This window comes from Pagrus major, chromosome 21 (assembly GCF_040436345.1).
Source record: "Pagrus major chromosome 21, Pma_NU_1.0".
In the NCBI taxonomy this organism is placed as follows: domain Eukaryota; kingdom Metazoa; phylum Chordata; class Actinopteri; order Spariformes; family Sparidae; genus Pagrus; species Pagrus major.
The window spans coordinates 4109501-4181589 of NC_133235.1; the positions used below are offsets into that span (position 1 = coordinate 4109501).

At 40.2% G+C, this 72089-nt stretch overlaps 4 protein-coding genes across 4 annotated transcripts; all 4 read right to left on the bottom strand.

The window, feature by feature from the left end:
- Positions 1 to 1997: 1997 nt before the first annotated feature.
- On the bottom strand, positions 1998 to 7625 carry LOC141016466 (uncharacterized). Its single transcript, XM_073490852.1, has one exon. It carries the CDS (start codon positions 7623 to 7625, stop codon positions 1998 to 2000), a length of 5628 nt encoding a protein of 1875 aa, XP_073346953.1.
- Positions 7626 to 7896: 271 nt separating this feature from the next.
- On the bottom strand, positions 7897 to 12839 carry LOC141016467 (uncharacterized). Its single transcript, XM_073490853.1, has 13 exons — positions 12779 to 12839; positions 12532 to 12635; positions 12141 to 12413; positions 11903 to 11996; positions 11684 to 11751; positions 11362 to 11580; positions 11194 to 11253; positions 10954 to 11094; positions 10751 to 10792; positions 10564 to 10644; positions 9684 to 10463; positions 8244 to 9629; positions 7897 to 7911 (listed from the first exon to the last, which is right to left on the bottom strand). Exons 1-13 carry the CDS (start codon positions 12837 to 12839, stop codon positions 7897 to 7899), a joined length of 3324 nt encoding a protein of 1107 aa, XP_073346954.1.
- Positions 12840 to 16585: 3746 nt separating this feature from the next.
- LOC141016469 (uncharacterized) lies at positions 16586 to 32860 on the bottom strand. Its single transcript, XM_073490854.1, has 13 exons — positions 32738 to 32860; positions 32202 to 32295; positions 31670 to 31832; positions 31394 to 31578; positions 30737 to 30814; positions 30373 to 30426; positions 30101 to 30238; positions 29575 to 29640; positions 29227 to 29385; positions 17230 to 17319; positions 16898 to 17123; positions 16753 to 16791; positions 16586 to 16644 (listed from the first exon to the last, which is right to left on the bottom strand). The coding sequence occupies exons 3-13, from the start codon at positions 31752 to 31754 to the stop codon at positions 16586 to 16588; spliced, it is 1179 nt and encodes a 392-aa protein (XP_073346955.1). The 5' UTR covers positions 31755 to 31832; positions 32202 to 32295; positions 32738 to 32860.
- Positions 32861 to 37156: 4296 nt separating this feature from the next.
- LOC141016470 (uncharacterized) lies at positions 37157 to 42660 on the bottom strand (the record flags this gene model as incomplete). Its single annotated transcript, XM_073490855.1, has 16 exons — positions 37157 to 37192; positions 37339 to 37389; positions 37478 to 37538; positions 38318 to 38383; positions 38460 to 38543; positions 38642 to 38674; positions 38749 to 38868; positions 38954 to 39063; positions 39142 to 39213; positions 39293 to 39931; positions 40093 to 40234; positions 40338 to 40531; positions 40649 to 40753; positions 40955 to 41159; positions 41422 to 41561; positions 41715 to 42660. Coding segments are annotated over 14 exons (2910 nt in total), but the record flags the coding sequence as incomplete, so codon positions are not given.
- Between the last annotated feature and the right edge of the window lie 29429 nt (positions 42661 to 72089).

A 72089-nucleotide genomic window follows, 5' to 3' on the forward strand; every position in this document is an offset into this window, starting at 1 on the left:
GGGTGGTATAGACTGGCCCCTGTAACTCACAAACCAAAAATGACCAGCAGGTGGCGCTATTATCAAGAACAAAAGTTTTTTGGTAATTACTCCTACGTAATATGGTGCACATTGTTGAACATTATATCTATATGTTCCCTGAATACAGCCGAACCCTGTGATGTAGGTCACGCCCATTTTTGCCTACCGTTTTTTTCGCTACTTCGCGAAATGTTGACGATCTACTTTTTCGAACTCCTCTCAGGCAATTTCAGTGATTTGCACCAAACTTTGCACGCAGCACCTGTGGACCCTCCTGACAGAAAGTTATTAAAAGAATTGTGATAGTCTAAAGAATGGCCAAAATATAAAACAACAATTTCCTGCACTTTATGGTCAAACATACAGTCTTGCATATCTTTACCAAATATACTCCCATTCTTAAAAAAGTTTTGCTGATTGTCTATCATGGCTTGATGATGGTTTCATCAACATTCTGTGGAAATCAGCCAATAATTGGCGCTCTTATTGCTAAATGATGTAGGAACAGCTTCATTTAGCTTTTACATTTAGCATGTGGAGCATTTGACATGGTAGACATCCAAGCCTACATAGCTCTGTTGATTCTAGACGGAACAAACTTGATAGAACCTGGTTGAAGCCAGAAGTGGACACAAGTGTGGAGCAGGACAGAAAGGTTCTTTATTTGAACAAAACTGAATTCACAGCTGATGGTTTGAGGTCAATGCTGGTGGAGAGCTGTGTGGTGTCTAACTACTCAGACGACTACAAGAAAGGTTGAGTGTTGCAGAGGTGCTAAGGAATCAATGCGCTGGAGCAGAGTCACACGTTGTTCAGTGCTCAGATGGAGACTGTACATAAAGCAAGTCACAGTTTGTCGTTGTACTGGAAAACACAGGTAAACTGGAGTAAGCCTAGAAAACACTATTTACACAGCCCTATACCATGTGTAGTTCACAAAATCCTCTGGCAGCAGCTACAGTGAGGAATAGGGCTTTTAAGCAACAGTGATTATCATGCAGCTGCAAGTGAGTGAGTGTGATGCTACCTGAGACTGTAAACTCTGCCCAGCCTTCTAATGCAGCTCTGCAAGTAAACACAACAGACAAGCACAAGAACACAACACAGACACTGCAACCATAGCTTGTCAAAAGATGTTTATTATTATTATAATTGTGTTTGAATGATGTTTCTTTGTAGTCATGTAAAGGCAATTTCATGTTGATTTTCTGTTATGGACTTTAGTCACACTGGTTATACATTTTATTCAGTAAAGTACGGCCGTTCATGTAAATGCCAAAACAATCAGCACGACACCGCAGGGAATTGAACCCCATCCCAGTAAACCAGGAGTACCATTACCAGTGCCTTTTGCTTTTTGAGGCTACATGAAAGGTAAAGCAAAACCTGCATTAGCAAAAGCATATGACTAGCAACAATTGATATTATGCAATTACTGCAGTATAGTCAGTGCTATATATCAGCTTTAATGCTTTCAATAAAATGTTTGACTTATAACACTCCAAATGTGTATCATTGACATTAGTGATTAGAGTTATTAATACTATTTGTTATAAAATGTTCTACTTTAAAATGCTGTTGTAATGCAGGAAACAAAACCCATTTTATACCTAACATTTGTTTTTGGGTTATTTTTTTTTTACAATATTTTATATTGAACACACAATATAGAACTTCAGCGAACTCCTAAGGAAACATGCATATATAAATAACTAAACATTATGAAGAATTTTTTTTTGTTTTTTGTATTTTTCTTGAACACACAATATGGACTTACACAAAACTCATAAGGAAAGATAAATAACTAAACATTCTGAAGAAGGTTTTTTTTTTAATAGATATTGAAACACACAACATACAATTCATAAAATGAAACATGCATATATAAATAACTACAATATAAACTTTATCAACAAATATTTTTTTGTCTTTTTATATTACTACTGCTATTTCTGCTCTTGTCTCCAACTATTCTTCTAGGTCCTAGATGTAAAACAACACATGATCCCCTCATGGTCACTGAAATAAGTTGGCACCACTGATGATTCAACAATATAATGTGTTGTTTTCACATACACATGATCAATTAGTGTGCCGTTTTCTGTAGTTGGTTGTTTCACAAATTGAACAAACCCTTTGTTTGTCATAAATTTGGCAACTGACGATGATTTCAAAATGTTGTCATTGAAATCTCCTATGACAGCAATTGTGTCACTTTGTGGATTCAGCCAATCAACTAGTTTGCCTACATTTTGTTTAAACAAAGTCATGGGATAAGATTGTGGTCTGTAAATTACTGCCATTAATATGTTGTATTTAGTGCAGTGGTAAACCAAACATTCTAAATTTACATTTGGTACCTGAAGAACATTACATGCCAGATTGTTTGCACTATAAAGGCCAACTCCACCATGTTGTTGGCCTTGAATTTCTGACAATATTGGGTTGCTGCTACTGTAGGACAAGTTCCTTGACTGATTATGAAAGATATAACCGTCCATCTTTACAGTTTCAAATGACGCAATTGCAGGCAGCCATGTTTCTGTAACAGCAATACAGTTAAGCTGCAAATGCTGTGTACACAATGCCAAATCAAATATATGTTGCGTCAAATTCTGCACATTCATCAAAAACACAGTAAATGTCTGCTGATTGAATATGTGCCTTGTAATATTGGTGACCATGAAGGGAGGCATTTTTTCAATTGCTTCTTTAATTTTATCCTGACAATAGATGGCTTTCTCCTTAAAATCCCTAATCACTAACCCTGACAAATTTCTAACCCGACTTAAAGCTACATACGCCTGTCCAGCTGCAAAAATCTTGTCAAGCGACACTACCGCTTGATCTACTGTAAGGCCTTGTACTTTATGAACAGTACAAGCCCAGGCAAGCTTCAGTGGAAATTGTCTTCGCATTCCACCTTTTGTAGTTACTCTATCCTCTTCTGGTTCAATGCCTGTGGAACCCATATCTACTGCAGAGGCAAATGGACAGCGCTTCCTTTTCTGTATGCCTACCCTATTGTCATCAAATTTCACATACACCGTCTGTGGAAAGTGCCTTTCGTCATTCTCTGGATAAACTATGTGTGTCACAGTGCCACATACCCCATTAACTAGACCGTCCGCTACATCCAAGTTTTTAAACAGCATTACACGGGCATCTTTCCCTAAAAGCAGTGTCTCATCCAGACATGTGTCGTATGCTCTGGAATGATGTCCACTTATCAACTCAAGCTTGCCTGTTTTCTTACTATTAACATAATCCAGAGCCTCTATCCTAACATAATCTGGACAACTTTCAAACAACTGCTTGACATTATGCTCATTTACTTGTTTATTTGTTGAAAATATGTGCAAATTTGAGTTGAGTTCACCACTTTCACAACGTTTTAACATTTCTATGTCACTTTTCAACATTGGGGTACCTTTTGAACGAATTCTAACTCTGTTCAACAGGTCTGCAAATACCTGATCTTTTTGACGAACAACAGTTTTTAATTCTGCAACCTTAAACAACTGAGACCACAAATTAACGCCTTCGCTGTCTAAGTACAGAGCTCTCCCTTTCACTGGAGGAAGCTGATAAAAATCTCCAACTGCAATTACACTCACATTTCCAAACGGGGAATAGTCACCAGATTGTTTAATTTGTCTTAATCTCCCATGGACATAGGCTAATAGTTTGTGATTGACCATGGAGATTTCATCTATTATCACAATTTGCAAGCTACTGTATTTAGCACGTAAAGAATTCAGCTTCTCCTCACCCAATGGAGTGTAAGGTAAGCGTACATCTTTACCAATGCTAAGTGCACTGTGAACAGTAGTTGCATTAATATTATGCGCCGCTATCCCCGTTGGAGCTGTTAGTAGAACGCAAATGTCGTCTGGATCCTGACACGCTCTCGACAACAACCTCATTGCTTCGTATTGTATAGCTCTGATCAAATGGCTCTTACCTGTCCCCGCACCACCTGTAATAAACACATGTATTGGATTTGGCTTTGCTCCATTTACCATCTCTAAGCACCACTGCCTAATCTGATAAAAAATACACATTTGTGTCTCATTCAAAGACCTAACTAATGCCAGACCATCATGTCTGCAGAGGACATTGTTCCTCTTTTCTAAATGTGCAACATCTTTATTGTTTACTGCTAAATCTGGAATGCTATCTACGTGTTCGTCCACTATCTGCTCAGTCTCTCTACGTTCCTCTATACACTCTAAGCGCTCCAATTCCTGCTCTGGGCACAACTCGCACCAGGCATCTTCCACAACACCATCACTACTGATTGAAATTTGAATATCATCCAACTCGTCTGCATCTCTTTCATAAATGCGTCTATTCTGATCAACAATCACTTTAACCGAATGTAGCAGTTTATCACCTAATCTCACATGACCATGACTATAAAACTGCTCAAACGTCTCAAACCCTGCTGGTTTGAGCTGGCTGTCTTTACAATACGGCAGGAACAACTGCAAAATGCTTTGATGGAACAATTCCGGATTTTTAGTCTCTGAAAAGCGCACGTAACGAATAACAGCGGGCTGCGAACGTGTTCTTTTCACAACAGAACCACAATTATTGTTCAATTTAACCCTATTGACACACCTTTCATTTTTACTCAGAACACGATACTCTGATGCAAATGTTGCCAAACACATGTCATAAAATGTATTGTCCTTTGGCCTATTCTTGTACCTGTCAACAGTGTTCCTCATCCACATATCTTCATCGTTAAGATCATGTGATGATGCCTTTTGTTTTAACACACTTAAAGGCAAACTCATTCTAACTATGTTCTCCCCTACTGGCACGAACACAACTTTTCTAGAGCACTCCTTAAGATGCATGTTTGTCAATCTGTACACTGCCTCTTGAGCACAAACATCCCTGTTGTGTAAATACACACTTCCTAAATTTTTCAATGCATCTTTAGCATTACTATTACCCTCTTTAGCTGCTTCCCTCTGAGCATTTCCTAACAACAATCCCATCTCCTTTTCTGCTTTGGAGATGTACGATATAATGTACACTACACAAGCATAGGCATCAACAACATATTGGATGTCAATATTAGCGTTCCAGCATTTTAAAAGTGGTTTGCTATACTGATTTATCCAAACCTCATTTGCCTGCCTCTTCAAAACAACATGCGTCTTCCTGCCAACACAATTGTACGCAGCTTCAAAAACACTTTGATTTAATCCTAAATGTCTAAACAACTGTTCCACACTATCAAAATTGGCATTGTCATCTGAAAGAGCTGTTTTAATTTTTGTCATAATGGCAACTGCAATCTCTTTTTTCATAGTCTCTGGTTCTTTCTGCTTCTCATTTGTGCATGCGCAGCTGTCCAATTTCTGTGCTTCATCTACCTTACATTTACAACATTTTGTGTTGTCCTGTTCACCAACTTGACGTGAAATAAAAGTTTTTGCTGATGGCGGCTTAGGAAAATTGAAACGACAAACAGTTTTATTTTTTTTACAAGATTTAGAATGTCGTTTAGAATGTTGTTGCACAGATGTAACAATGTCCAATAATGTTTCATCCTGTGCTGGTAGTTCACATGTCACATAGTGATCAATAAATTTAACAACCTCTTCATCTGTGTTTGTATCGATTATTGGGGCATTCTCTATCCAAAACAGGCAGTGAACATGTGGTGATCCACGCTGCTGGAATTCCACCCTATAAAAATAGTCCTTTATTTTGCCAATAGGATTAGACGGAGACATGAGCACCTCTCTTAAAAAACAATGCCAGCGAAAATCAAACATAGTGGCTGCAGTGACCGGATTGCCGCGCAATAGTTTACACCTATCTGCCCATTCTAACTGTTCAGCTGTTTCTATTCTACCTGCCTGTTTCAAAATACTATTGAGGAGATTTTTCCATCGCATGTCAGCTGAAGAAAACGAACAAAACCAGGTAGGGACACCCAGCTGACGAACACAGGCCAACAAATCACGCTGGGCTGCCTGCCAAAAAGATGGGGTACCTCGAATAGGTTTAAGAAAACGAAACCCATCATCAAACTGCAACAACTTCTTCAAAGATTCTTCGTCATTCACCACATTTCTGCTAACTTTTTGAGATCTAGCACCTCCTCTGCCCTTCCGCAGTGCTATTGATACATTTGACACGACCTGTTCTACCTCAGATAAGTACTGAGCAAAAAAGATGTACTCAACATTTTGTGCAAATCTACCATCAGCATGTAAAATCCTGTTATTAAAATAACGCGACAAAGTCAAACGATGCTGTCTACTATCACAATATGTACCAAGTCCACCAGGAAATAACACTGGGAAGCATTTTGCTTCATTTGTATGATCAGACAACAACCTGACAGGAGAGTTCCCTTCTGCTGGAGCCAAATTCAATATATCATCAAAATACTGATCCAGTGTTTCCTGACCAATATCTACAGGCATAAGACAAGTGTCTTGGAACATGCAATGTTGTTGTCTATCATGCAGAAGCTCATCTTCCCCAACATCTGCAGATGCTTCACCACCACCATTACAATCACCATCAGGTTCCCTACAAAAGTGGTTTATCCACGCTTCATTAAACTCTACATCTTTATAATGGACATTTGTGTGTTTTAAATATTGCAAGGCTTGCCTTACGTGCGCAGTATCAACAAATTGATACTCATAATGTCCTTTATAAGTTAGCTTGCGCTTCAACTTTACTGGCAACAAAGATCCTTCCATTTCTGTACGTGGCAGCAAATTGCTCGTCTGCACAATATTTGCAGGAACACACGTAACAGGTCCATGTACTCCATTTTGCCCACCTTTAGGCAATGCCAACATCTTCATAAATGGAATATGCAACGCGATCAAATGTTGCTCTAAACTATTCAAACACGCCAATTCTGGTGGAATGGGACAAACTGCCAAATTATTCAATGCACATTCAGGTGGCACTACACCTTTACTAATCTTAGAATGACACGTGTAACAAATCCACAGCTCTCCTCTACCTGTATCCAACCATTTACACGGCAGTACACAGTCTTCATTACATTTATGTAAATAATCTTCACTAATACATTTATCTGCAATTAAACTTATTTCTTTCCTTTTACTATAATTATCTGTTTTACATTTCAAAACCTGATTCTTAAACAACCCTCTGTGGCACACACAGCACACATAATCTGGCCCATCTTTAACTTTATCCCAAAATTGTTCTCTAACATAATCAAACTGCTCTGCCTTTTCTTTAATTTTTTCCCTCTTCAATTTGTTTCCTGCTATAACACGTTTTTTTTGCTCAAGACTACCATGATACTTCTTTGTACTCATGGCTTTTACATGCTGTCTGTGTACTTCACTTTCTTTATATTTCTTTTTACTCATCTCCTTAAGTTTATGCTTATACACTTCACTTTCCTTATATTTCCTTTTACTCATCTCCTTAAGTTTATGCTTATACACTTCACTTTCCTTATATTTCCTTTTACTCATCTCCTTAAGTTTATGCTTATACACTTCATTTTCCTTATATTTCCTTTTACTCATCACCTTAAGTTTATGCTTATACACTTCATTTTCCCTATATTTCTTTTTACCCATCTCCTTAACTTTATGCTTATACACTTCACTTCCCCTATATTGCCTTTGACTCATCTCCTTCACTTTATACTTGTATACTAAATTTTCCTTATATTTCCTTTTAATCATTTCAATAAATTTATGTTTATATAATACATTTCCCCTATATTTCCTTTTATTCATTTCAATAAGTTTATGCTTATATATTAAATTTTCCCTATATTTTCTTTTGTTCATTTCAATAAGTTTATGCTTATACACTACATTTTCCTGATATTTCCTTTTATTCATTTCAATGACTTTCATCCTATACAACACATTTGTGTTATATTTCTGTTTACCAATTTCCTTGACTTTCTCCCTATGCAAATCATTTTCCTGGTATTTGTTTTTCCGTGTTAAGTTCTTTTTACTTTTCAAATACTTAGAAGCACTAACATTAGTTAACTTAAATGTACATGAAGTCTGCTCTTGCATAGGCACAGTACTGTCCTGCTGTTCTATAACATTGTCTTCAATATTAATAACTTCTTTAGCTACACAACCTGAAGCTACAACTGCACTTGAAGTGTCAGCACAAACGCTACTCTGTCTACTTTGCTGTCTTAAATTGTACCGTCCCAAACGAGACGCGCTCACTTTGCAGTACCTATAACAAGTCTGCATCTGAGGCCGCATGACACAAACAACAGTCTCATAATGGTTACCGTTACAATTCTCTAAATACACTGCCTGATTGGACAACTGCTTGTTCTTGCAACTGTATTCAAGCCAGCGATCACCACAAAACGTGAAAATATTTAGTCCTAAACAATCTGCTGCTGCTTGAATCTCTACTTCAGTGGCCCAACTACCAAGACAGTGCATTCTTGATCTACTCAGATAATCTGACATTGAGGAATACTCAGGACGCAAAGTATATGCTAGAGGACTGGCACGTAATTGCTTATACACAGCTAATCTAATTTTTCTATGATTGTTCTCTGTGCCACACACAGCTTGACTAACCGCTCTAAAGAAACAATTACCATCACCAACTATTTTCTCGTTCTTACAAGGAGCCCCTAATGCACCAACCTCTGTTGATGCCAGATCAAGTTTCTCCGACTCTACGTTCAACTGTTTGCACAAAGCTTGAGCAACGTGACCACGCAGCGGATTGAACTCAAAACTTTTACTTATCACATCACTAACAAATACAACGTCTGAATTAACCACATTCACGTCCCTGCTTTTCAACTTTTTCGATCCATGATTACCCACTGAAATCTTGCGTTTCACACCTCTCTGACTGTTGTTGTCAAGTGTTACCTGTTCAGTTGACACACTAAGTGCTGGCTGAAGAGGTAAGCTACAAACAAACTCAACCTCTCTTCTTTCCTCATTTGCACTTTGACTTTTGTGAGTGACACAAACACCAGCAATCTCAAACAGCTTTGGAGTGTTCATTGCACTGGTAAATTTACATATGTGATCAAACACACGATCAAGGCAACTAAAATAAACAACAACACTAAACCCGTTGACATCTACCATGCCATCTGCATCGCGTGCATGAGAATCAACAACGGCATACTGCCCATCTCGACCAATGATACCACACGTGGTGCCACTCACAGTCAGAAAGCATGTGTCATATTTGCTAAACATCTTTCCCAAACCATTCCTGAGAGTGGTGTACACACCTGCATCAACAAGCTGTCCCTCAACAACATCAACGTCACCAGAAACGTACTCACCATACTCAAACTGAAATTTCTCTCCATCAATAATGGACTCTTTGGGCAAATCTGGAACACACAGCAGTTCAGAACTCCCGCTGATGGAATTACTTTCACGCAACGACGTGTAGAGCTCGTCCCCTAACTCTACAACCTTATCCAGATCGCCAGACTGCCACAAAAACACAGTATCGATGCTGTGTTTGGCTAAAGCTACCAAACTGACAGCCATACACTGGAGCCCTCCGTGTTGGAACCGAGCGTCCCCTTGGTGAAAACTTCCCCTGATTGATCTTATGTCAGTCTGTGGCCTGACCGAAATGATGTCCTCAAGCTCTGCTGCAACGCTGACGTCAACAGTCTCGCCTGCAAGCAATGTAGCACTCTCCCTGTCGCCATGTACTGTACACAACATGACAGAAATGCCATAGACGGCATACCACTTTGCACCTAAAGAGTCCTTCAAACAACTGATGTGAAGCATCAAGTCATTAAGGCACGTGTTGAAGACAGCCACAGACGTGCCAATACTTGATGCCATCCCAGATGCACCACGTGTGCCACAATCAACAACCACAAAGTACTCGTTATGAAGAACAATGGCACTAACCGCACCTTCGAGGTTCAACAGACACGTGCCGTGGTTAAACAAATGCTCTTGGAGCTTCTCGTACATCAAAGTGTCATCCTCCAGCCAATTAAAATCACTACATGCTGGAGGAGGAATCGCTACCTGCCACTGCCTGCCAAACACATTGTGCTGTTGAATCAACTTGCACAACTCCTGTTCAGTGCCGCTCTTTTGCCTAGCTTCAATGTAACTGGCCAGTTTGCCACCTTCTACACTTATGCTATCAATATCTGTCCCTTTCCACGTACACACTGGAGAAATGACATGTTGCATAACTGCTGCAACACCACATGCCATGGACGTATTTATGTCATAAGTGACAGGTGCACTTCTGACATTACTACCAGGAACAACAGACTGCAAGGTCTCTGCACACCTGCAAGAAATGGGGTTAACGTCACCATTACCTTTGTTGGATCTTGGTGTGGGCGAGACACCAAGATCGACGACAGGCTGTAGGTCCCCTCCCTGCGCAGCGACAACATTGGCGACAGCAGCGGTGGCAACCTAAAAGAAAACAAAAACACCATGAAATGATCTGGATAAATAAACTATACTACTATTATAAAAAGGTAGTAGACACACATTTTGCACAAACTGTACTAACCTCCCCCCTGGCGTCCACTTTCACATGAGCAGTTGCAGGCGGTGGCACGGGTTTCACCACGGGCAAAGCTCTCGCCGGGACCTAGAGAACATTTTTTCCAATGATTATCCAATTATTGCCATAATACTGCAGACATGCACAAAAAACAATCTTAATAACTCAAATATTTAACAAAATCAAGACAAACCTTCTGGCTCGCAGAAGTTCGACGATGTTCCACTTTTGGACGCTAATGGAAGAAAAACAATATACACTTTATTAAGCCATATTTGAGCAAAACCCATTGTGGACCATATTGTGCAATTTTGCATGTTGTTGTGAGTGTATCAGGAAAAAGGAGATACTAAAAAGACTTCAACAAACCAACATATACAACTTGTAGCAATATACCTTTGAGCTTCGTGGAACAGCAGTTGAATCAGGGGTAGGAAAATGGGACGGAACAGCAGCATCCATCGCAACCAACACAGAACTGCTGAACCAAACAGGGTTTGGCTCAATGTAGCACTGACGTAGTGCACTTGCATCAACCTGTAAAATACATATACAGAATGAATGCTTTGTCAAAACGCCATCATCTAAACAACAATCGTGTCTAAAACAGCCTATGTCACATTTATCATAACATACCTGCTGCTGAACCATCCTCTCTGCACCAAAGGACTGCTCAAGTTCCTCAGGTGCTCTCCTCTGTAATGACAAAATAAGATATTTTGTATTAAACACCCTGTCAACCATTACACAGGTCAGCTGATAAATATTACATCAAACACAGCACTATAATGTGTAAACAATTACCTTCCCACCCTTGCCAACAGTTGTCCACCCTGAGGGGTTTGATGGACGAGGTATGGTGACCTGTCCCGTGACAACCACCTTGGGGACGACTTGCCTACGAGGCGGCGACGTTCTGGGAGCAACCTGTACCTTCGGTGTTGGAGGCTGCAGTTGTTCAAACGCAGCCGTCCACAGCAGCCCGGCTAGAATGGGCATGCCGTCACTATCGCTGAGATGAACCTGTGAAAAGAACAAAAAGGAAAAGATTAAATGATATGGATCTACAATAAATATGTCATTCAACTACAGAGAAACTTTAGATGACACTAGATGTTCTACTTACACCATCTCTGCTCCACAGCTCACGGCACTTCATGGGGAAATGCTCAGCAGTAGGGAAGTACCTGACACCTAATAAAGATAAACAAAATACATTATTGTAATGTCTATTAAATTTAAAGGAACAATTATGGAAATTATAATATTCATTCAAACAGTCTGCCTAATAACAAATGATGCATTGTACATGGAACTGTTGTCAAACTACTGTTTTAAAGCTTACCCATACGTGCTGACACACGGCGGAACTCTTGACGCATGAAGTCCTGGTGAAGGACTTCAGCAGCCAAACGAGGTGGGAAATCCACGACACACACCTGTAGACCAAAGTGGTTGTTAATAACTATTACATTTTACTGAAAATGCCATAACTAATAATATAAACATACATTATTCTGTACCTTCATACAACTACATTAACTATGGTAATATATCAATAAATACAATAGACAAAAACGTACGTTACACCATCGCTCGCAGGCAGCGTGCAGGAGCTTAGCGAAGTCTGCCCCTGCCTCATCGATGGTCCTGCTGGATGTCAGGTTGTTGCTGGGTGCCAAGACCAGGACTGCGTCAGGAGACCGAGGAACAGCAGCATGCAGCAACTCAGTCCTCAGCTCTCTCGCACAGCCCCCAGGCGTGGACATGATGCCAAAGGAGAGGGAGCCCTGTGGCATCACGACAAAGCCATCTGCGATAGCACGCAGATGGGAATCTCCTACAAGAAGAACAAACTGGAAAAAAGATCGGATTGTTATTGATTGAAATTCACTAATCATTACAAGTCCTCTTTTCTTCTTCTTATTATAATAATTCTTGTTATTATTATTATTATTATTATTATTATTATACCTTCTCGTCAGGGAGTTGGCACGGAATGACCAACTTGTGCTGTCGTCCAGTCAGTGACGACGTTGGCCATGCTCGCACAGGATTGCGGTAACCAGTGCCGTGCTCTAATAAAACACAGAGAAAAAAAGACACCAAGATACAGTTAATGAAAGCTTACAAATCATCATCACAAATCATGTAAATGCAACAGACCTTGCCACTAGGCAAATATATACACCATTCACATACAACAACAAATTGTACATACCAGCGTCAGAAACATTGGCAGACTGCTGCGGTTCCACGTCAACCGTTCGCCGTTCTGCCATGCGTCTTTTGGCTGCCTCCGAACGACGAAAAGACTTGCCCCGTGGCATCTAATAACATGAAAACAATTGATTAATATTGGCATTACAACTCATCTTTAGCCTACAATAAGTAAACATATACATCTCAACACACATGTAACAAGCAAGCAATGCTGGAATAAGAAGAACTATAACTGTTACTTTAAATATTCATACACACAGAATAAAACTACACTAAAAAATTGATAGTTTAATTTAACTCTTGTATTATGTTTGATTGCTCCCCCTACCTCTTTGTTTGGTGTTACTGGTAAAATTTGACTATTCTGGTCTAACTGCTCTTACATTAACATTACAAAAAACATCATTCAAACATAATCAGCACCAACTTCTATTTAACACCTTTTAATGGTGTAAATAATGTATCCAGTTAACAATGAATATTAATAGCTGCAAGGAACATCGATACATAACACTGAAAATCGAAAAAAACATCAAAACAGAGATTACATTCACAGAACATCAGAAAATGAATATGAAAAATAATCTTTGTGTGTGTGAGTCAGTTAAATGACTTCACTAAGTGAGTAACTGAGTGAGTTGACTGAATGACTGAGTGAGGACACTGAAATAATCTAATACTTATTCATTCCCTGTAATAGTCATTTTTGACCAGGAAAACACAGAATGTATGTCCATGTACCCATTTTACAACATCATTCTCCCAAATACATAGGTCGATTCATGTAAACAATAATTACTAAGACGCTTTTTTACACCTACTGTACTGTCGTTCTACACTTTGATTATATTGCTAATAGGAGAAGACTAGAGTGCCGATCAGTAAGTTGCTGCCGCGAAGTTCAAAACTGTACTCCAGCCAATCATGGCACAAAACGCCTCGAAGTAGAAATTTACTCCCGACAACCACCGCGCCACAACGCCAGCGAAATTTGAAATATAGTCGCACAAATCGCAACGCAATAAAGGAGTTGTTCACAAGTGCGTAGATGTAACACTTGAAAAACCTTTGATATTAAAATAATTTAACATTGTCTAAAGACCGACATTGCTAATAGCACGTAGCTAAATAAGCAAACAAACCAAAGCACTCATATGCTACAAAACATGTGGTTATAATCTGTGCTTACAACCAACCACCTCTCCTATAACTACAGGACAGCTGTTTCCAGTAACTACACAAGACAAAGCTCGGTAACATTTAGGTTATTTAGAATAAAACATCCAAATGTTTTCGCTGCCGAGCAATGCTAATCAACGTTGTTAACTAGCTATCTCGTTACAACAAACCAGCCAAAAGTGTGAATAACAGCACTATTATACTCATTTCCAAACCACATACACGTAATTTACCTTACTGAAGTTACTAGTACTGTAGATACTTCAGAAATACACATTCAAAATTACAGGTCGATGAAGCAACTAGCATACACGTTAGCTCGTATCGCGGCACAAAGAAGTCTTCTCTGTGCCGCGATGGCAAACAGCGGCCCTAATCAAAATCAACTCACCGTGTTAACCAAGTTGAGATGCCTTGAACAATGCTGTTGTCTTAATCCAAAAGGTCCTGTAACTCTTAGTGTAGGTGTTGAAAAATCTTTAGAGCCGGAGTAGATGAATCTGCACAGGACGAGATGAAGATAACAGACGAGTCGAGTCAAGAGGTCATGAACCTGGTGGGGCAGCTCAGGACGTCTGCCCTTTTTTATACATTGTTGTGGGTGGAGCTTAATGAGCGACAACAAGTGGGAGGAGGAACACTCTGGAGGAATGAGGACGTAAGTGAACAAAGGCAACAGAGAGACACAGAGAAACATAGTGGGACAGAAAGAGAAACGCTACAATAACAGAGACCATGAAAGATAACAAACAAAATATAATAAAGTGCTCACGTTTACTTAGTGCAAACTTTTGCGCATTTGTGTCTTAAGTAATCCATTCATGTTAAAATAACTGACAAAGACGTTAAAACGTTGCATCTCTGACGTCACGTTTTTCCCACTACGTAATTGGTTAATGCAACCAAATCCATTTCAAAAGTTTAACAAAACCACCTCAGCTACTTTTCCCGTCGTTTTCCATAAACAACTGATATAACACATTGTTAGGAGACTATGGCTGCCAGCTGGACATATTACCGCGAAAAAGACACATTCCCTTAAATGCCACTTAATTCTTCATTTAGAAATATTAAATATCTGTCTAACAATTGCCACATTCCAAAAGCCAACGTCAATAAAGATATTATTCACATGACATTATAACAACGTCCATAGAATGACAAAAAGTCAATAAATAAATGTTCAAATTAAGAGTAGGACGCCAGAGAAACACACACATCTTTATCATGATATGAACCGTAACGCCTGTTTTGCAGCAGAAGCGCCGACTAGGTCGCTTTTTAACACCGGAGATGCTTAACTGAACGCGTACAAACAATAGCGAATAACTAACCAAACACTGCTGCGACGATAATGCTGTCTCTAAATGAAAAGGACGACAATCTGTCTAGTACACTGTGTTTCAGACATTGTGCAGTAAAGTAATTTCTCTCAACACGTGATTGGTTGATGCGCTCAAACCATTTCAAAACATGATTCAAATCCAACTCCGCTGCTTTTCCGCAGCGCTTTCCATAATCTAAACATATTATACATTGTTGGAACACTATGGCTATCATGTCAGCATAATACCGTCACAAGGATATAGATCACCATAACTACCACCTAATTCTTCAGTCTGAAATATTAAACATTTGACACAGTGCCAACATCACAGTACTTACGTTAACACAATGTATCGCTGCTACACACTGGCGATTGAAAACACGCCAAAAAAGACGAACAAATAACAGATGACATATTTCACATAATTTAACATTGACACATATCCCCACTAAATGCACGCAAAGTAACATGCCAACCCCATGTTGTTATTACTGGAAAACCACAATGTGTTGACAATAATAAATCACACATTTTCCTACTGACATTATACTTTTATGTTTGACTTTAAATTAATTATATTACCACAATGACTACATTAAAATACTACTAGAAAAGTCATAGAGCATCATTACCACCTTTCATTATTGCACTAGTTAACATTCCTACCTCCACCACTATGTGCAATAATACCATTTCTAATTCTCCTTATATTTATATTTCCCGTACCTTCATTAAAACATTTCTCATTAACTTTAAACTAAACTTGTTTGTTGACCCCTGTACGTATTGACCGTCTGTCAACTTGGTCTTATACTTTTTGTATGTCTACCTGCTACTGTAACAAGTACATTTCCCTAATATGACATGACCAAAAGTCAAAAATCTAAACTTAACTGGTGCTAAAAACATTGCACCAAATATCTCAACATAAAACACTTTCTTGAACTAATATCAACTTCACTTTATACTTCAAACAATGCTTACTTCCCCATTCAATTATTTTTACTTTTTGATTACAAAACAAACCACCTCTCACATGCTGCACTCAAACATCACAAAAATTCTGGTTCACCTTTTACACACAAAGAGAACTACTAACAGACACTAACACACGTGGAACACTTCAAACACTGTAAGATAATGATTGTTTGCTGTTTCATAACTTATGTCAAGTTCAAACACACTAAACACCATACAATTTTACACAAAGAACACAACACACACAGTTACACACTAAACAAAAACTTTATTAAATATTTACACAAAAACAAAACAATAAATACACATGATAATAACTTTTTAACTGGCGCCAGGAGTATTTGCTCCAATGTCAGGCTCAGCCTCTTCAGGGTCTGCTACTACAACAAACAACATAAACACACAAACAACTAAGTTATTACACTTACATTACACTCCCACATAAACGCACAGACAAAATATCACCAACTACCACATTTAAAACTTACCATTCACACCAGCCGCTACCAATTCTGCATCACTTAGTTCTGCAAATAACCACAATTACCACTCTGTTACACAAACTCTTCCAATTATTGCCACACATAATTTCCATATACTTGTAGTAATTACTGACACAACAGCTATACTTACCATCTGAAAGAGGCACAGGCTCTGGCGCTGAAACCTGAAGTTGTGCCTTCAACTGCGAAATGGTCTGCTCTTGCTCCTCCACAACCCGTCGCAGCAAGGCCACCTGCTGCCCAGCCGCACTGCTCCTCTTCAAAAATTTCGTACATAACGAAATTGTTTGATGTCCCATCCTCACACACTGAGAGTATCTCTCCTGAGGTGTCACATCTGGATCCATGGACGTATACTGACACATACACAACATACACCAGTTACCTCACAATACTCACAACTACAAAAACTCAAACACATTACATGACACCACTCTCACCAAATGCTCATGAACTACTTACACAAAGGAGCTGAAAGTCCTGCCTCAGCTGGACAAGCTCGAAGTCCTGCACTTCGGCAAACTTCATGGGTGAAGTCGGGAGACTCATTTTCTATGAAAACACACATCCCGTTGACACTTATTACATATCACTTCATCACACACTAACAACACCAACATTAATATTACTTGTAAAACACACATTTGAGTGTGCGTGTTGACACAACGCTAACATTGCACATCATTGTTGCCGTTAGCCACAATGCTAGCTTACCAGCTTAACTTTAAACATCACTAAACACTTTCAATACACTGTCCGAACGGTATAACGACATAGCGACACAACCATCTGTGGTGCTCACACTTATGTTGTGTTGTTAACGTGTAATATCGTCATATTAACTATTGTCCAACAAGTCAACCACATATGAGATACTCACCTTTCCTTCCGCAGACAAAACAACCGGAAAGAAGAGTTACCGTGGACTTTATAGCCCGCTAATGTATGGGAGGTGACATTCTCCAAACAACCTATCATAATCTCTAAGTCCATGGAGCCATCGTTGACTGACAATCACGTCGCACTTCACGTAACAACAACAGGAAGACACACGTAGCAAATGTAACATTGTCATAATTATACATGTCGTTCACTCGACAAAATACAGACAAATGTCACACAAAACAACGAGCCGAGCCAAAACAAAATAACGTAGCAAATCGTACTGTCTGTAGCAACTTATGTCAGTAAACAAATAACACTAGTACGTCGAAAATGTCATTCAGCTATGTCGGTTCGACAGACTCCTAATAACACTTCTGGCGGAAAAACAAACGTTAATCCCTAGCAAATAACTCTAACTCACCAAATCGTTATCGCATGTCCGCGCCTCATTCCCTTACTGCATTTCACTGAAGTTTGCCCAAAAACACAGCCCCCTACCCGCGAAAGAATGAATCAAACAACATCACGTTTACTCAAAACGACTATGTGATTGTGTAATTTAACCCCTAAATCGTCCCTTTCTCACTTTCCATGACGTTTGATGAATGACGAAGTCAAACACAACACATTATAACACCATCTACATAATAATAAACAGTCCACAACTATATCTTCACATTATCAGGAAAATACCAAATAATCACCTTAAAAGAACATACACGTCATCGCTATGACGTGTGCCGTGACGCCTCTATTAAAACAAAAACGCCGGACACCTGTGAGTATTACACTGTGGTTTGTCTTTTACGCTGGAGATGGAGGCCGTGTTACACAAACTATAACAAACAATTAGCAAACTCAACTGAGTCCCAATTTAAAAAGGGTTAGACTGAACTATAGTGTCATTACTGTAATATGAAGTGTTGACAACTACTTGTTTTTCTAACACTCAAAACAATGCGTCAAAACCAACACACACAAAAACCCAAACACAACACAAATACACACACACACACACACTTTCTGCCACACATATCACAGGCCTGATGTAAGTACCTCATCACATTTCTAATACAAATGTTACTGTTGTCAGCTGTGTTACATGTATCATATTTAGCTAAACACCATTCCATAGCATCACCCACTTGAAATAAAAAGCCTGCCTCTTGTCCATCACTCACACTTCATTATATAACACATTCCATACAAATTACATATAACTGCAAAAAGATATGTTAACATGCAACAACAAACACCACTATTAACAGGCATATGACACAAATAACAACTTCATAATAAACAAAACCACAACTTACTTACAGTTTCTTCTCATTACAAACAAGATCATTTGTAAACGTCTGTAAAAACCAAATCATGTGTCATCTTAACTTAGACACTATATAAAACAAAAATTCACTACAAATCTTAACAATTCTATGATAACACAATAAATGTATTTTTCTAAACCAATACATTTTACAATCACAATCATGAAAACACTAAGAAAAATCCCAACTAACATTAACAATAACAACATTGGAGTCCTCTCAGTTTTCTATCCAGACCCATTATAACATCTTCCATGCAGAACAACAAATGTCAAAGCCTTTTCACAGAAGCTTTAAATGTATTAGCAATGTACAGCAGGTAAATGTGCTGACAGTATGAAACACTGTCATCTGATAAATCTTTACTACCTTGATTGACATGCATGAGCCTAAAGCCAGCACGTCACTCTAGAGTAAATACAATAAACTCAAAAAATCAAACACTACAGTTAATGTATCTCATTGGAATCAATCACTAAACACCTGAAACAACCCAAATGCTTATAGGTAGAAAGACACGCCATTTGTTCTCATAATTACTTGCAATGACCTCTCACTGCTCTCTCCTCTCTGCAACACTCCCTTTCTGCTGAAAGGCAAACAACTCACTGTTTCACACGTCCAGGTTCAGGTCATGCTGTGTATAGACAACAGGCCAACAGTTCAATAACTGTGAACAACTTTGACAATACTACTTTAAAGACCGTTTAAGCTCCGCTCAAACATTTTGCTAAACCTGTGTTGACAACTTAAATGATATTTGTCTTAAATTTTCTCCAGGAAAAACATGCACACCCCAACACCAACATGTCACAACAGCAACATGCCTTGACAGTAACATGCCCCAACACCAGCATGCCCCAAGAGCACCATGCCACATGAGCAGCACATGCCAACCCGCGTAACCTGCGAGGGCCCGTTCATCGCTGCTTGCAGCTTTAATTATTTTTAGTTTTTTTCCTTCCTCCGAAATGATCGCATTTTTCACTGCCTGAATGTGAATGAAAACGCGATTTTATTTGGCAAAGTCATTAGGCCTGGCGAAAAATTTGATAATCTCTTGTCGTTGTGAATTTCCACCACTAGGTGGCGCTACAATCAAGGAAAGTGCGTTTTGGTTAATAACTCCCACATACTTTGTCACACATTCAAAAGCCTTATATCCACGCATTCAGTGAATCTTGCTGAATCTCCTGATATAGGCCACGCCCATTTCCGCCTACCGTTTTTTTTCGCTAGCGCATGAAGTGTCGCAAACCTACTTTTTCGAACTCCTCCCAGGCAATTTCACCAATTTGCACCAAACTTTGCACACAGCATCAGTGGACGCTCCTGACAAAAAGTTATTAAAAGAATTTTGCTATTCCAAACAATACTCAAGTTATTAAATAACAACTTCCTGTAGATTCGGGTCACAACAGGAAGTGTTGTATATCTCCACATTGGTGTGTCCAAATGACGTCAAACTCAGGATACTACTTGCTCATGAGCCCCAAAGGCTCTGTGCGAAATTTTGGCCGTCGACCACTAGGTGGCGCTATTTAAATTGAAGTATTTTATATCTCGACATCGGTTGGTCGGATGAACACAAAACTTGGTACACTCATTGCCACTGCCCTCCTGAGGATAGCTGACAAAGGGGTTACCGATCTGACACTAGGTGGCGCTCTGGTGGCAGTTTCATTTTATATTTGGCACTGTGCCCACACCATAACACTTATGGATATGAAATTCATAGGGGTGGTATAGACTGGCCCCTGTAACTCACACACCAAAAATGACCAGCAGGTGGCGCTATTATCAAGAAAAAACGTTTTTTGCTAATTACTCCCACATAATATGGTGCACATCGTTAAAAATTATATCTATATGTTCCCTGAATACAGCCGAACCGTGTGATGTAGGCCACGCCCACGTTCGCACTGAATTTCCATTCGCAAATTCGCCAAATGTCGCAAACCTACTTTTTCGAACTCCTCCCAGGCAATTTTTCCAATTTGCACCAAACTTTGCACACAGCATCTGTGGACTCTCCTGACAAAAAGTTATTAAAAGAATTGTGATAGCCTAAAGAACGACCAAAATATAAAACAACAATTTCCTGCACGTTGTGGTAAACCACACAGTCTTGCATATCTTGATGAAATACAGTCCGATTAACACAAAACTTTTTTGATTTGTCTTCCATGCCCACATGAAGGTTTGTGCCAAATTCGGTGCATATCCACCAATAGGTGGCGCTTTTATTGCTAAATGACGAAATGACAGCTTGACTGCCTTCACTTTCATTTCCTCAATGGAAGTTGTTGCAAGTAGAAGCCCCGACAGCAGCATGTCACGACAGCAGCATGCCCCGACAGCAGCGCGCCCCGACAGCAGCACGCCCGACAGCAGCACGCCCCGACGCGCGTGGACTGCGAGGGCCCGTTCATCGCTGCTTGCAGCTTTAATTAGGGCCCGAGCAGGGAACCTGCGAGGTCCCTATTGTTTTTCTCGTGATTATTTTTATTATTTTTTTTCTGACGAAATGATCGCATTTTTCACTGCCTGAACATACCCCAAAACTCACCAAACTTGGAATATAGATCAGACGTGGCGAAAAATTTTATAATCTGTTGTTGTTTTGAATTTTCACCACTAGGTGGCGCTACTATCAAGGAAAGTGTGTTTTGCCTAATAACTCCCACATACTTTGTCGCACGTTCAAAAACCTTATATCCACGCATTCAGTGAATCCTGCTGAATCTCCTGATATAGGCCACGCCCATATCCGCCTGGCGTTTTTTTTCGCTAGCTCGCAAAATGTCGAAAACCTACTTTTTCGAACTCCTCCCAGGCAATTTCAGTGATTTGCACCAAACTTTGCACACAGCATCTGTGGATGCTCCTGACAAAAAGTTATTAAAAGAATTTTGATACACCAAAGAACACTCAACTTATTAAATAACAACTTCCTGTAGATTACAGTCAAAACAGGCAGTGTTGCATATCTCCACATTGGTTTGTCCGAATGACGTGAAACTCAGGATACTACTTCCCCATGAGCCCCTAAGGCTCTGTGCGAAATATTGGCCGATGACCACTAGGTGGCGCTATTTAAATTGAAGTATTTTATATCTCAACATCGGTTGGTGGGATGAACACAAAACTTGGTACACTCATTGCCATTGCCCTCCTGAGGACAGCTGACAAAGGGGTTACCGATCTGACACTAGGTGGCGCTCTGGTGGCAGTTTCATTTTATATTTGGCACTGTGCCCACACCATAACACTTATGGATATGAAATTCATAGGGGTGGTATAGACTGGCCCCTGTAACTCACACACCAAAAATGACCAGCAGGTGGCGCTATTATCAAGAAAAAAGTTTTTTTGCTAATTACTCCCACATAATATGGTGCACATTGTTAAACATTATATCTATATGTTCCCTGAATACAGCCGAACCGTGTGATGTAGGCCACGCCCACGTTCGCACTGAATTTCCATTCGCAAATTCGCCAAATGTCGCAAACCTACTTTTTCGAACTCCTCCCAGGCAATTTGTCCAATTTGCACCAAACTTTGCACACAGCATCTGTGGACTCTCCTGACAAAAAGTTATTAAAAGAATTGTGGTAGCCTAAAGAACGACCAAAATATAAAACAACAATTTCCTGCACGTTGTGGTAAACCACACAGTCTTGCATATCTTGATGAAATACAGTCCGATTAACACAAAACTTTTTTGATTTGTCTTCCATCCCCACATGAAGGTTTGTGCCAAATTCGGTGCATATCCACCAATAGGTGGCGCTTTTATTGCTAAATGACGAAATGACAGCTTGACTGCCTTCACTTTCATTTCCTCAATGGAAGTTGTTGCAAGTAGAAGCCCCGACAGCAGCATGTCACGACAGCAGCATGCCCCGACAGCAGCACACCCCGACGCGCGTGGACTGCGAGGGCCCGTTCATCGCTGCTTGCAGCTTTAATTATTAGGGCCCGAGCAGTGAAACTGCGAGGACCCTATTGTAATTGTAATGATTATTATTATTTTTTTTCTTCTGCCAAAATGATCGCATTTTTCACTGCCTGAACATACCCCAAAACTCATCAAACTTGGAATATATGTCACACCTGGTGAAAAATTTTATAATCTGTTGTCGTTGTGAATTTTCACCACTAGGTGGCGCTATAATCAAGGAAAGTGTGTTTTGGCTAATAACTCCCACATACTTTGGCCCACATTCAAAAACCTTATATCCACGCGTTCAGTGAATCTTGCTGAATCTCCTGATATAGGCCACGCCCATTTCCGCCTACCGTTTTTTTTCGCTAGCTCGCAAAATGTCGAAAACCTACTTTTTCGAACTCCTCCCAGGCAATTTCATCGATTTGCACGAAACTTTGCACACAGCATCTGTGGACCCTCCTGACAAAAAGTTATTAAAAGAATTTTGATATTCCAAAGAATACTCAAGTTATTAAATAACAACTTCCTGTGGAATCGGGTCACAACAGGAAGTGTTGCATATCTCCACATTGGTGCGTCCAAATGACGTGAAACTCAGGATCCTACTTCCCCATGAGCCCCTAAGGCTCTGTGCAAAATCTTGGCCCATGACCACTAGGTGGCGCTATTTAAATTGAAGTATTTTATATCTTGACATCGGTTGGTCGGATTAACACAAAACTTGGTACACTGATTGCCAATGCCCTCCTGAGGATAGCTGAGAAAGGGGTTACCGATCTGACACTAGGTGGCGCTCTGGTGGCAGTTTCTTTTTATATTTGGCACTGTGCCCACACCATAACACTTATGGATAAGAAATTCATAGGGGTGGTATAGACTGGCCCCTGTAACTCACACACCAAAAATAACCAGCAGGTGGCGCTATTATCAAGAAAAAACGTTTTTTGCTAATTACTCCCACATAATATGGTGCACATTGTTAAACATTATATCTACGTGTTTCCCTGAATACTGCCGAACAGTGTGATGTAGGCCACGCCCACGTTCACACTGAATTTCCATTTGCAAATTCGCCAAATGTTGCAAACCTACTTTTTCGAACTCCTCCCAGGCAATTTTTCCAATTTGCACCAAACTTTGCACGCAGCATCTGTGGACCCTCCTGACAAAAAGTTATTAAAAGAAATGTGCTAGTCCACAGAACGCCCAAAATATAAAACAACTATTTCCTGCGCATTGTGGTCAAACAGACATTCTTGTGTATCTTGATGAAATACAGTCCGATCAACACAAAACTTTTGGCAATTGTGTTCCATGGCACGATGAGCATTTCTCCAAAATTTCGTGCAAATCGACCAATAGGTGGCGCTTTTATTGCTAAATGACGAAATGACAGCTTCACTGCCTTCACTTTCATTTCCTCAATGGAAGTTGTTGCAAGTACAAGCCCCGACAGCAGCATGTCACGACGGCAGCATGTAACGACGGCAGCATGCCGCGACGGCAGCACGCCCCGACCCGCGTGGACTGCGAGGGCCCGTTCATCGCTGCTTGCAGCTTTAATTAGGGCCCGAGCAGGGAACCTGCGAGGTCCCTATTGTTTTCCTCGTGATTCTTATTATTAGGGCCCGAGCAGGGAACCTGCGAGGTCCCTATTGTTTTTCGAATGATTCTTATTATTATTATTATTATTATTATTTTTCTTTTTCCCAAATGATCGCATTTTTCACTGCCTGAACATACCCCAAAACGCATCATATTTGGAATATATGTCACACCTGGTGAAAAATTTTATAATCTGTTGTCATTCTGAATTTTCACCACTAGGTGGCGCTACAATCAAGGCAAGTGTGTTTTGGCTAATAACGTCCACGTATTTTGTCGCACATTCAAAAACCTCACATCCACACGTTCAGTGAACTGTGCTGAATCTCCTGATATAGGCCACGCCCATTTCCGCCTACCGTTTTTTTTCGCTAGCTCGCGAAATGTCGCAAACCTACTTTTTCGAACTCCTCCCAGGCAATTTCACCAATTTGCACCAAACTTTGCACACAGCATCTGTGTACCCTCCTGACAAAAAGTTATTAAAAGAATTTTGATATGCCAAAGAATACTCAAGTTATTAAATAACAACTTCCTGTGGATTCGGGTCACAACAGGAAGTGTTGCATATCTCCACATTGGTGTGTCCAAATGACGTGAAACTCAGGATACTACTTCCCCATGAGCCCCTAAGGCTCTGTACAAAATCTTCGCCTATGACCACTAGGTGGCGCTCTTTAAATTGAAGTATTTTATATCTCCACATCAGTTGGTCAGATTGACGCCAAACTTGGTATACTCATTGCCACTGCCCTCCTGAGGACAGCTGACAAAGGGGTTACAGATCTGACACTAGGTGGCGCTCTGGTGGCAGTTTCATTTTATATTTGGCACTGTGCCCACACCATAACACTTATGGATATGAAATTCATAGGGGTGGTATAGACCGGCCCCTGTAACTCACACACCAAAAATGACCAGCAGGTGGCGCTATTATCAAGAAAAAACGTTTTTTGCTAATTACTCCCACATAATATGGTGCACATTGTTAAACATTATATCTATATGTTCCCTGAATACAGCCGAACCGTGTGATGTAGGCCACGCCCACGTTCGCACTGAATTTCCATTCGCTAATTCGCCAAATGTCGCAAACCTACATTTTCGAACTCCTCCCAGGCAATTTTCCCAATTTGCACCAAACTTTGCACACAGCATCTGTGGACCCTCCCGACAAAAAGTTATTAAAAGAAATGTGCTAGTCCACAGAACGGCCAAAATATAAAACAACAATTTCCTGCGCATTGTGGTCAAACAGACATTCTTGTGTATCTTGATGAAATACAGTCCGATGAACACAAAACTTTTGGCAATTGTGTTCCATGGCAGGATGAGCATTTCTACAAAATTTCGTGCAAATCGACCAATAGGTGGCGCTTTTATTGCTAAATGACGAAATGACAGCTTCACTGCCTTCAGTTTTGATTCCTCTATGGAAGTTGTTGCATGAACAAGCCTCGACAGCAGCATGCCCGGACAGCGGCATGTAACGACAGCAGCATGCCCCGACAGCAGCATGTAACGACAGCAGCATGCCCCGACGGCACCACGTCCCGACAGCAGCACGCCCCGACCCGCGTGGACTGCGAGGGCCCGTTCATCGCTGCTTGCAGCTTTAATTTTTCTTGTTCCCAAATGATCGCATTTTTCACTGCCTGAACATACCCCAAAACTCATCAAACTTGGAATATAGATCAGACCTGGCGAAAATTTTTATAATCTGTTGTCGTTGTGAATTTTCAGCACTAGGTGGCGCTATAATCAAGGAAAGTGTGTTTTGGCTAATAACTCCCACATACTTTGTCGCACATTCAAAAACCTTATATGCACGCGTTCAGTGAATCTTGCTGAATCTCCTGATATAGGCCACGCCCATTTCCGCCTACCGTTTTTTTTCGCTAGCTCGCAAAATGTCAAAAACCTACTTTTTCGAACTCCTCCCGGGCAATTTCACCGATTTTCACCAAACTTTGCAAACAGCATCTATGGATGCTTCTGACAAAAAGTTATTAAAAGAATTTTGATACGCCAAGGAGTACTCAAGTTATTAAATAACAACTTCCTGTGGATTCCGGTCACAACAGGAAGTGTTGCATATCTCCACATTGGTGTGTCCAAATGACGTGAAACTCAGGATACCACTTCCCCCTGAGCCCCTAAGGCTGTGTGCAAAATCTTGGCCCATGACCACTAGGTGGCGCTATTTAAAATGAAGTATTTTATATCTCCACATCGTTTGGTGGGATTAACACAAAACTTGGTACACTCATTGCCACTGCCTTCCTGAGGATAGCTGACAAAGGGGTTACCGATCTGACACTAGGTGGCGCTCAGGTGGCAGTTTCATTTTATATTTGGCACTGTGCCCACACCATAACACTTATGGATATGAAATTCATAGGGGTGGTATAGACTGGCCCCTGTAACTCACACACCAAAAATGACCAGCAGGTGGCGCTATTATCAAGAAAAATTTTTTTTTGCTAATTACTCCCACATAATATGGTGCACATCGTTAAACATTATCTCTATATGTTCCCTGAATACAGCCGAACCGTGTGATGTAGGCCACGCCCACGTTCGCACTGAATTTCCATTCGCAAATTCGCCAAATGTCGCAAACCTACTTTTTCGAACTCCTCCCAGGCAATTTTTCCAATTTGCACCAAACTTTGCACGCAGCATCTCTGGACCCTCCTGACAAAAAGTTATTAAAAGAAATGTGCTAGTCCACAGAACGACCAAAATATAAAACAACAATTTCCTGCACGCTGTGGTAAACCACACAGTCTTGCATATCTTGATAAAATACAGTGCGATTAACACAAAACTTTTTTGATTTGTCTTCCATGCCCACATGAGGGTTTGTGCCAAATTCGGTGCATATCCACCAATAGGTGGCGCTTTCATTGCTAAATGACGAAATGACAGCTTGACTGCCTTCACTTTCATTTCCTCAATGGAAGTTGTTGCAAGTAGAAGCCCCGACAGCAGCATGTCACGACAGCAGCATGCCCCGACAGCAGCATGCCCCGACAGCAGCACGCCCCGACGCGCGTGGACTGCGAGGGCCCGTTCATCGCTGCTTGCAGCTTTAATTATTATTATTTTCCTTTGTCCGTCATGATCGCATTTTTCACTGCCTGAACATACCCCAAAAGTCACCAAACTTGGAATATAGATCAGACCTGGCGAAAAATTTTATAATCTGTTGTCGTTCAGAATTTTCACCACTAGGTGGCGCTATTATTAAGGAAAGTGCGTTTTGGCTAATAACTCCCACATACTTTGTCGCACATTCAAAAACCTTAAATCCACGCGTTCAGTGAATTATGCTGAATCTCCTGATATAGGCCACGCCCATTTCTGCCTAGCGTTTTTTTTCGCTAGCTCGCGAAATGTCGAAAACCTACTTTTTCGAACTCCTCCCAGGCAATTTCACCGATTTGCACGAAACTTTGCACGCAGCATCAGTGGACCCTCCTGACAAAAAGTTATTAAAAGAATTTTGATAAGCCAAACAATACTCAAGTTATTAAATAACAACTTCCTGCAGATTTCGTTCCAAACAGGAAGTGTTGCATATCTCCACATTGGTTTGTCCAAATGATGTCAACCTCAGGATCCTACTTCCTAATGAGGCCCTAAGGCTCTGTGCTAAATTTTGGCCGATGACCACTAGGTGGCGCTCTTTTAATTGAAGTATTTTATATCTCGACATCGGTTGGTCGGATTAACACAAAACTTCGTACACTGATTGCCACTGCCCTCCTGAGGACAGCTGACAAAGGGGTTACCGATATGACACTAGGTGGCGCTCTGGTGGCAGTTTCATTTTAGATTTGCCACTGTGCCCACACCATAACACTTATGGATATGAAATTCATAGGGGTGGTATAGACCGGCCCCTGTAACTCACACACCAAAAATGACCAGCAGGTGGCGCTATTATCAAGAAATAATGTTTTTTGCTAATTACTCCCACATAATATGGTGCACATTGTTAAACATTATATCTACGTGTTCCCTGAATACAGCCGAACAGTGTGATGTAGGCCACGCCCACGTTCGCACTGAATTTCCATTTGCAAATTCGCCAAATGTAGCAAACCTACTTTTTCTAACTGCTCCCAGGCAATTTTTCCAATTTGCACCAAACTTTGCACGCAGCATCTCTGGACCCTCCTGACAAAAAGTTATTAAAAGAAATGTGCTAGTCCACAGAACGCCCAAAATATAAAACAACAATTTCCTGCGCATTGTGGTCAAACAGACATTCTTGTGTATCTTGATGAAATACAGTCCGATGAACACAAAACTTTTGGCAATTGTGTTCCATGGCACGATGAGCATTTCTACTAAATTTCGTGCAAATCGACCAATAGGTGGCGCTTTTATTGCTAAATGACGCAATGACAGCTTCACTGCCTTCACTTTCATTTCCTCAATGGAAGTTGTTGCAAGTACAAGCCCCGACAGCAGCATGTCACGACAGCAGCATGTAACGACGGCAGCATGTAATGACGGCAGCATGTAACGACGGCAGCATGCCGCGACGGCAGCACGCCCCGACCCGCGTGGACTGCGAGGGCCCGTTCATCGCTGCTTGCAGCTTTAATTATTGTATTGCATTTATGAATTTTGTAGTAAATGTTCATGTGAATAAAAACATGGAACACTTTCTGCCATTCTTTCTTTTTTAATTGCTGGCAAAATATGTAAATTGAAACAGAACAGACCACAGAAAATACAGAAATCTTGCCTCCTTCCCTCCACGGCATAAGGCAGTGCAGTGGACAAGGCATGTTTGACCTGAACCAGTTTTGTAGATTCATCAGTAGAGATCTGAAGGAAAATGGAGAAAAAAGCATTATTACATTCCTAAATAGCCAGGTTATCATTCCCCGTACAGTACCATCACATTGTGCATAACACGACTTGAAAGTGACGAGTCATTAAAAACATGAAATTGAATTGAATTGGATTCCTTAATACAGTTGTTTTTCTATTTCACTACTGTGTCATATTCATTACCTGGTCACTTAAGCTTGCAGAGTTTCCATCATTAAATCCACCATCATCGACCAAGGGATGTTCAACCTTTGAAACCATTATTAATACTGTAAATACAATTCACTGAATAGACATTTTCACCCCAGTTACATTAAGGTGGAAATGATTAAATGATTTAAATAACACTTTGAAAATATTTTGCCTCACATACCTACCTATGACATGCTATTAGGACAATAATCCCTAAACCACAACACATTTCGGTGTGCGATTTGATGTTGATGGCATATGATATAAAGGAGAACGATGCATAGCATAAAGTTTTGCGTTACTATGACTTACCTATCACATAAAAGTATAACAAATATTTTGAGAGAAAAAATCTGTTGCAACTTTGTCTTTCAAACATGGTGCATGAACTGGAAACAACAAGTGAATGAGAGACATTCTCCTAGGCCCATGGAGGTTCTTGTAAATTAAATACCATGAAAAGAATTCATTTGCATATGACCAAATGTTTGGTTTTTGCTTTGATTTGCATACTCACAGAATTATTCATTCTGGTGAACAGACTCAAAGTCATCTGCCTCTCTCTCTCAAATATCTTTTTCTTGGCCTCATCGTAACGTTCCTCACACCGAGCATGATGCTGCTTTAGGTTTTGCAGATGACGGCTTGCCCTTGACTGTCCATATCAAGAATCAAATGTAAAGAACCTTAGTCTTAGTAAAGATTCTACAATATTTGCTCAAATAGTAAATATCCCCAGTCAAAGAACATAACATTTTTGAATGAAGGAGAAGAAGGCAGCTGTCTTACTTGCTTTGCAGTAGCTGTCTGGTGGAAGGAGACACCTCCAGTGGTCTGGCTGACCTTAAATTAAATGACAGAGATTCATTATTTGTTTGAGATTACACAGAACTGGAACTAGAAATTATGATGCAATTAATTATACTGTAAATGAAAATAATAGTGGTTCTAGCTTCTTCTGTTGTTGTCAAAGAAAGCTCTAAACCCCACACTGATGTGAACTGATCTACTTCCCCAGAAATCCAATATTGATATTGTGAACATTTCACACAAACTGATTGTTTTAAAACAGTGAAAGGGCATTTCATGTATGCACTGGGCCCAACTGAGACATATACTTAATTCCAAATAGAATAAATTAATGTGTAATTACCTGTTGGAAGGATGAAGTGGATCTCTCACTCACTTCTTGGTCTGCAGAAGGTTGAGTCAGGATCTGAACACTTGGTGTCTGCAACAAAACACAACAATACAGTGTCAGAGATATTCTGTACTATAAATCCTGACTAATTAATGAACAAATGATCATACTTGTTTCAGTGAACATAATTCACAGGAGGATCTAGGCTCATTATGCCAAACTCTATAGAAACTGCCAACACTGTACAGCATCTGCTACCCAACAATATGAGGACATGTAACACACACTCTACAGTCGATGGGTCAGACAATATGAGGACGTCACCTGAAACACACTCAAGTCTTTCACAGCCTAAAACAATATGAGGACATGTAACACACACTCTACAGTCGTTGGGTCAGACAATATGAGGACATCAACTGAAACACACTCAAGTCTTTCACAGCCTAAAACAATATGAGGACATGACAACTGAACACATGTAGAGTCCATGTTCCTGACTTCTAACGTCTTCTGTTGTTGTCAAAGAAAGCTCTAAACCCCACACTGATGTGGATTGATCTTGTAACTAGAAATTACCATCAATAATTTTAATTTAATATGTATCTTTTTATCTCCTAATACTTAACAGATCTTTTACTATATAATCTATGAAGAGGATTTACTCACCAGAGCTCGCCATGGCCACTGAGATTCTCCATAGTCATAGGTTATTTCACTCTCTGCTTGGATGTCTTCAATAGCAAACAAGCAAAGATGAGGTTTACCCTGGACTGTCAACTTTTTCATTTTGCAGTTTGGGGACTTCCATAACCAGCCGGCCCAGTGAGTCATCTTCATGGGAGGTATCAATGCTAAAATTGAACAAGGAAACATATCTAAGTTTTCTCCACTAAAACCATAATGTTGTAAAGAACAATTAATCTTTTACAGGCCTTTACTTACCACCATGAGCTATTGTTCCATTCAAAATCAAACAGGAAAGCATTTTGCTTCTCTGTGTACTTGTTCCGCCGCTTGTCCCGTTCATATTGTGAGATCAACTCCCCACGGTACTCGACCACAAAGGATCCCTTTTCAATTGGCGCACAGGCAAATACACCACGTCCTAATACACAAAAGTTCACTGATTAGTGTCAAGTAATACAATCCAAATCAGGTTTACTAACTCCATCTGATCAGGTATTGACAAAACATATGCCGAACAAACAAACATAAGACTTTTTAACAGTGAGAAAAAGATCTGAATGATGTTTGGTGATGTCTGGAATTGATGGTTAGGGCTGCAATCGATAAAATCACTTATTATTAGTATTATTATTAAAACAGATGGCAACAAATTTCATTAGCAATTTGTTGTGTTGTGCGATTATGTCGTCATGATGTCTAGTAACGTTCACGCAGTAAACATCAGGAATGATATCTAACATACCTTTATAGTCACTGATCCACTGGACCTTTAAACAAGGCTTGTCACCTCCAGATAGAGTAGCCTCAGCTTCAGGACGAAGTCTGGCTCTTCTTTAGGACATGCTCTTTACTTGGCCATGTACTCCTCAACCTGCAAACATCTACATGGGAAGATGACAAAAAGTCAGCGAGACAAGTACAAAAAAAGACCAGTACTTATTTTGAATCAAAGAGGACTTATAAAATGGTATTATTCATAACTCATTTGCTGATTAGGCTAATAGATGAGTGCAAACCCTGTGCAAATGTCATTAAACATTAAAAAACTTTAACAAATAATATTAACCTACCAAAGCACCAACAATGCAACTTCAAAGATAAATACTGCTATAAAATCATTATAAAACTGCACTCTACCTGTACTGAATAACTAGTATCATCAGTTTGTGTTAAATAGGACTTTGACTGTCTCTGCAGTTGAAGATGAAAAAGTTTGTTTGGAGAATCGTCCCTTTCACTCAGGTTTGCATTGTTATGAACAGTTATATTTAGCAACAACTTCTACTATCTGTTGTTGAAGATTACGCAAAAGTAATTAATTACCATTTATGATGCATCCCTTCCAGTTTGTTTGAGTCCACTGCGTGTTTGAATTCCGTTTAGCTAATTAGCTAGCTAATTAGCCAACTTTACCTCATGGTGGGTGTCTAGCATGACGTCGAAGGATTAAACGTCTCCTGAGCGCTGAAGGTCCCGGATGTGCCGTTCAGCTAGAGCTCTGCTGCAGTCGTATCCGTTTCAGAGGCTTTGCTTTGGCAATTAGCATCTGATTGGTCTATCGACAATATCCAGCATCTATCGACCAATCAGATGCTGCAATACTGACTGACTAACCAACCAACGCTGATCTCAAACGCAATCATTGTGTAAAGCTGGTTGCCAGCCGCAGTATGATCAAACGGAAACAAAACTGAAACCTAGTATAAAACTGAACTGTGTATAGAACTCTAGATGGCTTTTATTTTGAAAGAAAGAGATACAGGAAGTGGTTAATGCAGGAACTTCACCAGTCACAGACTTTCCTCGTCGTGTTTACAGTGGAAGCTCAGCAGCACGCACCGGAGTTCAGGTAAGAACAATGTTTCTAAGTTGTTGAGAGTTGTCACAACAATGTTTTGCAAACTGCTGTTACAGTTAATTTGGTTCCATTTTCATGGGAAACTGTTCTTAAACAACACTTAATAGGCATGTGAAAATGTCCTCATTTTCCCCAGTGTCCTGATTGTGGTGTGTTATATAGGTGTGTTGTTTTAAAAATGTCCTAATTTGTCATGAAAACAAGAGCAGCACTTCTGGACCTCCAGATGAAAATACAGATGATTTTTTTAAAAAAAAGTAGTATAATGTGTTGTTCTGAAGGATTTTACAGTTGCTCAGTGAATTATGTAACTTAATTACCCACTTTTAATGACTAAATGAATTACTAAATGAAGCTGGCATTGTGTACTGTGCGGTTTTTAATAGTGTTTTAATAGTTGTTAAACATCTGCACTTTACACAAGGCTATATTGTAAAAAGTATAAGGAAATGTTCATTTAAAATATAATTAATGAAGTGTTGGCTATGTCAATCAATACTTATAGGTACACAAAGGGAGGAGAGACTGACCCTGATGATGACCATATTGAACTGGATAACAGCAGCAGCGGCAGGAACCTCCCAGTTCAACCTACTTTTGCTGTACCTAAAGGTTCCTAAGGTAGAATACTAATTAACTAAACATGTTACTAGCCCACCATATAGCAATATGTGAATTGCTCTTTTATATTGCATGCCTGCTGGAATGTTGTTGTCTCTTAAAACATTTTGGGTGACAACAAGTAAAGCTTGACCACCTCAGTATGTTATTTCAAAGTTGTCAATGCTTAAAGATCCCCTCCAGACATGTTATGAGATTAAATAAAATACTCTACTTTGAAAAGGTAAATTATCTTGTCAAAATTCTTCATTTTCACAATTTTTGCCTAAATGATATACTTTCTTTTATCGCTGTGGCATCAGGGAGCATCACAGACACAAAACACAAATACTATATTTACATTACTTTGGAGTATTTTATAAATGTATTTGACAGGGCTGAAGAGCAATACACTTTGACACACTCAAAGGGATTTTGTAAGGCCACACTACTCACAGGATGTATGTAATCAAGTTCAATCTGTGTGAGCACATGCTTCCTGCCTCAGCCAGTGCAGTGGACTGTCCTTCATGGTAAACATATTTTCTGGACTGCAATACCTATATAAAATGTATCTTACTTTTTAGAATGTAAACATTTGAATGCAATAGGAAAAGGCTATGGATATAAACAACTGGTATATGCTTGTTTGCTCATGGTCATTTACTGGCAGGCGTGGTTAAGTACTAGTGGTTCTGTATTTCTGTTCAGTTAAGATATCTAAAGTGCTAACTTTACCTTCAATATATTGTTCATGTGCAACCCCAATTCCAGTCCAGTTGGGATGCGGTGTAAAATGTAAATAAAAACAGGATGCAATGATTTGCCAATCTCATAAACCGATTGTGGTGCTCTGCTCCCAGTGTTCCCCTACCGTTATATTCTTTCTCTTGAGCAGAGCCATCAGCACTTTGCTTTTCTTTTCCAACCAATGAACTTTCTTCATAGAGAAGATACTGCAGCACTTTCTGTGTTAATAGATTGCTGGAATCTGTCCCTCAGGAATGTCTTCTGTCAGTTCCAAAACTCGAGCATGATTCTGTATCCGAACTGCCCTGAGCAGAGTTCTCCACACTGCATGAAAAGTGGGATATTTGGCAGTAAACAGCAATGTAAATTGCTGTGGAAGTTCATGTTGACAACTCAGCTTCAGACTCCTGGCAAGGAGTCAACAATTTGAGGTGAAACCAGCTTATCTCTATCATCAGAGCAGTGGATGATGCACTCCATTTGTGGTTGCTGTGGTGGTGGGCTGTTACTTAACCTACTTGTTCACTGGTATCCATGTTCAGTCAGCTTTCAATTGCAACATACAATCAGAAATCATCATTACTTTGATGCAAAATATGAAATCCTCTGTCAGTACTTTGGTTCCATGTGGACGACAACAGAGAGTTCCACTAACATCAAACTAATATTAACTAAATTAATTAATCATCGTAACATGTACATGAACAATATATTGAGGGTAAATTAGCACTTTAGATATCTTTACTGAACAGAACCACTAGTACTTACCTCACCGAGAAGCCCCTGGCTGCAGCCCGCAGATCGGGGCGTGCCTCAACGTTGAGCCACGCCCACATTGAGCCGCGCCCCCCACGCTTGACTCCCCTCCGGGGGCCATCTGGTGGCGGAGACTATGAACGGCAAGTGGACGCTCTGTGTAAATAATATTTTAATTATGTGTATATAAACAGTGGTTAAATTGCCTTTTGTAAGGCCTTTTTCACTCTCAGCGGTCAATATCGCTCAAAACCTTTGTATTTACCTCGCACCATTGGTTTAATACATATTTTATCAATTTATAACCTACTTATTTATATCTATATCTAAATGTCTATAAAAAATAGACATTTAGTTTCAGTAAATTAACAATGACCTAATCATTGGAGGTCCAAACTAATTATTTTAAAAAGTATTGCTGAGGTGAGGACGTGGAGCTGAGCTCCAGAGGGCTCCGGCCCAATTTAATCTCTGTACATAATATAATATAATATAAATTATTAATTTAATCATATATATATATTTATATATATTTATTTATTAATATTATTTATTTGTATAATTGTTTAAAATATAAAAAAATAAAATAAAATACACTGGGATATGTTCAGGTGTTACATTTAGTGCATATATTTTATTACTGTCTTAGTTGAACACACTGAACACTAACACTGAACTTCAAAATAAAACAGGAGCAAAACAAGAAACAAAAGACACAGACAGTAAACTACACTTCAAAAGCAGAAAATGCCAGCATATGTCGCGTGTCCATAATTTCACTGCAGAATGCCTCATGGTCTTCCTGCAGACTGAAGAGGAAGATAAATGGCTCCTGGACCCCTTCATTCTCCTCTTCATCCAGGCCTTGAGACATTCTGAGGCGTTCCACCGCCCTCAAGCGACCTTTCTGGTCCATTGAGATTACTTGGGGAAGGGAAAGTTTCCCCTTGAATGTTTGTGTGGTACACCACTTTGCTGCCTCTATGGTGTCCCGAAGCAGTACATCCTCCTAATCAAAAATAAAGAAAACAATTAAGTACAAGTAAGGGTTGGAGAAATGAAATTTAAAAAAAGCCCATAGCAGGCAACATACCTCCCTCCCTGTTCCCAGTCCTGGCACGTTATCAGCCTCCACTAGAAAGGAAACAGATTGTGGTTCTTATAGGCACAATAACAATGCAAGCTGTAAAAAAAAAAATCAGTGGCTTTGATTTTTAGTATACTGGTTTAATGAAAACAGAGAAATGACTCTCTGTGATATTATGTACCTCTACAACTTTGATGGATGTGTAAACAACAAAGCTGCTTGAACAATACCTGATGCTTCAGAGACAGACTCTGAATGGCTGAACCTTTTCAGCGGGACCTCTTCCACATCCTGAAATAAGTGGAGAGGTTAGGCTTTTGTCTTCAAGTAATAGTTTGACTACATAATAACTCATCACATGACCTCTCACCTGGAGTCTTCTTTCCTCTCGTCGCCTTTTTCTGTCATGCAATCTTTCTTCTTCAGACCTTGGTGATTTGAAAACATATATTCCAGATGAAACATTTTTTTGCTAGTCAGCTGACATTGAATAAAGTAAAACAGGTGATTCAAAAATGTGATATTGAGGTCACTTACGGCATGGGGAAGTTCTCCAGGAGAACAAGGCACCACCATCTCCTTATCTGCAGCATGTTTTCCTGCAGGAAGATTCAAATATGTTTCAAAAAACATAACGTAACATAACATAACATAATTGTAACGTGTCACAATTTACACATACCTCTCTGAAATCGCATTTGGCCCCCATTACAATGTACAGAGCGTACTGTAAGTCAAGAGGTACTGGTTAATATACCGTAATATCATTCATTTTCACAAGGATACAGTTTTTCAATACAAATAGTTGAATGTAGCAAGCAAACATTTTACAGATAACAGCAATATAACATTATAACACTGAATAGGTCTTACCATCAAAACAAACACGCCACAGTTGTTGGAGCACCCTTGCTTTGTTAGGCCCTGGGGTGTGAGCAAGGTTTTTTATTTTTAATAAAAGAATAGAAAGAAAATAGTAAAAATTAGCAAATGCAATTAAGTAATGTCTCACCTGAACATCATTCACACCAAGCATCCTCCAGGGGCCAGGAGAAAGGCTTTGTGCAATGTGTCTGAAGAAAGAGTAAAGTGTAAGTAGATACAATCAACGTACAATCAACTTTTCAAAAGCATGCATAAACTCTTGGAACAAAGTTGAAAAAGAATATGGAAGAGGCTGGAACTTCAAATAAAAAGTTTTTATGTGGAGTTTTTTTACAAGGTTCAGGGAACAAGGACCACGCCTCGTACTCATTCAATTTCCGTTCTCCACGTACTTAAGCACTCCTTTTCTGTCCACTCCTTCTTTGACTTCGTTGTCACACCCCCCCCCCCCCCCCCCCCTACCCATCATCCTCGCTTCCCTCATCCCTCTCACCTTTCCTCCCCTCATCCCATCATCCCTCCCTAAACCCTCTCCGCAGCACATCACCCACGCTTCCCAAATGTTACTCGTAATAAACATATTTAAACTTCATCTGTACGGGTGTGGTCCTTGTTAGTGAAAATGGGCTTAAACAGAACTGCCCCACTCAAACAAGATAAATCAAATAAATAAAAAGGACAAGTGGTTTACAACAGAACTACCACTGTCCAGATGGTGCAAGGTGCCCTAAAAACCTGAATATATCGTTGCTACTCTCATCTCTCCAGCCACTGCCACAGAGGGGATCTAGAAAAAAAATCTCCCTTGCCTGGGGCCTCAGTATCTGTTAAATGTGGTTATAACCAGATACATTGAGTTGTGGAATGTTTCTGAAATACTAACAAAGCTAGCATGCATTTCATTATAGCAAAAAAATTATAATCAAATGTGTAAAGACATAACAGAGGAAAATATGCATGTATTTACACAGAGCATCCAGTGTCCAGGTACAAATACTGGGAGCAGAATCCACTGGAGACTGGCTGCATTGTCCTGTAAAAAGACATCAATAAGTGAATATGAAATGCCTAAACTTCACTTGCAAAAGCAAAACTTTTTAATAACTTACTGGCAGGTGATCCATTGGGTTCACAGATGATGATGGAAACGTAGCTATAACATAGCTGTCTCCAGCAAACACATGCTGTACTCTCTGTAACAGAAATAGTTTGATAATATGTTACTGTCCAAATATATTGATTATTGAAGTATGTTATCCAATCATTTAATGTTTCACAAGAGCTACACTACCTTCTCAATGACTTTTAGACAGCAGTTCAGGATCTAGTAGAACACAGAAACACAAATTATGAAAAGATTTAAAAAGTATTACAGCACAGCACATTCTCTATGCCTACCATCCCGTCAATGTCCCGATCCAAACCCAGACTCCAGAAGTCAGCGCGACTGAGGATGATGTTGTTCACCATTGCAAGGTGCTGTGCAGGACTTTTTGTCTCATCCAAGGCATGTGACAGCTGGAGGAAAAAAAACTAAGTTATTAAACATTTGATTATATTGATGACATATAGATATCAACAGTGGCACAATGGTTGACTTTACAAGTTCTTCCTGGGTGTCTTGGAGTTCCTGTCCCCAGCATGCTCTGTGTGCTGACAGCTTATGGAGACTGGTGATGTCTCCATGACGTCTCTGCTCACTGTCATCAATTACTAGTGAAAAAAGCGGAAATATAAAAATTAAGTCACATTTCTCGTTTGAATCAGATATAATTTATAGCAATGACTCACACTCATGAGACTCTTCTTGTTCATTACTGTTGCCAGCTGATCCTGTTGGCATTCCAGCTAATGGGGAGCAAGCTATAGAAAAAAATGTCACATACATTATTGTCAAAAGTAGATGAAGACAATAAATGTGCATAACTATTCAATAACGTACCGACTACCCTTCCATGGTTGTCACACTGCATTGCAACATCTGAAGGAAGAATCTTGCTATATTGGTCTGTAACCTTTTGGTTCTTAGCCATGTTGTAATGGTGGAGTATATTTCTCTGTAGAAATATGTGTGTTGAGGGGGTAGTCATATTCAGAAAGTAATTGTTCTTTCTCATCCCCGAAAACAGCTGCTCAGCACACTGGCTGTTGATGAGACCAGCAAGCTCAGGTACAAGCTCCAGCTTTCTCAGAACCTCTGTCTGGTCTTTGCTGTTGCCCTGGTGGAACACGTCATTCAAAGCAAAATGCTGTGAGGACCCAGTGAGAGGGTGACCATCCTTGTCAGCTGGCACCTTACAATTTTTGAGCCAAGGCATGCTGACATGAACCTTGCCCTCTGAGGCCTGCTTAATGTTCTCTGGGGTTGGATTCAGTAACCTTCCTTGAAAGGGGGCAAAGAGTCCCGGCTGCCTGCGGTTGGCATGCAGTGCCAGCCCCCTGGCATAATCATACACTGATACATTGGGAAAGTGTTTCCAGGATAGCAAGAGATCCAGAAAATCACGTGGACTCTCTGCTCTAAGGTTGAATTTGAGTGAATACACAACCCCACATGGACAGGTGATTACAGCCCAACCACCTGTAAGACAACAGAAAAAACATAGTATAAGTAATAAGTAACTGACTTTAGGAGCATGTATGGGTAACCTACATAACTACATAATGATACTGTACATTGTTTAACACAACAAGATATAACAAGGTGAAATTATCTATGATGTAACATATCAGTTCACTCACCAGAGGCACCCCACACCTTCTCAAACACCTTATTGTAGGTGACTCTACTAGACATTTTGTCAGACAGTCTCATGACAAGATCCACTTTGGACCCTTTGTCATCCAGACCACACTGTTTGCACAGTGCCCTGACCTTCTGTACCTGTTGTGAAAATGCATTTGAGTTGATCATGTCAATAAAGCATAGACATAATTTTTGTTAACACAAAGGGGTGGATTTTGCATATTTTCATTCACTAATTCACCTTCAAGTTCACAAGCTCATCCGTGAGCCGCTCTGCATCAATTTTCTCATCATCTCCATCATTTGCCACTTTGGGGCTTTGCATTTTTTCAAATTCAGTGTGTAAGACTGAATTTGACCCACGGGTGTGTGGGCCAATCCATGGCGCCCAGTGATGGTAACTTGGGGGCACAACAAAAGGGTTCTTCCGACCACCTTTGATGAGAATGTGATGAGAATTAGCTATTATTATCAGAAAATTTAACACATATTAATATGCTTTACTTTCAGTGCAACTGTTCTCAAGCTGTTCTGTCTTTTCACATGACTTACATGGAATAAAACCACGACTGATCATTTCTGTGGCCACAGCGTTCCAGAAATTGTTAATGTCCACATGACCATCATAACCATCAGGTGGGCTTTGGATTTCACTCACTGTTGGAACAAATTTGTTTTTCATAGTTCAATCACTTAAAAAAAACCTCTAAACATGACAGTTAATACAGAAAATGACATCTGTGTTATTCAAGGACATTGTTAATATGACATTCCACTTCAACCATAATTCAGAGACAGATGAGGTGTTATATAAACAATGAAGATAAAATATGTAAAATAACAGATTATGAAACTCACCTGGCATATTGAAAACGCCTTTCTTGTGCAGATCCATCACAACAACCGCTGGGTTGTATCCACATGACACACAACTGTAGGTGTAGTCATGGTTGGTAAGGGCCTCAAAATGAAGGTACGCTTGAAGAACCCTCTCCTTGTTTGGAAACGACACCTTCTCTGTCGTCTCTATAATTTCAATGACCTTACTGATAGCTGTATGTGTCTGAAAAATGATGAAGACAAGAATATTATGAGGTGATATATTCACCTTTTGTTAAATTGTAATGTCTGTAATGAAAAAATTATAATTAAGGAGGAATCAGCAAGGATAAATATATATTTTTTCTAATTATTTCTTTTTCATTATTATATAAGTTGAGAAGTTGCTCACTCTAAGGGATGTAAAGAAATTAAACATTATAAAGAAAATCAATTCATTGGCCCTTACAGCAAGCAAAATACATTACTGAATGACATGCCATTACCTGTAATGCATTCCTAACCATCAGGCACAAGTGCAGAGACAGGATTATGTGGTCATCAAAATTGTGGAGACCATCCTTCCACTCCTGATATCTGTAGATCATGCCACAGTTCAGGCATGACTTCATGTATGTTGATATCCCTAAAAACACAGTCCAACCAAAGGTCATGTTTATTGCTTGCATGTCATTTTAAAATAATAGAAGTACTTATTATTTCTCGTGTACATATAAATTATGTAACCCACTAAATGGTAAGAACAAAAGACCATAGAAAGACCTGTGATAGTACCAACCTTCAACTACACCTGTGCTGGTCAGGATCTTGCCTTTAGATGTTATTAGTTGCTCACAAAGTGTGTATTCACATTCTACACATTTTGCTTCTTTAGGGATAAGGTGCTTTGGAAAGCTGTCCTTTGTTCTTCCCTCTCTTGACATTTCTATAAGGTCTTGTGGTAGATCTGCTGGGAGCTTTTTATTCGTGAGGAGGTAATTCAGCATCCTTGCAATGCTTCTGTCATCTGGTGGATAACTGTCCTCTTTAGACTCCCTTACATTTTTGTCTGTGGTGGACTGAGTGGGATTGGGCATCTCTGTCTCTGTGCTCTTCACCTTCCGAAATAGTTCCCTCTTTGTAGTAAAGAGATGCCATTTAGCCACAGCTTTGTGGATACATGACTGTCTTGGCCTAGAGCAGGGACAATGCCAATTGTTCTGTTTTGTGTCATACGACACAATCACTCTTCCCATCTTACTGGAATAGGTTATCTTAGGTTCATAAACAGATATATGAAACTTGGACGGGGGACCGCCCACAGTCAGATGCACAGACAGCGGCACGCCCTCTGCAACGGCATTTTGTTGACGATGCAAGAGACTAGCCTTACGCTCCACACCAAACCATTTATTGGCTATCATTGTGTCCAAGGCCTCAGCTGTAAGAGTCACAGTCTGACCGTCAGCACGTGGGCAATATAATAACGATTGTAAATGTTGGCACTCGTAAGGCAACATCCCGCTCCTCACTGCAAAGTCACCATTCAGACGGCACTGGTTGACCTCACACATGATTTTCTGTGTTGGACCCCAAGTATTCTTTATGACGTGTATTGGTGTTGCTGGACCAAAAAAAGATCTCTCAACTGCAAACACCCCATGTTTAACATCGACACACTGACAGGCCAAAAACCTGTCCTTTGACACTGTCTGAAAGTGATGTGTATGTTTTCGCTTGCAGTGTGCTTTAAAATTTTTTTTGTTCAAACTCACTTTGCAGTGGGGACAAGTAACTTTCTTGTGTTTTGTGTATCTATATGTTTTAGTGATGTCTGCAGGGGCCACTGGGTTCTGTGCAGGTGCTGCTTGCTTCTGTACAGGGGCAGCTGGGTGCTGAGTGGGGTCCTGTGGGTTCTGTGCAGGGGCAGCTGGGTGCTGAGTGGGGTCCTGTGGGTTCTGTGCAGGGGCAGCTGGGTGCTGAGTGGGGTCCTGTGGGTTCTGTGCGGGGGTTGCTGAGTGCTGAGTGGGGGCCCGTGGGTTCTGACTTGAGGACACTGGGTTCTGTACAGGGGCTGCTGAGTGCTGAGTGGGGGCCTTTGTTTGTTCGTTATGCTTCTCCTCCTGGTGTTTTTCTAGGTGTCTTAAAAACTGAGATCTATTGATAATTGTTTCTGCACAATAGCAGCAATGGAAATGTGTTGAAGTGCGACAACTTAAGCCACACTTGATGATTGTGAATTCTGAAAGAGAGGAATGTGACAAGACTGATCTCAGAACCCAAATACATGACTCTAAAATTTAGTTTAAAAGTAAGCTGAGCCTGAAATGATAGAGCGAGAGAGAGAGAGAGAGAGAGAGAGAGAGAGAGAGAGAGAGAGAGAGACATTTCCAAATAAAATATGAATCCAAAAGACAAAATAGACAAAACAAAATAAACTAAACATGACTGGATTCACAAACAATATGTATGACGCACCTCTGTACTTCACTGACGAATGATCTTTGATATGGTAGTCCAGTTTTGTTGCAGCCGCATACTTGCAAAAAGGGCAGTGGAATAGCCCACTGTTGGTGCACTGATACATGGTTGGTGTATCACCTTCCAGCAGTATAGTGACATGTCTCTACATATCAGAGAGGAAAAGAATAGACACAAAAATAATAATTAGAAATCCACAAGACCAAAAATATTAAAGAATTTTTCACCTCAACAACAAATGTTGATTCATGGATGCTAAGGGTTGTCACACGACCTTGAAACTATTAAGCTAAATTCTCATATTTAAAAATGGGTGTAGGAGCATAGCACAACACTTGTTTTATGAGACACGGCTTTTTTATGAAATTTTGGTAATCCTCGTTTGTTTTGAAAACTGGACATTTCCACATTCTGTAGTAGGTTAGCGCTGACTTTCTCAATCTATCTACGTCTATTTGCAGTCTGTAATCTATATAAAAACTAAATACATGGTGGATCATCAAGGTGTAGAGCGCAAACAGAGCTTTCAGAAATAAAATAATGTTACTTCCTTCGTTGTCTGTCACAAATATCACAAAATAGCACGTCAAAACAAAAAAAACTGGACATTTCCACATTCTGTAGTAGGTTAGCGCCAGTGTTGGGTGTAACGCGTTACTTTGTAACGCGTTACTGTAATCAGATTACTTTTTCAAGTAACTAGTAGTGTAAGGCATTACTCTACTGAAAATAGTAATAATATTACAATTTTCCGGGCTCGTTACTTGCGTTACATTTGCTAGTAGCTACCAGCTACTTCACCACACACGCATCACACAAAACAGCACGGAGGGAGGGGGGGGGGGCGTGAATGGATCAGTGATTGGTTGGGGTTTGACACGAGGTATCATTTACCATCACCGATTGGTCGCCAGCGGCACCCGCCAGGGCAGATGGGTAAAAAATGGAAGAGTCAACAAGTCCGGAGCATGTTGCTGCTGCTGCTTCTGCTAGCTCAAGCAAGCTAGCTCAAGCAAGCTAGCTCAAGCTCAAGCACAAGTACACTTGTTTGTATTTGCACTAGACAATGTTAATTGAGGAAGTTAAACAGCATGTAGGCCAGTCTGTTGTTGGGTTAATAAAGACCTTCAAGAAGACTCCTCCTTTGTCTGCTCTCTTTCCATCTTATGCATCTCAGGCAATTTTAGAGTAAGTAGAAAAAAAGTAACTAGTAATATAACTAGTAATATAACTAGTTACTTTCTCCAGGGAGTAATATAGTAGTGTAAGGCATTACTATTTTTGAGAGTAATATGTAATCTGTAATATATTACTTTTTAAAGTAACTAGCCCCAACACTGGTTAGCGCTGACTTTCTCAATCTATCTACGTCTATTTGCAGTCTGTAATCTATATAAAAACTAAATACACGGTGGATCATCAAGGTGTAGAGCGCAAACAGAGCTTTCAGAAATAAAATAATGTTACTTCCTTCGTTGTCTGTCACAAATATCACAAAATAGCACGTCAAAACAAAAAAGATACCTTGCTTACCTCCATTTTGCAAACTGATTTATTTCGTCGCCACCACATGGCCCCCGGAGGGAAGTCAAGCGTGGGGGGCGCGGCTCAATGTGGGCGTGCCTCAACGTTGAGGCACGCCCCGATCTGCGGGCTGCAGCCAGGGGTACTTGACCTCACCTGCCAGTAAATGACCATGAACAAATAAGCATGTATCACTTGTTTATATCCTTAGCCTTCTCCTATGGCATTCAAACGTTTACATTCTAAAAAGTAAGATGCATTTTATATAGTTATTGCAGTCCAGAAAATCTATATGTTTACCATGAAGGACAGTCCACTGCACTGGTTAAGGCCGAAAGCATGTGCTCACACAGGTTGAACTTGATTAGCCCTGTCAAATACAATTACAAAATACTGCAAAGTAATGTAAATACATGTACATGTAAACACATTCAAAATCAAGTAACAGAAGTACCGTGCAGAATGATGTATGTGCGGATTTTGACCCTTGAAGACTGTTTACATACATACACAAGTACATACACAAGCTCAAACATACAGTTATGGGAACAAGAGGAAAAACACATTTTTGATTTTTGAATTTCAGCATTGATCATGAGGATTAACTTCCACAGACTCATTTTGAAACTTTTTATATTTCCAGACATTTCTCAAACAAGAGCTGCTGGCCCTGCACAACAGATCCTGAAGACCTTCCCTCGCACTCAGCATGGTCAGCGTATTCAGCTTATACAGTGGGGCAAAAAAGTATTTAGTCAGCTACCAATTGTGCAAGTTCTCCCACTTAAAAAGATGAGAGATGCCTGTAATTTTCACCATAGGTACACTTCAACTATAAGAGACTGAATGGGGAGAAAGAATCCAAGAAATCACATTGTAGGATTTTTAATGAATTAATTGGTAAATTCCTCGGTAAAATAAGTATTTGGTCACCTACAAACAAGCAAGATTTCTGGCTCTCACAGACCTGTAACCTCTTCTTGAAGAGGCTCCTCTGTCCTCCACACGTTACCTGTATTAATGGCACCTGTTTGAACCCGTTATCAGTATAAAAGACACCTGTCCACAACCTCAAACAGTCACACTCCAAACTCCACTATGGCCAAGACCAAAGAGCTGTCAAAGGACACCAGAAACAAAATTGTAGACCTTCACCAGGCTGGGAAGACTGAATCTACTATAGGTAAGCAGCTTGGTGTGAAGAAATCAACTGTGGGAGCAATTATTAGAAAATGGAAGACATACAAGACCACTGATAACCTCCTTCGATCTGGGGCTCCACGCAAGATCTCACCCCGTGGGGTCAAAATGATCACAAGAACGGTGAACAAAAATCCCAGAACCACAAGGGGGGACCTAGTGAATGACCTGCAGAGAGCTGGGACCAAAGTAACAAAGGCTACCATCAGTAACACACTACGCCGCCAGGGACTCAAATCCTGCAGTGCCAGACGTGTCCCCCTGCTTAAGCCAGTACATGTCCAGGCCCGTCTGAAGTTTGCTAGAGAGCATTTGGATGATCCAGAAGAGGATTGGGAGAATGTCATATGGTCAGATGAAACCAAAATAGAACTTTTTGGTAAAAACTCAACTCGTCGTGTTTGGAGGAGAAAGAATGCCGAGTTGCATCCAAAGAACACCATACCTACTGTGAAGCATGGGGGTGGAAACATCATGCTTTGGGGCTGTTTTTCTGCAAGGGGACCAGGACGACTGATCCGTGTAAAGGAAAGAATTAATGGGGCCATGTATCGTGAGATTTTGAGTGAAAACCTCCTTCCATCAGCAAGGGCATTGAAGATGAAACGTGGCTGGGTCTTTCAGCATGACAATGATCCCAAACACACCACCTGGGCAACGAAGGAGTGGCTTCATAAGAAGCATTTCAAGGTCCTGGAGTGGCCTAGCCAGTCTCCAGATCTCAACCCCATAGAAAATCTGTGGAGGGAGTTGAAAGTCCGTGTTGCCCAGCGACAGCCCCAAAACATCACTGCTCTAGAGGAGATCTGCAAAATACCAGTAACAGTGTGTGAAAACCTTGTGAAGACTTACAGAAAACGTTTGACCTCTGTCATTGCCAACAAAGGGTATATAACAAAGTATTGAGATGAACTTTCGTTATTGACCAAATACTTATTTTCCACCATAATTTGCAAATAAATTCTTTAAAAATCAGACAATGTGATTTTCTGGATTTTTTTTTCTCATTTTGTCTCTCATAGTTGAAGTGTACCTATGATGAAAATTACAGGCCTCTCTCATCTTTTTGAGTGGGAGAACTTGCACAATTGGTGGCTGACTAAATACTTTTTTGCCCCACTGTACATTCTCAATGTGAAATTGAGAACAATAACAACAATATCCTAGACTCTTATTAAGAATATAGAATGTTGTTGTTATTGTTCTCAATTGCACTGTGAGAATTTGAGTGGTAGTTATTCTGCTTAAGACTGATTACTATACAGAACACTGAGATGTTTACTGTACAGAGCTGAACACTACTTAATGAGAGTATAGAATATTGTTGTTCATTGTGAGAATTTATGGTGCTGCTTATTAGGGTTGCAAAAGTCCTTGAATTTTCAAAGTTGGAAACTTTCCATGGGAATCAATGGGAATATATTGGAATTTATAGGAATTAACAGGAATAAAGGGAAATTTGCCAAATTGCTGGTTAGCCTTTAACAGGGAATTTAAGTGTAGTTAAAAAAATATCTTGCTTATATCTTGGTTAAAACAACAAGATTTAATACAAATTCAGTTGAATTACTACCCTGCTCTGTGCATTCCTCAATCACATGCACAGCTAATTTCTAGAATCCTGCACACTACAGCAGGACTATTGAAGCCACATTACTGCATGCAAGTTTAACAAGCAAATAAAAGTAAATCAGATATGGTAATGTAAGCTAGCTAACATCATTTCATTGACAATTTAAGAGCCTAGCTATCATGGTGCTAGCTAGCTCAACTGAGATGTGTTTCTTCTGCCTTCAGCTGGCCTTTTTTCATACAAGAATGTAGGTTATAGTTTGATTTAGCATGCTGATTGAGGAGTGTTCATCTATTCATCTAGCCTTTCTATTCATTTATCCAGCATATTTTTAAAGACCATTCCAATTGTTTAGCTAACTATTTATATATCTGTGCATAGCATTGCATTAGCATTTTTTACAAAATTTTCTCTCATCTTATTCTACAGAACAATGTAGATACATTTTACCCCAGCCAATGCAGAAGGAAAGGCTTGCATATGACAGTTTGTATGAATTACCCCAAATTTCCCATTAATTCCCATATATTCCCATTTATTCCCATGGCAAGTTTCCAACTTGGAATATTTCCAAAATTCCCTAGTTTAACTTCCCATGCAAAGTTTCCAGAAATTTACCGGACATTTTCCACCCCTTTGCAACCATACTGCTTACTGTGCGTAACACTTGTTTACTACAGAGTTGAAGAGTATTGATTATAATTATTAAAAATGTAATAATTCTAATAAATATTGCAATATATGATTATTGCCAGTGCTGTAAATAGTGTTTATAGTGTTTATAGTGTACATTGCACCCACTTAACCTGCCTTAGGCTACTGTTGGTGAGATTACTTATTGCACCTAAGACCCAGATGTTGATGAGAATTATTATTATTATTATTATTATTATTATTATTATTATTATTATTATTTGACTCTAATTGTATGGAATATGTATATTGCAGTAATGCTTCAAATGTGTTAGTGTGTCTGAACAAAGTGACATATGAGGACCGGCAGAGTGACGTCACTGAAAGTGTGTTAAAAGTGTGTTAAGTTCCAAAACTGGCCACTAGTTGGCGTAATCAAAAATGAGCAAAAATGCTAAACACACTTACACACTTAATTTCTCAGAAAAGCTCAGAAAAATGAGGACGTCAAAAATTTCCTCATTTTTCCGAGTGTCCTGATAGTGTAGGTGTGTTATCATAAAAATGTCCTGATTTGTCATTAAAACAAGAGCACACACACACACACACATTCTCGTATTTGTTGCCTTTTCGAGACCTCCAATTAAATCCTACCTTACCAGGACCACCCTTTCTAGACCTGATAGGAACACATGAAAGACATCCCTGAACTTGGAAAAAAATCTATTTTAATAATATTACCTCAGATTTAAGATACACACACACACAAAAAAAGTTATTTCCCAGATATTTTACTGTACTTGTAAGGACCGCCTCAACTTTTTTTTTTCCTAAAGTAACCCTACTGCATTGGCTTTTATGAGTTCAGTCAAGTACACAGAGTAAAGTTTTAAATATCCTGGATGTGCCAGTACTCTGATACTCAGTACTCGAAAACAGCTTATTTGTTACAAAGCAACAAGCACTAACTACTAATTATAAACATGCTTGTATTTATCCCATCCTTCTGATGAGCTGTTCTGTCCTGACAGAAGTGAAAAAAACAGATTAAAGTAGAAAATGTCAAATATGTTTTGTCAGACAGCATAAAGCATGGTATAAAGCATCTCGTGTGCTCCTTCCTCCCTCTATTTGTGCTGTGGGCATAGTGGTGTTGTGGTGCTCCCTCTCTCACTGTCCTGGATCCCAGCTCAACCTGCACACACCTCTTCCATCAGCTCATCACCTTCTCCAGCATATCTATCCCTGCTTGACTCCCCTTCATCACGAAATCACTGTCTCAGACTGTTCAGGTTCATAGGCCACTTAAAAGTTCCGGTCATTTTTGAGACTGTTTTGTTTCTGTGTTTTAAACTTGTGTCCTGGGACTCTTTCCAACCTGCCTGCTGTCCCTGCACCTCTCCAGCCAGCTATACTCAGTCCTCAGCCTCTGTCAGCCATCATCTCCTCTCCACTTCACTTCCATTCTCTGGTAGCCTGCAATAAATCTCCATAATTTCACCTCACCTCTGTGCCCTGTATTTATGTCCACATTGAAACACCACCACAACAGTGTTGTTTAATGAAGATGAAGATTTAGACAATAATTATACAACATGTTGAGCTTGTGCTATAGTCTAAAGCTGTTACATTTCAAACAACCACGTCTTTCCCATCCCAAAGTGTCTAAGTGAGAGCAAAGACCACAGTCAACTAAATAAAGACTTAATGAAATCAAGGATACTTCTGCCAGAACATTAGCATTTAATGTTGCTTTTTTAGAGCAAGCAGCTCCAATACAAACCCATTGTACAAAACAATTTTAAATTCAATGTACTATTTGTACAAACAACATCGTTGTATTTGTGCAACACAGCTTTTTTTTTTAACCTGAATTCCAAGAAAAGTGGTAAAAGTGCATTTTAAGAGCAAAACATGCAAACATTCGTAAAATGCCTTGAAATATCTTTCAAAATAAAAGCAGCATTTGAAAAAAAACAAAACCCTCACTACTCAAAGGGTTAGAACAGGTATGACTCCATACAGATCACATGTCAGAGCCACAACAGTACCTTCTCAGACAGAACACATACATATCAAAAGGTACAGTAGAAAATATGAACCAGGAAGTTGTTGCATTGTATTGCATTGCATTATAAGTAAAAGGCCCTTGAACCGGTGGGGTGCTTTAATCAAACCCTGTAACAATTATTTAAGTAACTTTTTTGCACCCAGTAAGTGAGTGGAGGTGAGTGGAAAGTTACTGGGTGCAGGTAAGAGGGAAAAGCAGGCAGGGGACCGGAGTGGATTGTGACATTTTTTGGGTTTTTCCAACAGACGAACAGTTTCAGCCTCACTATGTGTGCAGCTAAGATACAATAGATATATGTGACTAAAGTGTTCCTATGGAAACAGAAGGCCTACTGTCATGGTGTGGAAGGTGTAGGCCTACCTTTGTAAACATAGTCCATGTCTACAGCTTCTGATCTGACACGATTCTATTGTAAACATAGAATTTCACACCTCTCCAGTCCCTGTGAGCGAGGGCTTCAGGTGAAGCAGCGATGCACCTCTCACAGTCTTGTTTTCCAGGGGTCTTGCCGATACGAATGAAAACCATCAGAGTCTTTTCAACTGCTTTCACCTCCTCTGTTGACCACTTTTGTTTTGCCTTTTTACCACCTTGGAAAGGAGATTGTAAAGAACATTTATTACACAGGAAATTTAATACATGCACAGGTGTATGCGCTTGTTGTGTAAGAGGTCATTGACTAAAGAACATGGATTGGGTTGAGGGCCTACCTATGTTTTGCCTGGACAAGTTGCCCGTATATAAAATTATTCATTTAATTTCATGTTCATATTCATTTCATTGTTAAGGAACTATGTGTTTGGTAATTTCACTGCTGTTTACTTAGCTACCAGGCAAGTGGTTTGGCATATGTATATTAGTGTTCAACCTGAGGGGTATTCCAGAAAGGAAGTTCAACAAACTCTGAGCATAACCCTGAGTTGAACCTGTGAAGTGAAACTTCTCTTCACAGAGTTTTCAGTACCAGAACAGTTGATCTCAGTTAGTTCAGTCAACTCTAGTTTGTTAATTCTGAGTTTTCACATAAATACGTAATGACGACACATAATGACAACACCACATTCTTACCTCCCGAGCCTCTCTTCTGTCCAAGCTGCTGCTTTGACGTGCTTTTCTTACGTCGAGTCACAGGTTCCTCTCCTGGAAAACATTTATAGGAAACAAAGTTAAGTACGTGGCGTGACTAGCCTACTGCCACAGATTCTGCAGAAATCTTCACAACATGCAGAGAAAACATAGCAGTAACTAGTAATATAAATATTAAATTTCAGCCAGTTGGACAACACTACTTCAGAAACATTTACAGTATGATTTATCTAAGAGAGAATTAAGTCATTAAAAGGAGCAAGCACGCTCACTTCCTGGCTCTAGAAAAGGAGTTTGTCTGACTGTTCATCTATGTTAACACTTTGGAAATAAAAAACATGGAGAGAGCAGTATAGACCTTTTCCTCTAAAAACGATCAAGAGGATATTTTTACTTCACACCACTTGTGAAGCAAAGGCATTGTGATGACAAAGTAAATATCCCAGCCAAGCAGAGAGACTGGACAGACTAGCTGGTGTCTGGCATGAAAAGGGTCAATCAGCCTTTGATTTTCCTCTTGCTGTTCAGTTACAGTGCATAGAAACTGCTGCTGACACAAATGTACATCATGGTGGGAAAAGAAAGAGCCATGTGTCACACTTACCTTCTGAGCTTTGCTCTTCTGCAGACTGCTGTTTGTGTTGAGTCACCGAAGCTCCTCCTAGAAAACATTCATAGAAAATCAACTCATAAACAGGACAAGAATGAGCCTCTGCATGTTGTGTAATGTGTACAAATGCCCAGAGTTACTGTGTATAGATGCTCTGACCAAACACAGCTACAAGAATAATTTAACATACATGTGAAAATTAGGGATGTAACGGTTACCGGTGTCACGGTAAACCATGGTAACATTCCCGACGGTGAAGGTTACCGTTTAAGTTTTAATTACCATGGTAACCGACGCGGTCGATAACCACGGTGTGGAAAACTCGCGAGATACTTTATCCAAGTCTCCCTACGCAGGCGCAGCGTGCAACGTGCGCTTGTTATGTAGTGAAGAAGACATGGCGGAGGGAGGACGTGATAGTAGCGGCCCTCAAGGCATTTTTCCGCCTTCAAAGAGAACCAAATCTGAAGTCTGGGCGTATTTTGGTTATTATAAGAATGCTCAGGGACAGCTGGTCGAGGATGGCAGCCGTATCTGCAGGAGCTGCAAGAAGAAAGTTGTTGCGAGGGGCGGCAACACATCCAATTTACTTACTCATTTGCGCAACCATCGCCCTCAACTGTTCAGCGAATGCAAGGTAAATTACCCTTAAGCTCAGGTGAATGATGTGTGTATGTCGAGTTTTCTCTGTCTAATGTGCTGTTGTCACTAATGCAAACTGACCAGATAGTGGTATAACTGAACGAAGTTCATCCGTGATTTGGCACGTTATCTGAACCGCTTATTAATTGTAGATTTCACTTTTTAAAGTCGACCTAATAATTCCCCAAATATTGATGCAGAGCTGCAGTGAGGAGGATTTGAGACAAACACATACTGGGTGGACGGAGTTAGTGAATACAAACTGACTGAGATGACTGACTTTCATCTCAGCTCCGTTCACCGGAGCAGCGTCTACCTGTGGCTCAGCAGCCGTTTGACCAATCAGATTGACCGAGTCCACTGACGACAGACGAGCAAGCAGACAGAGACAGACAGCCAACATATATATAAGTAATATCAGAAATATATAATACTTGTGGATTATTTGTAGAATAGACTACATATAAAGAATAATATAAAATGGTGAATATAACAAGTGTCTAGATAGAGATAAGAGCCAAAATAGAGTATTCATAATTAATTTAACAATAATCCTTTTTGTTTTGATCTAAAAAATTATCCAACCTGTTTCTCACAAAAGTGATATGATCTAGATTGTGAGTTTTGTGATCTGTTGGTTGCACCCTTAGTATTAAGTAACAATGACAGTAATAATTAATAATGACATTTTCTATTCATTTTTTTCACAGAGAGGGTCTGCTGGCCAATCGAGTGCTACTGCCAGTACATCTCATTCTACCTCTGTAACACAGACATTACAGGACGCTTTCAAAAACAGGCTGCTTATACCTTAACCCTTTTAATATATAATAAATCTATTCAAATATAAATCTTGGTGAAATTATTTCAATTTATCAGTGTATCAGTGTTTTTTCAACATTTTGAAGACATTTTAAAAATACCGCGGTATACTGATAACCGTGATAATTTTGGTCACTATTACCGTGGTGTGAAATTTTCATACCGTTACATCCCTAGTGAAAATACAGGACACATAATGACAACACCACATTCTTACCTCCCGAGCCTCTCTTCTGTCCAAGCTGCTGCTTTGACGTGCTTTTCTTACGTCGAGTCACAGGTTCCTCTCCTGGAAAACATTTATAGGAAACAAAGTTAAGTACGTGGTGTGACTAGCCTACTGCCACAGATTCTGCAGAAATCTTCACAACATGCAGAGAAAACATAGCAGTAACTAGTAATATAAATATTAAGTTTCAGCCAGTTGGACAACACTACTTCAGAAACATTTACAGTATGATTTATCTAAGAGAGAATTAAGTCATTAAAGGAGCAAGCACGCTCACTTCCTGGCTCTAGAAAAGGAGTTTGTCTGACTGTTCATCTATGTTAACACTTTGGAAATAAAAAACATGGAGAGAGCAGTATAGACCTTTTCCTCTAAAAACGATCAAGAGGATATTTTCACTTCACACCACTTGTGAAGCAAAGGCATTGTGATGACAAAGTAAATATCCCAGCCAAGCAGAGAGACTGGACAGACTAGCTGGTGTCTGGCATGAAAAGGGTCAATCAGCCTTTGATTTTCCTCTTGCTGTTCAGTTACAGTGCATAGAAACTGCTGCTGACACAAATGTACATCATGGTGGGAAAAGAAAGAGCCATGTGTCACACTTACCTTCTGAGCTTTGCTCTTCTGCAGACTGCTGTTTGTGTTGAGTCACCGAAGCTCCTCCTAGAAAACATTCATAGAAAATCAACTCATAAACAGGACAAGAATGAGCCTCTGCATGTTGTGTAATGTGTACAAATGCCCAGAGTTACTGTGTATAGATGCTCTGACCAAACACAGCTACAAGAATAATTTAACATACATGTGAAAATACAGGACACATAATGACAACACCACATTCTTACCTCCCGAGCCTCTCTTCTGTCCAAGCTGCTGCTTTGACGTGCTTTTCTTACGTCGAGTCACAGGTTCCTCTCCTGGAAAACATTTATAGGAAACAAAGTTAAGTACGTGGCGTGACTAGCCATCTATACAGTCTGACTGTATGATGTCCAGAACTAGATTGAGGATGTTAGCATTAATCCAAAAAAGGGTAATGTTGTTATGATCTAGCACACCAGTCAGAAGCATAGACATACCTGCTGGAGCAGCTGGATGATCTTCATATTCAGATGACACCTCTGAGCTTTCTTCCATTATTTCCGATTGGTCTGCATGATGGCAAACAAAGGCGAATTGAATCAAATTAAATATGTGTGAATTGAAATTATACAGGTGCACAGTCAACATTGCCCTTATAATAAGTAATACGTTACCATTGGGGCTGATTGAGATTTGGTCAAGACCTTTCCCCTTGAACTCTGCCAGTCTGCCCTGTTCACAGGCCATCAGTACCTTACTTTGCCAACTGCAAAGTTCCTTCAGGGAGGCGGTAGAACTTCCTGTGTACCCTGATGTCGTGTCCCAGAAAGTCTGCCAAAAGATCTTGTTCAGTGTCATTTAGATTTAGTACTCTTGACAGAGTGGCTACTTGTTTTCTTAGTTTTGTCGATGACAGAGCTTCAGGTTTTTTGGCCCCACAGTTTTTAGCCAACTCACGGATGCAGTCAGACCCCCTAAGCCTTGTTTCAAAGCCTGCTCTGGCAAATAAGTAGATGTTTTCACCTACTCCACATGAGCTTCTCTCTTCCACAAGTAGCTCCAGAGATTGCACCATTGCTGGAGTAAGGATGATAGGCACCTTCCTGCCATGCTTCCCTCGAATTTCCACACGTTCAAAATGCTGGCAGAGCCTTTTCTCCAATGCTGTCAGCGCTTCACCAATGTCTTCATTAAATGGGGAGTTGTCCCTGGTGATAAATGCTTCTAAACGCATCTTTGAGACCTCACCTTCTCTCCTTCGGTTGAAAAGGATTATCTGTGCCAATATTACTTTGGCAAGATTGCTCCAATTCCTTGAGTTTTTCTCATCCGACAACTGCCTGTAATATTCTTTCTGCTTGTCAGTCATGTACATGTGCATTTTTTTCACATCCTCTGCTAACGGAATGAGCTTCGGTTTGTTCCATTTCTTCTCCTCAAGTGTACGGTATGCAGCAGAAGAGATCATCTCATTCCAGGTAAGAGAGTACATGCGTCTAAACTCTTGGACAACCTGCTTCTTTTCATTATTCTGGGATGAAAGAGCTTCAGCTTCCATGATGTCTGCAACTCTCTGGATGCTTTGCCCTAGCTTTGTGGCTAGGGTGGGTTTCTCAAACTTGTTCCTCTTTTCATCAAAGCCAGCTACTTCTTTGACAGCACGAATCACATGGTGAAAGTGTTGTGGATTAATATAATCCTCCATCCTTTTCAGAGGGGTCACCGTCCTTCCTAGGATCACGAGTCTCCCCAGACCTCGCATAATTTGACGAACATTGTCATGTTGAGAGGCAGTTTCACGTTGCCGGTTGTACATTTTCTCTCCAACCTTCATTATATATTGGTCTTCTTTTACTGTATCTGAAATTTCATCTTGAGTCATGCCATTCACGAGGGCCCATACCTTCATGTTCACATCTTTGGGTACAGGTTGAGCAGAAGCACAGAGTGTCTGTATTCTTGTTTTACCAGGTAGTGTTCGGCGAACACTTTGAGCAAGTGAGCACCGTTTTGCGTGCCTCCACAGGGACTTGCGCTTGAAGTACCCAAAGCATGCAAAGCAGTGCTGATAGTCCTTTGGACTGCTCTTGTCATCACTTTGTTTACAAGGTACCAGCGTCCCTTCTCCCTTTGTCAGCGCATCAATGTTGTGTGCCCGATTTCCTTGCTTGCGAAGGAGATCCAGCTGATTTCTCCTTTCTTTGGAGTTCTTTGCAAGAGCCACTGCACTAGCAACTTCCCTTTTATCCCCGTGTTTACGTTCGAGGTGGCGTGCAATTTTTAATTGCGGTTCCCCACAGTAAAGACAGAAGTTTCTCTTCTGGTGGTATTTCTTGGACCCAGTTAATTTTGGAACACAAGCTATAACCAGAGACTCACTTTTCTCAACTGAGACAGAGTCAGCAGATTTTTTCAATTTTGTGTAAGTCTTTCTAATTTTTTTTCTTTTGATTGATGCAGAGTCAGCTTCTACTCGAGAACTTGTGCTTGTCTTAATACTCTTTTTGTATCTTGATTCACCTGATTCCTCTTCTTCACTAGAACTGTCACTTCTGTATCGTTTCTTTGTTTTCAGTCTTGGTTCATCTGATTCCTCTTCTCTGAAATGCACACTGGCTTTCTTACCTCGCTTCTTTTTCGATTCTAAAGTGCTTGGTCTTTGCTTCGGACTATTTTGTTCTGAGTATTCATCTGAACTGGCCTCTGATGATGTGGGGACATACTCCTCTTCACTGATGCTGTTAGTGGAAAGTGAACAATCTTCGTGGTACTCAAGCATTTCTTTGGTCAGCTACAATAGAACAGAGACATTTAATTTATGTTAGAATCAAAAGTGAGCAACGTCATAATGCAATTATATGCTCAAGAAATGTACATAACAGATTAATCTGTTTAGCTGATTATTCAGGGCTTATGTAAATAACATTTGACTGCCACATAGACCTAACAATAAACATGTACAACACGTGAGCTTTACTTACAAATACGCTGTCTGTTCTTGTTAAGGGTGGAACCTCAATGTCATCTTCTATCTGCAAAAATTGTAAAGGGAAATTTGTAAAATTTAAATAGAAGCATTTTGAAAATATCACAGGCAATTAAAGATTAATTACAGGTTTGTATTAATAATGTAAATTATGCGAAAACCTAAGGTCTGCAGGCTAACTTGTGGAACAATAGATAAACTTCATCAATTATATAGCTCTACAAGATCTGAGCCTCACTATGACAGCAACTGATGAAATGTTATATTTGCTGCCAAATCAAGTAGTTACAACTTATGCTTACAATCAGTATAATTGAATTTTTTATGCAAGTTAGTGACAGAAAGAGGCCAGGTGGCTTTTTGCTATGTAAGTATAGTGGAGTCATGGAACCCTGAGCAGAGAGAAGGCACACTTTCACTGTTTTAGTCTGGCTGTGGATGCAGGTTAGTCCCTCTCTGTCCCTCTTCTCATATTAAAAGCTAAACAGTACACTACAATATGTTTCTGAAAACATTTTCATCAAGAAACAGGCTGCAGTAACAAGATCTTGAGTCATGTTTGATCAAAACTACTTAATTTGCAAGTTTGATCAGTATGTGTTCAAATGTTATCTTTTCCCCCCACAACTTTTCCAACAAAGTTCAACAAATGCAGTGTTTCCAAAGTCAAAGAGTAGTCGTGTTAAATAATCAAGACCTCAATATTGATTAAAATAACTGATTATGATTTTTGCCTTAATTGAGCAGCCCTACATGTCTTGATGTCTTTAATAGTTTCTCACTGTACATCGTAATACAGTTTAATATTCATTTTTAATCACAGCAGTGTCCATAATGGGTATAAATGCATGTACCATCATAACTGGTCAGCATTTTGATGACAGGCATTACAAATTCCTCTTTCAGCTCAGACTACTGCAGTGACTTTCAAAGAGGTCACTGAAACTGAAGACATAAATGTATATGTATGTTTATGAATATCCCTGTCATTATGTGTTTTTGTTGGTCACTCTAAAGTACATTATAAAAAGGGGTCATCCAACTAACCGCTTTGTTCAGGCTATGGTGGAAAAACAAGGTTCTCTCTCTCTCATCGTTTAATGTTTTTGTGTGCGCCTTCTCATAGCGCCTCTCACACACATTGTGATGTGCTTTGAGTTTCTGAAGGCGACTTATATGTCGTCTGTTTGACGTGGAAGCCATCCGTCAAATCAGCAACTTCAACTAAATTACAGAAGAAGAAAGAAAAATGTTTTAGGTTCAAGATGAGCGAACAACACCTGTAGTTACACAGAAATCAACATAACATGACTTATATTTTCATATAACCATAAAATTATTCATACTTGACAGAACTAAAACTAAACACTGTGCTGCCAGTGACAGCAGTGTGACCACTGAACCTGATGTTGAACAGGACAAACTGCTTAATATAAAGTTTATAATGAGACCTCATTACGTCTCCTCATCTCACCTGTGCAGTCAGAAGAGGAACCTGAGCTTTCCTCCTGTAAACACAGTGACACATCAGTCAGACTTCAACAGATCACAGCACTCTGCATTTCAAGCTGCAGTCTCACAATTTGGCAGTTTATGGATGTAATTGTAGGAGATACACTAATAATAAATGTAATTTATTAATCACTGGCGATTAATAAAACACTCGTTAATGGGGCACCACCTCCGTTGTTTTGTCTATTTGAATAATCCGGAGGTAATTAATCAAATTCGACTGGACAAGTTTAACTTGTATCAATTTTAATCAATTTCAGATCAATTTATTCAATCTCATAAATGAAGTAGTGAATTCTACACATATCCATCGGTTCTCCACATTAAAAACAAACCTGCACAGACAACGACATACGGTTAAATATGTTTATTGACTAAATAATTCAGGTTAAATAAATGAAATGGCAATTTAAATGAATAACACAGGTAACAGGAAATGTGAAATAACTAAGTAATGGGTTACTAGTGGAATATGGGCTGATGGTGAGATTACGATTTAGGTTGAAGCATTTAAAGGTTACGGGAGTAATTTTAATACTAACGAGACCCTAAACGAATTTCTCTTAAGCTAAAAGATCAGAATCAGAGCCAAATACACCATCTCATGTATCATGTGTGAATCCAGCTGTTGTGAGTGATGGAGAGCCTACTTTCTCAGCAGAGCTGCGGAGTCCGCGGCGGTGGATTCCCTCGGGTGATTTGCGGCTCTAGCTGCCAGTCCCGGTCCAATGGCCGAGGGTCAGCTCGTCCGGTATCAGTCGGTTGGGCACCTCGGTCCTTTGTCTTAGGAAGAGGGCAGCTGGTCCCGTACCGATCCGGTGTAGATCTTGGCTCAATGCCCAGCGGGATGATACCGCTAGCGATCGCTGGGGGCTTGTTAAAGAGTCTGTCTTTTGTTGGAAAACCGCTTGCACGGTCTCGGACACAGCAAGTTGCTGTAGTGTCTTGATGATGATTGTGATAAGGATGTTCTTCTTCGTTTCTTCGAGTGGTTCTCAGGCTCTGACTTTGTAAACTAAATTTAACTTCTTGAATAAAATAACTGAGGATGATACGTTGATCAGGCGGATCTTCCGTTGTTAGTTAATGCAAGGTAATCTAAATTAAGTTCACTTCTTCAAAAGCAGGTTACGATACTTAACTGTATAAAACAAATTAAAACAGAACTTCGTTCTGGTACAAACTTAATAAAAGAAGCTAATCAATACTGCGAAAAATATAAAGTGAGAAAAATCAACGCGTGAGCACTTCTGCTGAGATCGCTGTCTTGGAGCGTGTTTCAAAGTAAAGTAAAGAGCTTCGAAAATAAGTTACAAAAGAAAACTTTAAACAAAACTTAAACTAAACAAAACTGAAAACTAAAAACAACTTTTAAAACTGAACTGAACTCGAGAGACGTGATCTCTCCGTTTTATTATTTGCAAATCGAGGCGTGTCTAGGCGGGGCTTACCGGCTTTTATCTCCAAGATTTAAACGTTACAAAACAGTACTTCACCTTCTCACAGATTCTCACCATGGCTCAATAGATGTACTTTGTCTATCATGAAAAGGATTATGACGTGATTAAACATTGATTATACATATTCAGCTTAATACTTGTTAAAACAAAGACATATCAGAGTCATTTACTGGTTATAACCATGAACATATTAAACAGAATATTTCTCGTCCAACTGTACCAGGACTCACCACTGGAGGGCACTGTGGTTCCACCAAACACAAGACATATTTAAACATTAAATTTGATTTCAGTCAAATTTCATCACAGAGAAACGGGGGAAAGATCAGTTTTATGAGCTTCTCTTACTGATCCTTAATCTGTTGGAATTAAGAGAATGAGATCCTAACTTAATGGTTAATTAGAAATGGTCTGAAATCTGGAGGAACACAGAGACCATTTGGTTGGAATGCGACCACAGATAAGGGTCGTAAATAACAGAAGACAGAGTAACAGCATAGAACAACTCAGCAGAAGGTGTCTGGTGTCCACTCTGGAGAGTGTTTGTGGATCAGAAGTCATAGAGACAGAGAGAGAAATAGGTAGAAAGAGATCAGGCGTGTTACTTAATCTGCAAATGTAAAGACATTGTATTAACACAGTCTCTGATAACCAGATGGCTTCGGTCCCTCCTGATGTGGAGAGAGTAGGTAACTTCATGTTTCCTCAGACTGACCTGTGAGGGCAGGATTTATCTGTTTTGAGGGAAAAGAGAGTTCAGAAATGGGAGAGAAAGTTCATCCAAAGGCTTTGGGTTGTAAATTAATTAAAACTGTCCTCATTTGAAGTCTTTATGGTCCAGGAGAACACTATCCTCTCTGCCAGGAGATTAGATGTCAGCCTGAAAGGCGCCTCCTTCATGTAAATAATCTTCATCCAGATGAAAAGGGTTAACAAGAACAACAGGGCCTCAATGTAATGCAGAGGCGATGGACAGATATGTTCCTACATAATTAACATCGTGACATGAATCTAAAATCATCTCAATGTTGATATTTGGTGTGTGAATGACTCATAAATGCATCAAACATACAAACACATCAGAGGGTCTACCACTGTCCTCTGTCCTCACACCCTTAGGCCCTCTGTCCTCACACCCTCGGTTCAAGTGAGGAAAAACTTGCCCAAAACTATTCATGTGGCAGTGACACAGTATATTACTTTGATAAAACAACGGAAGCTCATTGTTCATGAAAAACGGAGGATGAAGTCATCATCATCATCATCTGTCCTCCTCACTCAACATGCATCCTATTTTACTACGACAGAAACAAGCTGCTTCATCATAAAGTGTTTTAACAACAGAAAAACTCAGTGTGCACAGACTTTAGTTTTAATTTTAATTTCTATCAGAAGTTTCTCTGTCTCTGTTCACAGGCCGCTAATTGGCCGTAGCTGTCAGCTAACGTCACATTAGCCATTAGCTGCCCAGGTGGTGAAGTTTGAGCACATTGACGCAGTTAGCTATTTTTACGTTGCGTTAACGTGTGGAAACAAATGCAAATGTAAAATGAACAGCGCACTTATTTTACAGGGAGCAACAATAACTCAAAACTTACCTTATTCATTCGAAGTCGCGCAGTAGTCCGTGTATATGTGGCTCGCACGGTGCCGAGTCGCGCTGGCCCGAGGGCTCACGTGCGGAGACGGAAAAGGAGCGCTGGATTTATGACACAGCGCACACCTGAGTAACGACGCACATTTGAGTAACGACGCACATAGTAATGAAGAGCACAAAAGACACACTGACGGTTCGCCCGGGGGGGGGGGGGGGGGAGGGCGCTAACATAGACACGTGATCGGAGCAGGTGCAGGAGGGGAGACAGTTTTGTTTTGTTTTTTTAGATAGTTCTTATTAGGACCGCGGTGTGTTACAGCCCAGTCTGTGGATACATGATCAGACAGAGGGGTCTAATGTTTTTAGATAGTTCTTATTAGGACCGCGGTGTGTTTCACACACTCATGATGTGGGGGAAGGACAGCCTACAGGCTGTGGATACATGATCAGACAGAGGGGTCTTATGAAGACCACCGTTGCATTGTTGTGGGTGATACAAACAGTAGAGACATTAACATATATGCATACATCCAACACGCTGCATTCCCATTCACACACAAATATTAAAGTAGGCTACAGTAAGCATTAATGCTCTGCATAATAGAAAGAAGGACTGTGTGACTAACATTCTCCTTTCTCTACCTCCATAGCATTTAAGCATCCTCCAGGCCATCAGTTGGTTGGCTGCACCTTAAACGGCCAGGGCTGGCAGGTATAAATAGGGTGGCCATTTTATGATCTTTCTCTCTTTTGTTCTGGGCAGCCAGGAGTTCTGCTAAATGGTAAATTTAATTTGTTCTTGGGGTTTGATTATTTAGTTATGTAGGAGTGGTCAGTAAATGAACGCTTTCGTAGTGTCACAAAATACGTTCCTTTTATTGGTTATCAGTAACGGCAATATAAATTAAACTCGTCTTAAACAGAAATACTCGCTTTGCATTATTTTAGCCTGGCGATCTATGTAGCTCACTAAATCAGCAAACCTCGCTCTTCTGCCTCTTCGCTCTTTGATATCAAAAGCTTCAGTACGCCAGCGTTCTTTCATTTTGTAAGGCAGTTTAGACACCACCGTTCGTAGGTTGGTAGGATTGTCCATCTCGTCTAAGTCTATGTCCTCCATAGAGTTGCGACATCCAACAAGAAACATTGCATAAGCACTCAATGACTTCCCGTCGTCTGACTTGATCTGTGGCCACTTTAATGCCTTATCGATGTATGCACTGGCGATCTGTAGTTCATCCCCATAGTGTTTATGAAGAAGACGCTTCGCTTCATAGTAGCCTTTGCAGGGTGGCATGTGAGCACAGCTGCGGACTAACTCTTGGGGTTCACCGGCTGTAAACTTTTCCAAAAAATACAATCTGTCTTGATCATTATCTATCTTTTGTTCTATTGAATGCTCAAATGCTCTACTGAACGATTTGTACTGCAGTGCATCACCTCTGAAGACAGGAATATCCTTCACTGGTAGCTGAGATTGCTTTTGTTGTTTAACTAGCAGTTCAGTAATCACATTCTGATTTTGCATGACTTTTATTATGTCCTCACCTCTGTTGGTTGGTGCGTTATAGCTCAAATCCTGTGGAGCCACATTGTGCAGCGTTTGTGGTGGTGCATAAAAGTTCATGCTGCCTGGTTGGAGAGGAAAGTGTGGTGTTTAAGGGAAAAACACAGCAAATGTCACTGTATGTTTAAACAGGGATCAGGTTAATCAGCGCCCTGCTGTTTAGTGTTATACCCTGTATGCCCATAAGAGGGAGCAAGGAGTATGTGGTATAAAAAGAAAACACGTGTTGTGCCTCAGTTGAGTGATGTGTGCAGTTCTGTTGTAGTTGACCTGATTGCCTACTAATAAATGGCTGCTGCCGTCTAGCACTCCAAGTCGTCGTGTTTTCACCTCCTTCCCCACATGGTCTGCCGACACGACAAACATTTGGTGACGAGGATGAGATTTCGTGTGGGTGAAAAGAGTTTTATTCAGTAAAAGAAAAACTCCGTCGAGACGACAGGACAGCGAGGAAAATGGCAGGTGCGTTCGGGAAAAGTGAAGATCTTAACTTCGATTGAAAACGAAGAACAATTCGACGCCTATGTGGAAAGGTTAGAACAATTCTTCGTGGCTAACGGACTAAAACTGGACGAAGATAAGACCAAAGCTGTGTTCCTCACTGTGGTTGGTAAAAAGAACCACATGCTGCTAATGGACTTGTGTGCACCAGAGAAACCGTCCGAGAAAAGTTTAAGAGAGCTGCTTCAGTTACTGCGCGAACACTTTGTGCCCAGGACAAACGTTATTGCTGAAAGATATAAGTTTAATACAAGAAACCAGAGAGAAGATGAGTCAATCAGTGAGTACATGGCTAGCCTGAGAAAGCTAGCGGCGTCGTGCCACTTTGGGACTTTTCTAGAAGACGCTCTCAGAGACAGGTTTGTGTGCGGGGTTAAAAGCGCAGAGCTACGGGACCGCATGCTGACTGCGGCTCACTCAAAGCAATTGACTTTGGCAGCTGCTTATGATATAGGACTGGCACACGAAGTAACGAAACAAAATGCGCAGCAGTGGACACACAAAGCTTTCAAGGCTAACGCCATTTCCAAGGCAACCGTGTCAAAGAAGGAAGAGCGCGGAAAACCATGTTACAGATGCACCGGAAAAGGGCACGCGCCGGACGAGTGCCGCTTTAAAGAGGTGGACTGCCGGGTGTGTAAGAAGAAAGGACACATCGCCAAGGCATGCAGATCCCGACCAGAGGGGAGAAAAGAAAAACCGACCAAATGGACCAAGCACCTGGATGCTACAACCCGAGCAGCTGACAGCGACCAGGATAAAGCCCAGGAGTCGCCGACTGGAGCGCCCAGCCTGCCGGACGAAACGCCGAGAGACGTCGCTTCACGAGAGAGGGAGACAACGACATCACCTGTGAAGCCGCAGCAACATAAAGATGGAATAGCCGAGACTGCACCGGAGCCTGGCTTTACCACACGGTACCGGGCAGGTAACGTCAGAGATGTAGAACTGTTTTCAATAGACACTGAAAGTGGCGACACTGCATCTGAAGCAGGTAGTGAGATTGTAAAACCTTATTATGTGTATATAAGGGTAAATGAGAAACGGTTAAAAATGGAAATAGACACAGGTGCAGCCGTGTCTGTGATTTCTGAAAAACTGTACAAAAGAAGGTTTAAGAAAGAAAAACTAATGCCTTCAAACTGTGTGTTGAGAACCTACAGTAAGCAGTCACTCAGACTAATGGGGAGTATTACTGTTAAAGTAAAGTGTAATGGAAGCACACGCGTACTTCCCCTCCTTGTGGTAAAAGGAGATGGTCCAGCCTTGTTGGGAAGAGACTGGATCCAGCAACTGAAACTAAGCTGGTCAATTGTAAACAAAGTAGCACCTGATAGCTTTGAAGAGCTATGTGACAGATACCCAGAGGTGTTTCAGCCCAGTCTAGGGAAAGTGACGGGCATTAAAGCTAAACTACATGTGGTGTCAGGGGCTGTTCCCAAGTTTTGTAAACCACGGCCTGTGCCATATGCACTCAGGGACGCTGTGGAAGCCCAACTAAATAAAATGGAGGCTGATGGGGTTATCACACCTGTGAATTTCAGTGAATGGGCTGCACCCACTGTGAACATTCCTAAAGTTGATCAGACAGTGCGAATCTGTGGGGACTATAAAGTGTCTATAAACCCCTGGCTTGAGGTAGATCAGTACCCCATACCAAAACCACAAGATTTGTTCACAAAACTAGCAGGAGGGAAGAAATTCACCAAGCTTGATTTGTCACAAGCATATCAACAAGTAGAGCTAGATGAGAGTTCTAAACCGTACTTAACCATAAATACACACAAAGGGCTCTACCAAGTAAACAGACTTCCCTACGGTGTAGCCAGTGCCCCTGCTATATTTCAAAAGTTAATGGATCAAGTTTTGCAGGGCATAGATGGTGTTATTTGTTATTTGGATGACATACTCATTACGGGACAGGACACAGAGACACACATGAAGCACCTGGAAGAGGTTTTGAAAAGACTGAAAAGCCACAACCTCAGGGTGAACAGAGAAAAATGTGCTTTCTTTCAACACAGTGTGTCTTATTTGGGACATGTTGTGGATGCAGAGGGGATTCATCCAATGCAAGAGAAATGTGAAGCTATTGCTAAGGCGCCTGTTCCCACAACAGTTACAGAGTTAAGATCTTTCTTGTCACTGTTAAGTTATTATGGGAAGTTTATTCCAAACCTTTCTACACTGATAGCACCTATGACAGGACTGCTACAAAAAGATGTAAAGTGGGAGTGGTCACCATCATGCCAGAAGTCATTTGAAGAAGCTAAAAAGCAGCTTCTCTCAAACAGAGTCCTTGTTCATTATGATCCAGAACTACCACTTATACTCGCTTGTGATGCTTCACCAGTAGGTGTAGGTGCAGTCATCTCACACAAAATGCCTGATGGTAATGAAAAACCGGTAGCTTTTGCTTCTAGGATGCTTACAAAAGCTGAGAAAAACTACTCCCAAATAGAAAAAGAAGCATTAGGCCTGGTTTTTGGAGTGGTAAAGTATCACAAGTATTTGTTTGGTCGTAAGTTTATTTTGATAACAGACCATAAGCCATTACTGAAGATCCTAGGTCCAAAAACAGGAGTACCACCTTTGGCTGCAGCTAGGATGCAAAGATGGGCCCTGATATTAGCTGCTTATACCTACGAGATCCAGTACAAACCATCCGAGCAGCATGGAAATGCGGACGCATTATCCAGACTTCCAATGGCAGACGACAGTTTTCCCAGGTCAAACCCTGTGTACAGAGTGTCTTACTTAGATAGTCTGCCCCTAACAGCAAAAGACATTGCTCAGGAAACTCAGAAAGATACAGTACTGGCTAAGGTGAAACAACATATTATGTCAGGTTGGCCAAAACATGTTCCTGATGAGGCTCTACAGCCGTATGTAAAGTGCAGATATGACCTCACAATGGAAAATGACTGTGTGCATTGGGGTTTTCGAGTAGTTATCCCACAAAAACTGCAGCACAGGCTACTGTCAGAGTTGCATGATAGTCACTGGGGTATGGTAAAGATGAAATCTTTGTCCAGAAGTTTGTTCTGGTGGCCTACTTTGGATGAAGATATTGAAAAGGTGGTGAACTCATGTGACATCTGTAAACAACAGCGCAGCATGCCAGCCACAGCACCCGTGCATACGTGGAAATGGGCTTCAGGTCCATGGGAAAGAATCCATCTTGATTTTGCAGAGGTTAATAAGCAGATGTTTCTAGTGGTTATGGATGCGTATGCTCGCTGGCCTGAAATCTTCCATATGCAAACTACCACATCCAGCAAAACCATAGAGACTCTTAGAGGTCTATTTGCAGCATATGGGTTACCAAAAGAAGTAGTGACAGACAATGGCCCTCAGTTCATTTCAGGTGAATTTGACACATTCCTTAAGATGAATGCTGTGAAGCACATTAAAACTCCTGCTTATCATCCAGCTTCAAATGGACTGGCTGAAAGATTGGTCCAAAACTTCAAGAGATCTTTAGCCAAAAACAGAGCCATGGGTGGCATGACGTTGCAACATTGTATTGCTAATTTCTTGATTAGCTATCGCAACATGCCACATACTACCACCAAGAAAACACCAGCAGAGTTGTTCCTGAGAAGGCAAGTCCGCACTAGGTTTTCTCTGGTGAAGCCAGACTTGTCTCAGTCCCTTGCTACTGGTGGTCCTTCAACCCAGTCAGATAGGAAAAGAAAACTCAGGTCTTTCTCTGTAGGTCAGGCTGTGCTTGTGAAAAACTACAGGGGAGGAGAGAAGTGGTTGGATGGTGTAATAACTGAGGTTTTGGGTCCTGTAACATACATGGTGTCTGTGAATGGAGCATGTGTAAAAAGACATGTAAACCAGATGTTGGATGCAAAAACAAAACCAGGAGAACAGACTGTGATTAACACTGATGGATAGGTGGATTACCCTGTTGATCCTGGAAATGACATGAGAGACACTGAGACTGTTACTGAAGTGTGTGAAACGTCAGAAGAAACACTTGAAGAGCACCAGAGCTCAGGGAGAATGGACGATGCTCTGGGAGAATCTTCAAGTTCAGGTTGCATGGAGCGCCCTAAGAGAAATGTGCGCCCTCCTGAGCGTTTGGACTTATAATATGTCTCAAAGATAGACTGTCAATGCAGTATTGATCCTCTTTTTGTTAATAAGCATCATTGTATACTCAAAGAAGTGACAGAGTTACATTGTATTTTTTTTTGTTTGATGTTAAGAAAATAAGAAAGAAGAGAATGTTAAGTTTAAAGCTACAGGGGAGGAGTTGTGGTGTTTAAGGGAAAAACACAGCAAATGTCACTGTATGTTTAAACAGGGATCAGGTTAATCAGCGCCCTGCTGTTTAGTGTTATACCCTGTATGCCCATAAGAGGGAGCAAGGAGTATGTGGTATAAAAAGAAAACACGTGTTGTGCCTCAGTTGAGTGATGTGTGCAGTTCTGTTGTAGTTGACCTGATTGCCTACTAATAAATGGCTGCTGCCGACTAGCACTCCAAGTCGTCGTGTTTTCACCTCCTTCCCCACATGGTCTGCCGACACGACAGAAAGCTGGTTCTTTCTTGCTTCACGTTCCCACCTTGAAGCTTTTGTGCTAGTCTGTGGCTACTCAAACCATCCTCTGAGTTCTCATACTCTTTGAGCACCTTTATTTCTGTACTGCTTTCAGCTAATGCAGTCTCTAGCTCAAGTTCCTCTCTTGCAACTTTAAGTCTGGTCATTTCAAGCTCAAGCTGCTGCCTTTTCTTCTGTGCAGCCACACGTTCAAGCAGGGCTGCATGTTCAGCTTCTTGTTTAATGCGTGTTGATGAGACTCATGTTGTGACTGACGTGCAACTAACCTGAGATCCACCTGGGCGGGGTACCCTGCATCATTGACATCAATCTGAGAAACACTGTCACTTGGTTTAACAGTATCTTGGGTGTCAACATCCTCATACTTCTCCTTTTGCAGTATACATTCTTGTATATCTGCAATCCATTTTTTAGTTTCTTTCATAAATCTTGTGATGGATGTCATTTTGGGTTCAAACCATATTTCCTGGTCATATATTTTTTCATCTTCAGCCAAAAGATTTGCAACTTCATCGTTGAGGCGACTAAACTCCTGTAGGTTAAGTGCAAAATCATTTTCCATCACTTCTATCACTCTTTGTAAGTTTTGAGCATCACTCCTCATTGTCTCCACCTCCCTTATTTTACTCGTCAGAGCTACTAAGTTGTGTCTCCTCAGTACTATGTGCCTTTGTAATGTCTCCTGTAGTGCTTTCTTTGTCAGCTTGTGTGACCTTCCCTGTTCCACTGCATCCTCGAGATATCTTGGCTCCTTTTCATTAGCCATCTTATACTGCAGAGTTAAGGCTCAAGTAGTATGCAAAAGTTTAAAAGTACTTTGCTTCAAAGTCACTTTTCTTCATAAAAACAAGTGCAATACAACTTCTCCAAATTATGCCAAACTCCACGTTTTTTGTAGTTTAGACATTTTAGGTCATTTAGACGATGGTGTCTGTGACAGTTATATGTTAAAAATGTCAGTAAGAACATTAAAAAGCTGACTGGCACTGGTTTGTGTAGAGTAATGTTCAGGTGTCAAAGTAATTGATTCTTTTGGTTGATTTAGAATAGCATTGATAGTCTTGTTTAAAACAGTCACCATTGTTGTGTTCTTGCCTTTCCCCCTCTGTTCTGATGTGCAGCTTGGTGCTTCACAACAGTACAATAGCATTGGTCCTGCCGATGGTGAAATGCACTTAGACACACTAAATTTCATTTGAAAAATATAAGCATAGTTTGTTTTGCAAAATAGCTGGCTAGTATAAGCTCATGTTAAGCTCAAGCCATCCCTCAAACCACTTGTTTAGCCTTCTGCTAGCTAGTCGTGACTTGTGATAGACTTGTGGAGTCGAGGCAGAGAGGACCCAGTAAGTGAACCCGGAGTGTTGGGGATTCCTTTTAGTCTTTAGTCTTGCACACATACATTATGTTAGGCATGAAAATTTAAAACAATTCCTAAGATTAACATAGAATTAACATTTTAATGCCATCAAGTGCATTTTGGATTGAATAGAACCAACATTCATGCAAAACAAACAAAAATTATAGAATAAATGAGAATAAAATAAGCCTAACTATATACATAAATAAATAAAAAATAATAAATACTTCCAGTAGGCTAACAGGTTCTAAGCGCTGTAGCATTGGGTAGCATAATTACCTTTAAGCAAACAGGTTCACAATGACCAAAAATCAAAAGGTTTTAAAATCACTTAAACCTATGTCATCAAACAAAGTAGACATCATTTAACATCATCTCCTGGTGTATTAAGTCCTTTAACTTGACAAAGGGAGCCAGTGAAAAATGTAAACTGTTAATATTACTGGGAACATGAGTACAGAGCTACTCTTTGCCTGAAATTTAATTATGTATCAAAAATCATAAATATGTAAATAATCAAAAAATATATGATAAAATATAAATTAAATATGTACATTATTTTTACAAAAATATAAAATATGTAATCATAATTTATTTATTTTTGTGGTCCTAAATTTGTTTTTATTAATTATATAAATAATGTATACATAATACACAAATATGTGTTTTTCGAAACTATGCTGATAAACTCCATATACAAGCCCAGAACTATAGGCTTTCTTTGCATGGGCCTGGATAGTAGGTAAATGGCGTAATCTGATGATCGACAGTAAAAATGACTAATTTTACCTCCTTTCAACCAGGGGGAGCACCAACATTACAGAATATACATTATATCCTGTTATGGCTGTGCAATCAAAACATATGGTTATAATGGCAGTCAATGGGGTAAAAATGTCCATGAAGAGTAAATTAAGGTGAAAAAGTTCAAATCTGATACCTCACAAAAAGTAATGCATCAAAATGAATTTTGTTTTTACTACTCTTTGAAATATCCATTTCATGTGACACAGTGAAAGTTATGGCCAAATTATAAGCGAAAAATGCCCCCTACTGGACGAAAATGTCCCCAAGGGTACCAGAGGGTTAAAAAACCTTTTCTTGATCCAGATGTGTTAGTTAACTATAGACCTAAATCCAACCGTCCCTACATCTCTAAAATCCTTGAGAAAGTTGTCCTAGAGCAGCTACATGAACATCTGCACAGTAACAAGCTTTTTGAAGCTTTCCAATCTGGATTTAGGGAACACCATAGCACTGAAACAGCACTGATCAAAGTCTCTAACGATCTTCTTATAGCTTCAGACAGACGTTGGCGTTAACGAATGAGGCGGAGAGATTCAAACGGGTGCTTAAATTTTATTGTCTGCTGTAGCACCGTGAAAACTGTGGAAAGGAAATACAGAAAGAAAAAGAAAGAGATTAGATTAAATACATGAACATTTCATTTACAATTTCCAAACCCTCATTCAATAGAAAAATAAAAGATACATTTATTGGAAAACGTTTACAATCATTATTAACTCGATCAACCATATCAAAATAGTGTTGGCGGCATCCCTCAAGATAAATAAATCCAGACATCCCAAGGATAAAAGTAATAGCCCAAAATTCGAGTTCCACATACCTCGTTTCACTATACCAAGGGAGCTAACCGTTTATGTTGAAGGTGCCGTCTGGAGAACCATCTGCCTCCTAATAACAATAAAACAAACTTAAAACAGACCGCAGCAACCTAATCAACATAAAGATGGTACATGATTACATTACATGGTTCGAAAGCAAACTTACTCGGAGAACCACAAATAATCCAAACAAGGAGAGACTCTGCAGCACAGACGCCGCGCCAACCCAGCGGAGACAAAGGAGAAGGTGATGGAGATGCGCACAGGTGAGGATACGCACAGGTGGAGCTTACAGGGCTCATAGTCTTCTCCCTTTTATACCTTGCTACCCTCACCAAGACTGGCCACTAGATGGCAGTCCACGGTCATTTACTGGCTCAACAGACATAACACAGAGAGAGGCTGAGGTGACAGCCTAAAACAATTTACTGTTATTCATACAGAGACTCCGCGGAGCTCACTCCCCTCACAAAGCAGACCTCCCGAAAACGTGAGGTGATCCTCGGTCTGCAAAGGAGATGCCACTCCTGGCTG

What these genes read in the sequence shown, in the direction of transcription:
- LOC141016466 (XM_073490852.1), bottom strand. Translation starts at nt 7,625, where the DNA reads ATGGGTAAAAAGAAATATAGGGAAAATGAAGTGTATAAGCATAAACTT.
- LOC141016467 (XM_073490853.1), bottom strand. Translation starts at nt 12,839, where the DNA reads ATGGCAGAACGGCGAACGGTTGACGTGGAACCGCAGCAGTCTGCCAAT. An exon ending in CTGTTGGCAAGGGTGGGAAG is followed by an intron (nt 11,254 to 11,361) that starts GTAATTGTTTAC and finishes TTGTCATTACAG; the next exon opens with AGGAGAGCACCTGAGGAACT. An exon ending in AGAGGATGGTTCAGCAGCAG is followed by an intron (nt 11,095 to 11,193) that starts GTATGTTATGAT and finishes TGTATTTTACAG; the next exon opens with GTTGATGCAAGTGCACTACG.
- LOC141016469 (XM_073490854.1), bottom strand. Translation starts at nt 31,754, where the DNA reads ATGAACGGGACAAGCGGCGGAACAAGTACACAGAGAAGCAAAATGCTT. An exon ending in AGACAGCTACTGCAAAGCAA is followed by an intron (nt 30,239 to 30,372) that starts GTAAGACAGCTG and finishes TGATATGGACAG; the next exon opens with TCAAGGGCAAGCCGTCATCT. An exon ending in TCACCAGAATGAATAATTCT is followed by an intron (nt 29,641 to 30,100) that starts GTGAGTATGCAA and finishes ATGGTTTCAAAG; the next exon opens with GTTGAACATCCCTTGGTCGA.